Source organism: Ochotona curzoniae, unplaced genomic scaffold (genome assembly GCF_017591425.1).
Source record: "Ochotona curzoniae isolate NIBS_2020 unplaced genomic scaffold, NIBS_Ocur_1.0 scaffold_4683, whole genome shotgun sequence".
Classification (NCBI taxonomy): domain Eukaryota; kingdom Metazoa; phylum Chordata; class Mammalia; order Lagomorpha; family Ochotonidae; genus Ochotona; species Ochotona curzoniae.
Window position 1 is genome coordinate 10,979,295 of NW_024467121.1, and position 72,089 is coordinate 11,051,383.

Genomic DNA, 72,089 nt, shown 5'->3' on the forward strand with positions numbered 1-72,089 from the left:
ATTAATCATGCTACAGCTATTTCTTTTCTACATCGTCACATTTGTTTCCAGTTGAGCTTTTAAGAAAGCACAAATAGAATAAACAAAATATAAAATAGGCTTAAAATATCCAGGAAACTGTGGGTTGGCTTGGTGGCACTGCAGGTTAAATGGTTCAGCTATGGCTGGTGATACCTCATTCCTTATGAGAGTGCTTATCTGCTTCTTAGCTGGCATCCTATTCAGGCTCCTAAAGAGCTGCAGGTGATGGCCCCATGCTTGCTACTCACACAGAGACTCAGATCTTCTTCCTGAATCTTATCTTCAACCTGGCAAAGCCTTGCATCTTTAAGCCATTTTAGAAGTAGAAGACAGATTATTTCTGTCTCTTGCACTCACTCTCAATCTTTCACTCTCCAACTCTGCCTTCTAAAATAAAATAAATCTTCAAAAATAAAAAGGTGCTACTAACAAAAAAATCAAAATCCATGAGATATAGTTTCCACTGATTTTGTTGGTGAAATGTGTCTCCTGTAGGCAACAAATAGATGGGCTTTGTTTTTTAATCCAGTCTATTTATCTATGACGTTTGATTGAGCTTAAGCCATTTACATTCAGGGTTATTATGCATGGGTGGTAATTTGGTCCTGTCATTTCAGCAATTGGTTGTTCATTCATTTAGTCTTTTGTTGTGATTTTACTGGGATGTTCTTCATATTTGCTTTTGGTTTTGGTGGTTGCTATTCCTTTTCTATGTCAAGAGAACATATTTAAGTGTCCTTTTGATTTTTTTTGTTAGTTCCATCTTCACTTTCTACTGATTAAATTATTCAGTGACTCATAGATCATAAAGTAGCATCGTTTTCTTCAAGAAGGTTCTTGATTTTTTTTTCATTTCTTCAGCAACACATTAGTCATTCAGTACCGTGTTATTAAACTTCATGGTATTGTTAGTTTCTTTTTTCTGTTGTTGATTTTGTTTTGTGGCTTTTCATTTAAGGGGATGTATAGTAGCTGTGTAATGGAGACTGTAATATCTAGTAACATGTTATTTAATTTCATGGCATTGTAAATTTCTGTTTTTCTTACTATTGCTGATTTTGTATCGTGGCTTTTCATTTAAGGGGATGTATAGTAACTGAAATGGAGACTATCATATCCAGATGTGAGGACAATGCAGCATGCATCTCTGCTTCCAGACTAAAGATGGACTTCTATTGAAACTGTTTACTATATGACAATAGAATGATGAACTCTCTTCAATTGTCCATGCCCACAAGAATGGACATATGACTGTGTATGAAGAACTATACCTTAGTAAGGATGTAGGGGAACTCAGTGGGGGAGGGTGGAATTGGGGAGGGGATAACAGAAATCCCAGGGGTCTATGGAACTATATCATAAAATAATAATAATAATAATAATAATAATAATAATAATAATAATAATAATAAAATATTTTAAAAAGTAAAAGATATTTTTACTTCACATGGCATAGTAGATGTACAGTGAAATTTTAAGATTTTATAGGATGCATAGTAATAAAAATAACTTAGAAAATATTCACTCATCCATTCATTCATCAAGTATTTGCTAATATTTACTGAATAATGTAACTAACATATTTGTTAAGTGACTTTTGCATTCAGAAAGCTCATGGTAATTAGGAAGGTGAATAATATCAAGTGACAATGAGTAAAATTTTAAAGGAAGCATATATTTTTTAAAAAATCCACAGCTGGTTGGCATTACAGTGCAGTGTGTTAAACCTGCACTTACAATCCCAGCATCCTATATTACAATGCCAGTCCAAGTTCTGATTACCTGCTTCTGATCCAGTTCCTTATTATTATTTGTAGGAAGACAGCAAAGGATGGTAGAAATATTTGCTTCCTGTCACCCACATAAAAGACATGGATGGAGCTGCAGGCTCTGAGCTTATGCCTGGAGCATTTATGACTATTTCAACAATTTCAGGAAGGTTCTGGCAGTTGGAAAATTTCTCTCTCCCTCAATTTTCTTTTTCCTATCCTTCTACCTTTCAAATTAACAAAAAAAAAAACCTTTGCAAATCCGTAACAATTATGATATAATCTGTGAGCACATGAGCACAAATAGAAAATACGTCATTAACAGTACACTTCACTGTATCCACTAAGAAATTTTACAATCCATGGCAAGAGTTCAATGCACATTTGTTAGCATTCAAAATACATAGCTAAGGTATTCTTGAAAATCTTATCAAAAAATTACAAATGATGTGACATATTAATTAGGATGCTATCCTAACCCAGCTGCTAAAAACCAGGTTGAATATATTGTAAGACACTGTACTCTGCCACAGAAAAAGATCAAATCTGAAAAAATAAGTGAATCTATTATGGTTCTGACACTGACCACTTTTTTTCGAGTAGTTATTTTTAATAAAATTAGTAGTTTTGCTGAGGAAAAACATAATTTCTGAAATTGGTAATGTTGTAAATAGGAGAACTAGAAGAAAAATATTGTTATAAAGAGCACAGACTTGGGTAAGGATAACTTTGGAAAAGTACAATTCAACAAGAAGGTAAAATCAGAATTGGGAGAAATGTGTCTGAAGGGAATCAACCATTTAATGTATTAGCAATGCTTTGCAAGACTTTTTACTTATATATGCCAAAATGTAAAGACCAAAAATACACAAAGTATGAATCATATAAATAGACGATTGGCATGTGTTTGTGTTTGAGTGTGTGAAATCTTATCTGGGGTGTTTACAAACTGGAAATAATAATAATAATAATAATAACAAACTTCTGGCTGCCCTTTGAAAACTTTTGTACAATTATTGTTATATTGTGTAGATCTAATATCAAGAAGTATTTAATTCATTAGGGAAAAGCATAGTGGAAAAGAATCCCAGGATATTTTCTTTAGAAAATCTTTTTGTTTTATTGAACATGTGAAAGAGAAGCCTGTGGGAATATAATTGGAAATTGGAACTCAAAATACCTCATAAAATTCATAAGAATGAAGCGTAGTTTTATAGATTTTTTTTTTAACCTCCGGATGTTTCAGAGCTTCCTTTTCTAGCATAAAAAATCCATTGTTTGTCATCTCTCTGGAATTTTCCCTTTCCCTAGCTGTGGTGCTGTAAAGAAAAGTCCTGGAATAAAGCAGTAATATAAAGTTGACTTCTACATTTTGTTAATGGCCTATGCTATGTGTACAGTGAAAAAAAATCACGTTAAGAAAGGATTCATAGAAATATAAGGTTAATACTATTAACTGAAATTGTCATTTTTACAATAAACTTAAATGCAGGAACTATGTGTTAAGCTCATTCAACTCATGTAAATTCAATTTAGAGAGGGAAGAGAGTAAGGGAGAGAAATAGAACAATTTACACAATTTCACCAATCCAGCCAATTCTCTTTCCCTATCCATTCAGTGTGTTTTTGTACTGAATATGAACGTAGGCTAGTCTTACTATATGTCTGCCATATCAATCTTCCCAGTTCTTATGTGCCAAATATTTTCAGTGTGATTATTGTATTTACTGGCTGCAAGCTTGTTTTGGTTCTATATAACATTGTCCTCTAATTGCAAGCCAGTTGTCTTGTTAGGTGCCTAGTGAGTGAAGCGACAAGTACCCTGTCCCATTATTGAAGGAACGAGATATGCAATGTGAGAGGTCGCAAGAAACCAGTCTTAAGTTAGGTCTGATATAGTGTCACTTTCTGAAGAATTAGTACTAACCTACCTAATCATTTCTTGTGTGTTGACTTTATAAACCTGATATAAAAATGCAAAGGCTAAGCAAATCTAGATAAAATATGACTGAATAATTTTTTTAAATTTCAAAGCTAGAGTGACAAAGAGAGAAAGAGTGAGATTGAGAGGCAGGGGTCCTTACCCATGAGCCCTCTTTCTCTGCATGCCCAGGAACATTAGGCAGAAAATTTGATTGTCAGTAGGGTAGCCAGGACTTAGAGATGCTCTGATTTGTTGGCACTGTTTTCGGCAGTAGGTTAATCCACTGTGCCAAAATGCAGGTCTCTGAAATGGGGTTTAGTGTTAATGAGTCTGTATTACCAACAGCAGGAAACTTATTTGTTTATTACTTTTACTGTTTCGGAACTAGCTGCTTTTTACCAGATTCTGTAATTTGTATGATTCATCCACATCCGTGTGGTTTAAATAAGAAGAGATCTTGGGTCTTATCTACTTAACACAATAAACTTTCCAGAACAATGATATTTAAAAATCATTTGTTCCTCTTGTGTTTCCTAAGTTGTCTTGGAGAACATTCTGTTAGCTTTAACCTTTTGATGGTAACAGGCCAAGGACATTCTCCACCAATAACCAAGTTTTCCTATGAAGTCCAAAGCAAAGCTGGACAGTCAAACTTCACCAAAGGCAAAGATTGGAACTAATCTTCAAAACTGAACCAACCCTAGGACTCTTTCTTAAATCTCATTTCCCAGTTTCCACCCTTCAAAGAGTGGTAGTTGATTGACTTTTTAACCACAATTTTTCACTTAACTGACGGGAAGTGTTATACTAATAACTCAGAAATCTTAATATTGCTAAGTTCCTGTTGAATTTAGTGTTACTGTTCTAGTGCTACTATTTGGATTATCATCCTTGTGTTACAACCCAAAAGTGCTACTGTTACCATTATAATTTTGTGACTTGTAAAGAAACTTCAATAGTATTATGACAACCATCACTCCTAGTAACACACTGATCTGAATTGCCACATCCAACCTCACTGAATAGGGCCTCGCTTGACATCCCTGAGTTACATTCCTAACTGATTCAATTATCAGGTGAATTAATAACAGGTTAGCTGTCTTGTGACACATGTCACATTAGGGGAGGAAATCAATTACCTTGAAGAAATGTGGATAGGTGTGTATACAGAAGCACATGGCAAGAATAGGCAAAAAATGTATGCACAAATATGAAAGCTATACATATGAAAGATGAACGGATAGACAGATAGAAGACAGATTGATAGAAGACAGATAGAATTTCCACTCAAATAGCATGAACACAACCGAACAAGAAAATAATAAAAATAATTTTGACAATTCGGAGAAAATCCCTACACAAAAGTGAGCCTAGAAAAGATAAGCTGTAGCAAAAACTGACCATAACAGAAAATAACTGTAATATGTATGCATTAGCTAGAAATGAGATAAAAATTTGGCCATCAATTTTCTGGCAGAGTTTGCAGGATGTAAATAGAAAAGGAAATAATCCTCCATTTCCTGATTATGGGCTCTAAGAAAGCTCAGATGTTCTAGCATCAAGACAAGGGAAAATGTTCTTCCTCAGCTTCACTGTAGAGTTATTAAATGCCACTAACAACATTCTAAGAGTGGACTTGATAATCCAGGACAACAGTGTAAAGACAGAAAACAATTCCATAAAAATCAGTCAACCAGGGAACCAAAGTGTTGGAGCTCAGAAATTCTGCCATGTGCTAGTTTGGCTTTTTACAGGCATATATTTTTAAATATTTAGAGTAGAAATATGAGAAATGCTTTCAAAGGCAGGCAGGTAATGGAAGCATTCAAGGATACTTGTTGGTGATGCTGGGATGACAAAAGTACATATTTGCCTAAACACTCATAGTCACTGTGTCACTGTGTTACACATTTTGGATTGCCCATGTCACGTGTAGGCTGCACTGCATCACAGGACCTCAGCTGATCTATAGGTAGCAAGTGGATCGGCACTTCATGATATTCTCCTTATGGGAGAGAGATTTCAAAAAGGTGATAGGAAATGAAATGCAAGCAGGTGTTTTGATGACAAAAATGTGAAAGCCATGCATAACTTTCCATGAACTTTTTGAGTAATAGTAAATCACTCTTAGGAAAAACATTCTAGTAATGTCTTCCTAGAGTTTTTGATCTCAGGCTTTCTCATGATTTAAGAATAGGCATCAGTTTTGTGTATATCTGTACATCAAGACACAAATCCTTGATGCAAAATGCACTCCCAGAACACACACACACGCACACACCCACTCATTCACTCACACATCACTTGTTTTTCACTTGTATTATTTGTTCCTTGAGATGGCTAAGACAGGAACATGCTAATTAAATGGTCTTAATCCTTCATAACATTATTCATTCTTGGCTTGGAGCTGTGCTGTCCAATAATGGTAGCCATTATTACATAGAAAGCATTTGAAGAACTGAGATGCACAATAAATGCAAAAAAAAAAAAAAAAAAAGATTTGAATGACCTACAGTGGAAGAAAGGAACTTGACATGTCTTTAATAGGTATTTCTATTGACATTCAAATGATAGTATAACTGTAAACGGTAAACAGACTATTTCTACAACAAGCTACATAAAATAAGTGATTAATAAGGAAATGAGGCTTTCTTGGCTCATGATTCTTCTGGAAATTCAAGCTTCTCAGAAGGTCGTCATGTTTCACCATTGATGGAAAGAAGTGAACAAGTAAACAGGAGAGATATCAGCGTGAGAGCAGAAGTCAGGGACTGAGCCAAAAAGGCCCGTTCACTTCATAGCATCCTTTCTTGCAATCATCCACACACTCTTGAGTTCACTCATTCTTAGTGATATCCATCCTTTTTAGGTCATAAGGATTCAACTTTATAATGCTGGACATCTCTTAAAAGCCATACTACCTCTCAATATGAGGTACCCAACTTGAGGTTTCATGGGGACAAATCATATTCAAAGCAAAGCACCAGGGTGCTGGAACATGCAAAATTCTAAGTATGGTTCACATTATATTTCTGCTGGACTAGGTTACGAGAGAAGATGGACAGGCATGTGGGGAGATCATTTTTAATCCTCTGTCTATTTGGAAGATATCATTCTTCTGTATTTGAACATTAGAATCCATTTGCTCCTTTATCTTTTATCCCTGTGGCTCTTTAGTTCCCAAGGTTTACTATCTCAGCTTCCTGAGTATTCCTCTCTGTGTCTGTTCCTACTCCCATCGTAGCTCAAAACTCATTAGTGTTGACCAGGTCTGCTCACTGATGTTGATACATCAGATTTCTTTCCTCATTCATCTCATCTTAATGTAAGACCAAATCAGCTTTCCCTTAAATAGCATTTCCACCATGTTTCTCCAGACGATATTTTTTTTCCAGAACAGCTAAGCAACAGTAATATAGCCAGATAATTAAATCAGTCCATAGAGAATAGCTGATTGCAGAGAATGTCTCAGAGTTTTTCACTGCTGAAAGAAAAAATCCAGCTTCTTTAGTTTAGTCATCAAAGTCCTTCACAGCTGAGTTTCTGTTAAGCATCCTTATCTCCCACTAACACCCTGAAGACCCTGGGACTTGTTTCATCATCCTCACAGATGGTCCACCTGCTTTTCTTGTTCTCCTCTCCCCTCAATTTACCCAAATCCTAACTAATCCCTAAAGATCAGACTGAATCCCATTTATTTCATCTGACTGCCTTCACAGCTCCAGACTCCAAGCATCCCCACAGAATTTTGTTATTTTTGTTTGTACTACACCCAACAGAAGTGGTGTCACTACTTCACACTATTATTTATTGTGTGTGTTTCATGCCTTTTCAATGAGCTGAAACGACATGTAAGTATCTGCTCAACCGGCTTGCATTACTGTATGTATTGTATGGATTCTGTTTTCAGTTAGCTGAAGTATCCATATATCCCAAATTTCTTTTTTCTTCTTATTTATTTTATTGCATATTCAGATATACAGATAGGAGAGCCAGAAAGGAATATCTTCTTCAGATGATTCACTCTACAAGTGCCCATAATGGCCAGAGCTGAACCAATCCGAAGCCAGGAGCCAGGGGCTATTCTGGGTCTCCTACACGGGTGCAGGGTCCCAAGGCTTTGGGCCGTCCTCAACTGCTTTCCCGGACCACAGGCAGGACGCTGGATGGGAAGTGGAGCTGCTGGGATTAGAACTGGTGGCCCTATGGGATCCTGGCGTGTTCAAGTTGAGGACTTTAGCTGCTAGGCCACCACGCTGAGACTGATATATCCCCAAATTTCATCACCTGTTCCTCTCTCTTCAATGCAACAAGAGTCATGATCAGTTAATTATTTGTGTAAGCCTCTCTTTCAGTGAACTGTGTTTCTCAGTAGCAGAAATCATGTAATCCAAGTTGCTCCACAACGTGCGAGCCCCTTGTTCTCTGGCCACAGAAGATTTTGAATCCTATTGGAATGTATTCTAAGCCAACGGGCTTTCAGTCTTTCTGTAACTGGCAGTAGAGGATACCAGTACGGGTGTTATTTTCAGAACACCCCAATCAGAGGATATGTTTCCCTTTTCTCCTTGTATTAATTATTTATTTACTTGTTTGCTTATTTATTTATCTATTTATTTATTTATGTAGTTGAAAACCAAAGCAATGGAGAAAGATGGGGGAAAAGATGATATATACAGAGGGTGATGTCTTCCCTTTACTGATTCACTCCCTGATACCCACAACAGCGAGGGCTGGGACAGGGTAAAGCAAACAGCCTGGAACACCATCCATGTCTATATGTGTCTCAGGGTTGCAGCTACTTAAGCTACCATCTGTTGTCTTGCAGGGTCATTAGCAGAATTCTGCACAGAGTAGCCAGGAATTGAAACAGCACTTCAAGGTAGGATGTAGACATTGCAAGCTGCAGCTTAGCCTGCCGAGCCTCAGTGCCTGTGCTTCGATGCTTACCAGTTGCTATAAATTCACAAAATGCCTTCCAGTTCACAATTCTAACACACATACACACACACACACACACACAACTTGAACTCACAGGAGTTCTCAGGGATGCCTCAAACTAGCTGACATGTTTTGGGTCCCTATTTGAGGTATGAGATCATAATCTGGTTGATCCATCAATAAATAGCTGGCTATTAAAATTCAACAAATAAGATTCCTGACTGTCGTAGAAATAACATTATTTTACACAATGGACAAATATTGCATTATCAAATTTAAAAGGCATTTTGGAGAGGCAGGCATTTGGTATGCTGATTAAGATTCTACTTCAGATATCCACATTCCACATTGGAGTGTACAGCTTGAGTGTTGGTTTTCTGCATCCTGGATGGCAGAGGTGATCATTAAGAAACAAACAACAACAACAAAAACTTATGTCCCTGCTATCCACAGGAAATACCTGTGGGTATTCTTGTCCCCTACTTGTGGCCTGGCCCAGATCCGGTTGCTGCAGGCATTTAGAGAAGGAACCAGTAGATGGAAGATTTTTCTGTTTCTCTGCCTCTTTTCATCTCTGCACTTCAAATAGAAAATATAATTAAATCCATGCCTTAAAGAGAATTTAAACAGGGATGCAGTTTTTTTTGTCAGTAAAAATATTATTGTTTTCTGTTTCCTAATTTCGATGTTCTCCTATATTCTGCATTTCTGTCTTACTATTACCTTCTGTACTTCTTTTTTTTGTTCTTGTTTTCTTTCCTCCAATATTCAAATAATATGAAATGCCCTTTCAAATTCACAATGATTTATACTTATGAGTTCAGCTTGATATTATTTTCTATGAAATGCACTTAGAAGGTTACACAGTTATCCTAAAGACAGTCATTATGCAAAATAATTTCAGAAATTCCATTTCTGTAGTGGCTTGTGCAGTCCAATGACATGATCTTAAGTTATTCAGTAATGAAAATGCTTTCTCAGTTCAAATTGGGCCTGCTGGAGAAAATACAGGTCAGCCAGAAGTCTAAACTATATTCAATAGTTGAAGAAGATTTACCAATAGCTAGAAAATGATCATGATATTTCAAGGCACTTGTTAGAATACATTTATTATCTAATATGCATCAAATCACTTACCTGTTATATGAGAGTCTGTGTCTCCTGAGAGTACAGTCTGGCTTTAAGGTGTTTGTGTATGCTTTCTGACTTTAGTAATGTCTCTGTATGTACGAAGTCTCCAACCATACTTTAGCAAAGAGAAAAAAATTCTGATGAAGAGGCAATAGTTTATTCTTCTCTCATAAGATGTCCAACAAAGAAACAGGAAAAAAGTAATGATACACAGACACTTGCAGAGAAAGAGAGAGAGAGAGAGAGACAGAGACAGAGAGACAGAGAGATATAGAGATAGAAATAGAGAATGCAAAACTTCCCAAAAGAGTTGCTTCAGAGGGAAGTTTAAACTAATCTTGGGTTGGATGTAAGCAAAGTTATATATACATACTCTGGAATAAAAGGCAGTCACCTAATGAAACTATAAATATATCTTGACAGTTTGATACTAGATTTTCTTACCATTGTCTACACTGACAAAGTCATGATATAGTTACGTAGCAGAATGTTAAATATGTAACTATTATTACAGGATTATGCTATTATAATAATATGTGGGGAAGTGGTGGGAGGGAAAATAAGAAAGGAGGAAGAAAAGGTTGAGGGGGGAGTCCCTGTAGCTGAAAAACTGCAAATCATGGCACGTTGTAAGTAAAATTAAACAAAAATGCAAGGAAAGAATACAACAAAGTTTAGATGAGGCTCAGAGGAGAAAAAAAGAAAATGATACTAAGTCAAACTCGTGGACTCGAAAACAATTCGCATGTTTCTTGGAAAAGCAGGTACCAAGTAAAAGGGACACAGACAGATTCCATTCACTAGTTCACTTCCCAAATGGCTGCAATGGCAGCGATGAACCAGATCAAAGCCAGGGACCTAGAGCTCCGTGTCTCCTACATGAATGGTAGTGATGAAACTACTCAGGTCATTTTTCCACTGATTTCCCAGGCTCATTAGCAGGCAATTGCCTATGGGACATCAATGTTGCAGGCCATGGTTTAACCTGCTAGGCCACAATTCCATCCCCAAACTTACAAACTTCTGAGAATCTTCCAGCCACATCTGAGTGGGACAGAAGATCCATGGAGCACACCAGGATGACAGCTGTCTGAGAAGTAACTAAAGTATAGATATCTACTGAGTGAGAACCCACAGAAGTCCAAGTTGGAATGAATGGCAGCAACTGTACTCTGTCATTCCCCAAATCTGCTCACCTAATCCTTTCACCTAAACAACATGGCCTTTTTAGGAATTGGCTCAAATGTGGGCACACATTTAAAATGGAACAGAAAAGTTGCATGTTGAGTTCCTCCAAGACCCCACACTCCGGACTCATTGGATTAATCTGTGCATATTGCTTGTTCCCATTAGGAGAGTCCCACATGTGTGACAGTGAGAAACGACTCAACCCAGCAGTTCAGTTGACGTAATCATGTTGATGGTCCCATTCACTTGCCTGCATCTATCTAGATGTTTGTATGAGTAGCTCCGTCTGACAGAAATCAATTTCTTAATTTTGGCAATTTTTCCATGGTTGGTATTCAATAATGGGTTGTGATGGCAGTAAAGAGACTGTGGTGCTTAACGAAGCATGCCGCTCCTCTGAGGCTGATGCCTTTGACTGATTATCTGAGCTCACACCATCCTCAGCCTGGTTTCAGTTGGGTCTCTTATTTGGCAGCAGTTAGTGTACCACTGTCAACATCCAACATCTCAACACCTGGCTTGTGACTGACTTTGCCCTCCCCTCGCTCGGTTTGCATCTGTGCATGTCTTGCTTCTCTCTTCTAATTAAATAACAAACACCATCAAGTTTTTACCTTCCCTCTATCAACACCCCATGGCATCTAGTGTGATGTTTCACACTAGAAAAGGCCTTTTTCTTTCCTTTTCAACAAAATGCTGCCCATATAAAACTCAGAGTATAAACTGTCTTCTGTAGAGTTCTGGAAAAATTTGCTTTTTATCACTGCAAATGATGATCTAGAAAAGTTAAGGTTGTTGACACAGACCAAGACAGTAACTCAACTGACCGCATCTACCTCATTATGCACTCTCTTTGTTCATATAATGTTTACAAGTAATGTTAACATTCCTTTTAGTTGCCTTTGAATTAATTTTTACAGCAATGCCAAATTCAGCATTGCTACATTTTTCTCTTGATTTTTGAAACTATATATGAGTATATTCACATGCACCTATTTCTTCTTAGAGAAAAAAAAAGAAGAAGAAAAATATAGTGACACAGAAGCTGTTGTTTATTTAAAATCCCTCAGTGCAGTAGCTCAATTAGGACCCTTATAGTTGTAATATCTAGCACATTGTGTCTCTGAGTTTATGACAAGTGTAAAAATCATTTATAGTAACATAAAAATCAACTTCTGAGTTGTCTTAGATAAAATTGACAGACAGGAAAGCTCCTTTGAAAATTGTAATAGTAACTTCTAAAACATGATGACTTGAAATATTTTAGTTGTGTCTTGTTGGCAGTCCACATTGCAAGTGTAATTATGGTTCATCACATATTGGAAGTTATTATGATTTATTAAATTGTGACTCTTCTACCTCCCACTAGCTTAGGTACTTGTCGAGGATCCCTAACACCTGCTGCTGTTTCAAAGAAATGTTTCGTCTTTTGACACATTTCTCCATGTAAACCACAAAATCCTGCTGTAAATACATGCACCTTTTTGCAAAGTTGACCACAACATTGAAATACTGTAAACATGTAATAAGAAAAACTTAATCCCCCACCACACATACACTCACACATGTATATAACAGAAGAAAAGGAGCAATTTCTTCTCATCTTTGTCAACTCCTAAAAATATCTAATATGTTGTTCTCCTTCTGATAACTAAATTTTAAAAGAAAGACCTACCCAAGATTATGTCGGAACTATCCTTTTCCTATGATAAAGCATCACATTGTTTATTTTGAAAGAATGAAAGGCTAACTTCTGATGTAATACATGTGTGGAAATGGGGCTGCTCTGGTGGTTCCACAGCTACTTTTCCAACTGCTAGCATTGACATCCCATAGGGGCACTGGTTTGTGTCCTGGTTGCTCCACTTTCAACCTGAGCTCCCTGCCTAGGAAAGCAGAAGAGCGTGATTCAAGTCCTTGTGCCCTTGCACCGATATAGGAGACACGGAAGAAGCTACTGGCTCCTAGCTTTGGATCTTCAGCTCCAGCCTTTTCTGCCATTTGGGAAGTGAGAAAACAGATAAAAGATCTCTCTCCAGCTCTCTCTCTCTCTGTTATTCTACATTGCAAATAAAAATAAATAATTCTTAAAAATGTTTTTGTCAAAAACATCTTTAGAAAAACCACATTAAAGGTCATGACACACAAAAGCAAGGATTGCTGGGTGAAGATATCAAAATGTGAAATGAGGCTATTAAAGTGTAATGTGATTTATTGTGATAAATAGGTGTATTATACAGTGTCATGCATATAAAATGTGTCTTGTAAATAACACATCCCATGTGTCACAATTATAGGGGCCACCCAAAAGCTGAGATAGGTTTTACTCCATGCTTCATCGCTAACTCATGGTTTCATCCCCGTGAATTTTCCTACCCCGTCCTTATCTAGGGTCTCAGGAGAATGAGCACGACTAAGGGTAGATTGGGGATCCCTACGTATGTGGTTGCATCTGTCAATATTGGAAGCTGTGAGCAATACACACTTTGACAGCTTTGTTATCTAGCAAATACTTTGTCTTCTGTTAAATAATTCACCAATGCCTAATTATGCATGATTTTGTAGCTTTTTCATAACATGTATTCTGTGCATGTAACCTCTTTTTATTCTTCTCATGTTACACAATAGACTTGAACTCGTGGTATTCAATACAGATTATAATGAATGAAATGGCATAATAATTTTAAATGTTGCGTGAAATGAAAATACAGGTTGGCCTTTTTGTGTATTTCAATAGCATCCATTATCACAGAAACTGAATGAGGATTAGTTAACCCTGAAACAGAGAAGTTCACCAATACAGCCATTTAGGCCAGAAGGGAATCAAAATTCACCAATGTGTAAGTATGTATTACTTTGTAACATGGGTGAAAAGAGATCAAATAGACCTCATTTCTCCATACTGTTCTTCATGTCTTGCAAGAACATTTTTCTTTCACTTGTTTTGAATCTTCACACAGATCTTGTATGCATTGTCCTTTTCTGTGGTCATTCTCTCAGCTAATGCTGACAGCAAAAGTAACACTGGAAGACAATGACATTGTTTGCATATTAAAGGATTATTAAAGCACTTGTTTTGCTATATAGTTATTATAAAAATGCAATGGCTTTAGGAACTTATGTTCCCCCTGCCCAAGGTGAATATCTTTTTAAGATATTGAGCATGCCATTTAACTTCATGCTGTCATAAATTTGCTATTTTTCTTCCTGTTGTTGATTTTGTTTTATGGCTTTCTATTAAGGGAATGTACAGTAACTGTGCAACGGAGACTAGCATATCCAGATGTGACGATGCAATGCAGTATGCACCTCTACTTCCAAACCAAAGATGGACTAGGGAACCCCAATGAAACTCTTAAATATATCTTGTTAATACAATATTTTCAAGAATATTATGAAGAATATGCCATTGGCCATATCTACAATTTCAGGATACACTTAAATAACAGAATGACAAACATATGACTGTTTATGTAGGACTGTACTACTATAAGGATATAGGGGAAATCAGGTGCGGGGTTTAGATTTGGGGAGAGGGGAAGGAACATCCCAGGAAAGCAGGGACCCTGCACCCGCGTGGGAGATGCGGAAGAGGCTCCTGGCTTCGGATCAGCATAGCATCGGCCGTTGCACTCACTTGGGGAGTGAATCATTGGACGGAAGATCTTCCTCTGTCTCTCCTCCTCTTTGTATATCTGACTTTGTAATAAAAAAAAATAAATCTTAAAAAAAAAACCAAGGACATTGCTTGTCTAAGAGGTAGAGGCACGTTGCATGATTCATGGCTCAGTGCAAAAAGGAACCATATCTGGGCAGTGGAATGAGTGTTTGCAGAGTGCCCAGAGGCGCCTGGCAAGGAAGAAGAATAGAACTTTTCACAGAGAGTTTTTGGTTAAGATCTGTATTTTCCTCTGTGACAGAAGCTGAAATAGCTCCTCCCAGCTTTTTGAAGTTGTGGCCAAAACCGTGAGCATTTGGAAGAAGGGGGAAGCAGAAACCCTTGAAATGGACATCAGTTTGGAAACACACCATCTGTGCAGGCTGTAAGACCCAAGCTGCCACTTGCATGGGTTCTGGACCATACTCCCAAGTAGGTTGAGAAAATATCATAATTGCCTGGGAAGTAGACTTACTTGCAAGGGAGAAATATTTGCACAGGGTGCTGCTCCTCTAGGACAGCAATGCAGCTGAAATATTTCATGGCCATGAATGCCAAAAGAATAGAAACAGTACAAATGTAGAGAAAAAGAGAAATAGGAAAAAGAAACTCCAAGCACATGTAAATATTCCGTTGATAAGCAGCAGCCACTCGAGCTGGCAAGGAGAAGCAACAATGAGAATGAATCAAGTGGAAAGCTTTTAAATTAAGCACACAATTATTTGACTTTAAAAACACAAATAGATGAGCAGAAAAAAATAGGCTGGGTAGAACTAAAAATGTGACTTAAGACACAAATCAAAGCGATGAATAGATGGTAAAATGCACACGAATGTTAGAAGACATTAAGAATAATTGAGGAAAATTGAGCGAACAGGGAGAGGACACTTACATTGATAATAAGTCCAAGTTGTTATTTTTTTCAGGATTTGTAGGTTTAAGAGCAATCAAGTAGCAACGCTGCATCAAGTGCTGAGCACTTAGGAAACCATAGAATCCACTGATTCCATTGTGTGGATCTGCAATATACTGAGGGTAGAGATACATTTTAGGACATATTGTGGGAAAAGGGGATATTAGCAAAAACAAAAAATGCAATAGTTTAAATACTTTACTCCCTATCAGAGGTAAGAGATATAGAATATCTTATTATAATAAAGGGTGTCAGAAAAAAAAACACATATTCCATGTGCTAAGGAAACCTGGAAGTGTATGGTGAAACTAAAAATATTTTCTGATTTCCAAGGGATACAATAATCCATTACTTCTAATCCCTCATGGCAAAACATAATATAGCATATGCTTCAATGAGAATAAACAAAACTCATGGGGAAATATACTAGATGTAAGCATCACTACTGGAAGAAACATGAAGAAACATGGTTAGGTCATCTGAATAATAAATAATGGTAAAGACTGCACAAGTCCTTATGTTACAAATAATTCTAATTACATTTGAAGCAACAATTGTGATGCATGTGACTTGGAGGAAAATTGGAGGATAAAATGGAGAGAAACTTACCAGAGATTTCTAAAAAGAGTTTTTTTTTTTAAGTATGTTACAGTAAATGTAAGCACTAAATGAATAGAACTTGTAGAGGAAAACTAGAAATTAATTGTATCAGTTCAGTATCAATTAGCATAGGAAACCTATTTTTGTTTTAGTTCAAAAGAAAAGCATATTCCTTGACAGTATATTAGAAATTTCACCACTGCCTATACCTAAAATGCCATGATACACTTAAAAAGCATAACGTTGGACTGTTGACTGTTGTTGAAGAGCTATACTGCTGCAATAATATAGAGGAAAATCGTGGGGGTGTGGGAATTGATGAGACAGGAAGAGGAGGTGAAAAAAGAAATTCCTCTACCTAAAAAAATCATATCATGGAAAATGATAATAGTAATAATAATGATCATAGAAAAAGGAAGGAAAGTAGGAATTACAAAAATCATTAGATAGAATCAGTTGCATTTCTCAATGGTCCAATAAAAAAAATCCATCACTTATAAAAAGATAATAAGTTTCCTGAAGGCAAGATGATAACTCTCTCTTGCCAAGTGGATCATCCGTTCTAATCCCTGGAAATTTACTAGATTTGTTAAGTTAAAGACCTCTAGTTTTGAGGTCATCCCACGCACCCCAGGTCAGCCAGAGATGATCACAAATCCTACCACTCTGGAATGTTTTCTGCGACTGAAAAAAAGATGTGGTGAGAAAAAGACAGTAATAGAGATAGAGTGTTCCTGGTGATGGCTGGAGGCACAGTCTAAGGAATGTAGGTGACCTCTGGAAGCCTGGAACAAAAAGAAAAAGAAAGCCAACTTTTCCAAAGAGTTTCCAGGAGGGCACACAGCTCTTCAGAAACCTTCGTTTTAGCTTAGGGGGACCTTGTTCCAGACAGATAAGATCAGAAGTATGTCTTGGTGTATGCATATACTTGAGTTTGTGGCAACATGCCAAAGCAATAGAAGGAACTGAATAACTGAATACAGTCTGTGAGATTATGTTTAAGCCATTAATGCTGGGAATACAGAAAATGAGCAAAACATGAGTTTATGCATTCATGTACACACATCTGTATTTTTAAAATCTAAACCGTCATCACTCTGGCCATTTCAATGTGCATGTTTATTTTACAGATTTGGGGTTTGCCTGTGCCTAACAGGTCCATCCTCTCCCTTCAAGAGCTGGCATTCCACACAGACACTGATTCGTGTCCTGGCTGCTCCTTTTCCAATTCAGCTCCCTATCTGCGGCCTGAAAAAGCAGCGGAAGTTAGCCCAAGTACTTCTGTCCATACACTCTCATGGGAGTCAGAAAGAAACTCCTGGCTCCGGGTTTCAGAGACGCTGAGCTACTGGGCATTGTGGTCTCTTGGGGGATGAACAACCGAATACATCTTTCTTCTTCTCCTCCTCCTCCTTTTCCTCCTCCTCTTCTCCTCCTCCTCCTCCTTCTTCTTCTTCCTCTCCTCCTCCTCATTCTTCTCTCTGTAAATCTGGCTCCCAAATAAAAAATAAGCAATTTTTTAAAAAGAATAAAAATTCTTTTAACACGTTTCCAGGTTTCTTAGTAAGTACAGATATTTTTCCACATAAATAATATTAATTTAAAAATGGTGCAAATAATCATATAATTTCTCAATGTGTGAAAGGTAATACAGTTATTTAAAAATATCACAGTTTCTGGGCATGCACTTCATTTTTGTCTTTTGTGTTTTCATAAGCAATGACACAATGAGAGTCCTTGAATATATGTTTTCAATTTTTTTTTTTGCCTAATGATTCTCAAAAAATAGAAGTTCTAGTCCAAAAGGTGTGAAGCATTGTTGTTTAAAGTTATTATCTCAGTATGAATTTATTCTGTTAAGGTTTCATTGATTTGAGCTAAAACTATGTTAGGGATGGAGAGATGGAAGAAGCATGGAATAGATAAAGAAATGAAGCCAAGAAAGTCATGGAATTTCTTCTGTTTCTTTCTTCTGATTTGTTCTTTCAGCTTCTGTAAGCCTTGTTGATTGGGTAGGTCTAAGGAGTGGTCTTATGGCAGAAGGAAATCCCCTTCATGCTCGATAGTCAACTATTCCACCTGCCATGATAAACACTTCACATGCTAAGACTGTTGAACATCCTAATGCAATCTGTATGACCAAAAAATAAACCCAGATATTCATGGAAACAGTAAACAAAATCAAGTCAACTAGCTGCTTCATAATGAAACAAGTTTTTTATATTCAAATAATTATTTACCCCTTGTCATAAAGTTCAATCATCTCATCCTCGTCATCAGGTGAAATTGTGTTCATAAATAGGTAACTTTGTTCAATGACTTTATTCTTTAGCCTCATTCTGTTTTTTATCTGGAAAACACAAGTTAAAAAATTTAAAATCATTTCTAATAGTAAATAATTGTATCTTCAAAAATTATCCATATGGTTTGACTCATGGTAGGCCATATTTTGCTTTAGTCTATTTTTAAAAAATATTTCTTCAACTTGAAAGAGTCAAGGGGAATGCTGAGCAGAGAGAGAAATGTCCCATCCACCAGTTCACTCCCCAAATGGATGCAACGACTAAAGCTGAGCTGATCTGAAACCAGGAGTCAGGAGCTTGCTCTGGGTCTCCCGTGGGGGTGCATGGGCCCAAGAACTTGATCCATCCTCTCTGCCTTCCCAGCCATAAATAGGTATCTGGATTTTGAAACAGAGCAGCAGGGACTTGAACCATACCTGTATGGGATGTCAATAATACAGGCAGGGAATTTGTTCGGTATGCCATTGTACCAGCTAGAGTTAAGGTTTGTTATTACACAAAATTGTGTTCACTAACTTATGACTCTGTTTTGAATGTTGTGAGGTAGATAGCATAGCATGGAGCTTCTGTAATATTTGGAAGGTGGGTACATCCTCTTTACTCCAGGGTCTATTTTATTGTCAGACCCTATTTTATTTATTTCACCCTATCTCAGACCCCCTAGAAATTGAACACAAAAATCTCAAATGCAATCTTTTTAAAAATAATTTGTATGTGTTGAAATTTTGTTATCATTGTAAAATTGTCAGCATGTGGTTAATATTCATCAATACTAAAACAAAACCCTATTTTGGGTTTACTTTTCTTAATGAAGGACAGACTGTAATCAAATAATAAAATAATTTGATATTTCTTAGAAACAGAGATACCTTAGACAAGATAGAAGTAAGCATGGCAATAAAACTTCATGAGAATTAAAGAAACATAAAATAATTTTGTATAGGACCAATTATATTCATATTTTTTAGGGAGAGCAATAACGATAACCCCATTCTCCAATGGCTCAGGAAGGCAGGTTAAGAATCACACATTTCTACATGCAACAATACTCTGATAAGTTCATGGTTTAAAAACTAGCAAATGAATGAATTATATGATTTATTGTAGTAGCAATCAAATGACTTGGTAATTTAATTTGTGTGTGTGCTCACATATGTGTAATGTAAGTTATAACTTTCAATAAAATTTTTATTTCTAAATAAATGATGATTTAGTCCTTGCCATCAAAAAATTTTTAAAGGCAATTTTCTAAAATAAATCTAGGCAAGTAGGACAAACAATTGAAGAAGACTGCCATGTAGCTATTTACCTAAATTTCTAGATTTGCAATTAGAGCATACAAAAGAGCCTACTTAGCACATGGAAGTACTTAATAATTGTACATTGTGTCAATGAAGTAAAGAAATAATACCAAGATCCTAGGCTTATTCACAATGGTTTCCCCTTTACAGAATTTGAACCTACAGTGCCCAGCACCTGCCCATCACTACAAAGAACTGTTTGAATCAGGAGACAAACTGTCGTCTCCTGATTCAAACAGAGAACCCAAGGACCTGAAAAAGCTCAGGATCTGAACGGATCTGCAGGCTCTGTCTTCGCTCAAAGAGCTGGCGTGTGTCCTCACCAACCCCACCTCCAGCAAGTGCTCCAGTCATTTGCATTCCTGTGAGTCTGTCTGGAAGACAAAATCCTAACACCCACCTCCCTGAGAAAGATATTTTAAGGTGGAATAGTTCTTTAAATTTTAAATAAAAGGCAATGCAAGCACAAAGATAGAAACTCAAAATAGATGCTCAGTTACACGATCTGTGCAATCAAAACCATTGTCTCTGCAACAGAATTCTGTGAACTGTGAGTGTTTATGGTTCAAACTCTCTGCCTTCCCACAACTATAAAAAAATAAAATAGAATAAACAGTAAAACTCTCTAAGTTGACCATGCCAACTGTATTGTAATGTCTACTTTTCCTGTAATGGCGTGCACTTGTGCAAAGCACCTGGGCTTGGACCCTAGGGCTGTCACAAGGCTCCTAGAGTTTGTATTATAAGAGCCTTACTATGTTTATAGGAGTCCAGAAAAGACTTTATTTCAATGAATGGGAAAATTAGATTAGAACTGTCTGTACTCAGAGATGCTACATACACAACCAAGGGTTCTCTGTAGATTTTACGTATTTTTTAAAGATTGATTCCTTTTTTATTGGAAAGTCAGATACACAGACAAGAGGAGAGACAGAGAGAGGGAGATCTTCCATCTGCTGACTCACTTCCCAAGTGGCTGCAAAAGCTGGAACTGAGCCTATACAAAGCAAGGAGCCAGGAGCCAGGAGCCAGGAGCCAGGAGCCAGGAGCTTCTCTCAGGGTTTCCCACATCAGTGCAGGTTCCAAGAACTTGTTCCATCCTTGACTGCATTCCCAGGGCACATATAGGAAGCTGGATGTGAAGCAGGGCTGCCGGAATTAGAACCGATGCCCATATGGGATCCTGGCACATGCAAGATGAGGACTTAAGCTGCTAGGCTACTGCGCAAGGCCCCACTTTTACATATATATATATATATTTACCCCTGCTATCAAATGAAAATGAACTCATAAATTGATACAGGATGATTTAGCATCTAATTTTTTTTTATGAGAACCATTTATTTCTCAATGCTTATTTTGTGCTTTTCTGCCTCCCTGTGTTACTTGTTTTCATGGCCAAGGAACACTGAAGAAGGATTAGATCACTGAGATGAAGCTTAAAGCTCAGAATTCTAGAAATGGTTACAATGGCCCTTGAAGGCCTTCTTAGAAGCTCACTGCTCTGACTCGGCTAGAGCACTCTCAGGGCGCTGCTTGTGACTGAACTGACATAAAAGAGCGAAGTGACAAAGAATATGGGAATTGAAGTCAAAAAAACACCTCAATTTAAATTCTGGCTCCACAACAGGTTGAACATATATGTTGGATAGTTTATTTAACCTGGATAACCCTCAATTTCCCGTTTTGAACACTGAGGATAAATTCCTGGAAGACAGAAGTCTTCAATGATTGTCCCAGTGCCACGTGCCGCACTGGTGTTATAGTCAGCACTTGGGAAGCTCAGTGTTAGCACCATCGCTGTATGACTTGTGCTTTGGTGCTGTTTTTCTTACTTAGTATTGCTACTCAGATTTATTTACTTACTATTTTTAATGTCTTTTTCTAGTGCAAGAAAGTGGAGGTCCATACAGTTATTACTGCGCCATCCAGCTGGAACTTCAAGAGTAACTTCAAAATTATTCAATTAAAATGAGTTCATTTAATTAAAACATCAAGGTAAAAACAAGCATAGAAAAAGAAAAGCAGGACCCAGCGTGAGAGTCCAGTGGTTAAATTCTCACCTTGCATCCGCCAGGATCCCGTGAGGGTGCCAGTTCATGTCCTGGCTGCTCCACTTTCCATTCAGCTCCCTGCTTATAGCCTGAGAAAAGCAGTAGAGAATGGTCCAAAGCCTTGGGACCCTGCACGTGCATGGGAGATCCAGAGGAGGTTCCTGGTTCCTGACTTCGGTTCAGCTCAATTCACTTGGGGGATGAACCATTGGGCTGCAGATTTTTCTCTCTGTTATCTCCTTCTCTCTGTATGTCTGCGTTTGCATAACAATAAAATAAATCTTAAAAAAGAAAATCAGTTTACAAAGAAATCATAAGGAGCTAATACATGATTAAAAAAAAAAAAACTCCACAGTGATTGGCCCTGAAATTTTAAAACAATAGGATAATACCATATCAAATAACGCTTAAAAGCAATATTTAAAAGAAAGTGTCAGTGTTGTCACTTTCATAGCTATGACTTTTATAATCATGATTTTCATAGTTGTGACTATTACACTACTTTTGTCTTCAGATGTAAATAAGAGCACAACCCAGCACATCCAGAAAAAAGTCACTCCAGAGAGTTTATTCCTCTCTGGAAGCATTTGTTCCACAACTGTAAAGCATGACTGACAAATTCTGTTTCTTTAAAAATATACATCACAAATCCATAGACAGAGAGAGAAGCGAGCCCCATGAGCCAAGCCAGCCGCGGAATAGAGTGGAGGTGGGCGCACTCATACCTACCCAACGTTCTTTCCATTGTTTTCACTTGTTTTAAAAATTGGTTTTCTAAATAAAATCTCCTGTGGAAAAAGAAAAGATTTTTGGAGAGCAAAACAAAACACATAGCAAAACATAGCTAAAATTAATCACCAAGATATGTTCCACCCCTGAAATTGTAGTCTATGAACTGTTTTAAAAATAACTGAATGTACAATGAACTGAATGGAAATATCAGAATGTGAATGTTTTTCAATTCCTATATATTTATGTAAAGCAGGCTGGAGAAGTTGCTGGCATTCCCATTCCGTGTCACAACTGCCAGCTAACTACACTCTGTGGAACCTGATGGTGCCTCCAGCATGGATAAACCCCCTTGTGGTTTCAGTGTTGGAATGTATTGGGCTATTACCCAGTGGGGTGCAAGAGAGTGGAGTGAGGAGTCATTTGGTCCTGACTAGCTTGTTGTTGTTTGTTTTCTGCTTCTTGAGTCATACTCATGTCCTTGGCTGAGAGGACCTGGGTGTTGCAGGGATTCACTGGCAAAGTGCAGGAAAACTGCCAGTCTCATGACTAGGCTGCCTTTGTGACAAACAAGAGGGAATTAGTGTACACTATTCAGCCTTCTGACAAGATTTGTGTTGACTCAACCAGATATTCTTTTATGAAATCCATTTGGAATGTTTACAAAAGAAGCATGCTCTTTACTGACTTATTAATGAAAAGGGAGATTTTTACCGAATTACTAGTACAGTAGTAGGATTTATTTCCAAGTGCTGAGAAAGTTTCCGAACAGAGCTCTGGCTGTATGGAGGTCAAATATCCACATGCATGCTTGCTGATTACATGGCAATGGTCTATCATTTCTTTGTATTAAGCAATTTAGCCATTCAACTCTCACATCAACCACTACTTAAGAAAATCCTAAATGATCCTGGCTAACAACTTGAATCAAGCATCAGAGCTTAACCTAATACATGTTGCCCTTTATGCCATGCAGAAGTTAAATGGGCATTTTTAGAATGCTTGCATTTTTTATGGAAAAGTATAGTTATAGTAATAGAAATGAAGAATCCTGAATTCTGTGTAAAACAATAAACATGCATGTTCTTAAATTGAACAAGTAGAGGTTAGTTAGTTTCTGTCTTCAACACTTCATATATACGATAAATTCAAAGCAAAATTTATAATATTCTCGGATACCAACACTTGTGACTAGGTAGTCACGTGAGGCAGTATGTGGCATAGATGTTAGGCCATCACTCGGGATGCTATATCCCATAGCAATGTGTGAATTCAGTCTGGCCCGTCTCCTGATTCCAGCTTTTCACAGAAGCACGGCCTAGGAGACAGCAGGTGATGGCTCAAGTACTTGATTCTCCCCCATCTGCTTGGGAAGTATGACGAAGTTTCTGGCTCCTATGCAATTTGACCAAGCTTTCATGGTTACAGGTGTTTGCAGAGTAAATTAGCAAGTGGGAGATCTCTCTTTGTCTCTTTTCTCATTCACTAAGCCTTTCTCTCCATCTCTGTTTTAGTCTCCATGCCTCTCGTATACAAATAAAAGAACAAGTAAAAATAAAATAAAATGATACTGATTTTTTAGAACAGAAAAAACTTGTTAATATTCAGAGTTAAATAATAAAGGCAGGAATAGTAGGAAAGCTTTAGCACCGATAATGTAATCTGAAATGAAACCATTAGATTTCTTTATTTCTCATTGTCAAATCTGATAAGGGAGAAAAGTGGACGATGTCTGTCCCATAATTTCATTTGGGAAAAAGCATCAGTTTGTCCCCATGCACAGACACACATAGAGCATAAAGTAGTTGAGAACACCAAGCCCAGGTGGGAGCAGTCCCCGGGGAGCCTGAAATAAGAAAACATGAGAGGAACTCTCCCTTACAGAGGACAAATTTTCCAGGAGTACTACTGCTAGAAGACTGTTTTCATGCCCAAAGCCAAGACAGGCTCCATGAGCTTCCTTTTTCAGACTTGAAATCAGAGTTAACTCATGACGGGGAGAGATTCTGGCGTTTCTGTTGCAGGTCAAGGTGAGCCTTTCAATTCTGGAGCGCTTCCAAGTAAGATCAGAAAACCAAAGCATGTCAGAAAGCCACCCCTGCAATTGTGCTTGCATTTGTGATGTAATAAGCACTGGGCAGCAAGGTAGTGGCAGAGACATTGAACTTGGAACAGAAAGAGTTAAAGAAACTAGCATTTAGAAATTCAAGTGCTGTTTCTCCAGAAACTGCATGTCTGCTGGGATAATTTTGTTGCAATTGCTCTGTGGAATCACTGACCCTACATTTCCTGGTTTTAAGAAAGGAAAAAAACAATCTTCATCTTACGTAAAATATCCTACTTTTTAAAAAGTCAACAATTTTCCTGAAGCATTATGTCTTCATGAGTGAACTGTTTTCCATTATACTGAGCCTGAGACACTTCCCATCCTTAATTGTGATTTCTGAATCTGAACAATGAAGAGCCATAAGTAGAAAACCAATGAGAAAGTCTTAGTTAATTTCTAACATTGCTACAAAATGCCCATGGCAAGATCACTTATAAAGGACAGAGCTATACCTGACATGTGTGTCTCATGGCTCTGATGGTTAGGAAGTCTAAAAGTCAAGTGTTGACACTTGGTCTGTGCAAGCTGAATCATCAGAAGGGGAGAACAGTTGTGACCTAACATGTGAAAATGGAGTGAACAAGAGAGGGTGACCAACCTGCCTCCCATTTCAACCCATCAAACTCTTTTATAGGAATGCCAGTCTCTGCGTTCATAGCTTTATAAGCTTTCAAAAGCCACACCTCACAAAACCATTGTATTGTGGCTTAAGCCTCAATGTGAGCATGGGAAGGAACAAAATCTTTCAAACAGCAGAAAAGTATGCAGTTTCCTGAAAGAACAAGAGAGGGAAAAGGATAATTGTGTGAAAATGACACAGATAGGGATCAGAAGAGGCTATGGGATTAAAGCAATGAGAGAAGAGGAATCAATAGTGTTAAGACAAAAGCCATTCGTGTAGCTGTGTCTGAGCATCTGAGCGTATTGTCCACCAGCACTTTAGTGAGGCAGTCAGATGTAGCTACCACTATGCTTAAATAGTCTGCAGCTGTGAAATACAAGGGAAGGCATAATTATGGTAAGTAATGTATGGCCCATTGCATAACTTGGAATTAGTCAATCCCAACAGATTCTTTGTACTGATCTCATAAAACCATGCATTCATAGCAAAAAAAAAAAAAGAGAGAGAGAGCTATATATTCTAGTAAACACAGGGGGACAACTCAGTTAAGAAACCACTAAGCAGCTAAGACTTGGCATCTGGAAAGGCTGATCAAATAAAAAGCACTCCCAGTGAACTCTGCATAAATAAAATCATATCTCTTTGGTTGTCTGAAATACATCACCCTCTGGGTAGATATTGCTAAATTTAGGAGCAACAAATTCCTGACTTTTGCAATCTGAAGCCATACTTCCTGCCCCAGTTACATGATTTTAAGGGCATCACGACATCCTTGATGAAATGATCTACTTTATAAAAAAAAATCCATATTTACTTTGAACGTAAATAATAGACAAGTCTTTTTAACATAATATAAAACATGATCATGTGAGGATACAATGCAGATTATAGGAATATAAGAAAAAACAAAGATTTGAACCTTTTTTTAAGAAGTTGATACCCAGAGCGAGAGTCAAAACTAGTATCCTGATGTTAAGCTCTGGGAAACAAATCCACATCATTGCCTTGAGAACTGCACACCCGGCAGAGGCAAGGGTGTGGATGTTGTATCACATAGGTAAGATTTGAAGCCATTGCCGTGTGGCGAAATGTTGAAGGGTGAGAGTCTAAGGAAAAAAGGTAGAAAATAAAGATATGTAATATAAAATACTTCAAAGCATGAAAAGAAAGTGTGACAGTTTGAAGGAGGTTTGGGTCCAAGTTTTCAAGATGAAACACATAATATTATGGAGATATACATCAATGATCTGCTTAGAAAAGGAAATCAATCCATACAGAAAAAAAAACATTGTAGAATCTACTCACCTGAGTCAGTGATAATAGGAGATTTGGCACACATCAAGTCTGGCCTCTCAGCAGAACATGGCATTGCATCATTTTTGTCTGGAGAGAGCATGGGCTTAGTGGATTAGTTCCACAGTCAAGGAAAAAAAACAAAAACAAAAGAGGAAATACTTTTGTGACTGATGGGTGCCATGTGTTCTGAGATGAGAAACTCATGCTAAAGAGGTTTTGGAAAATTGAGTTATTAAATACTTTCTATCAGTGGTGCTTCCTTGGGTTCTCTCTCTCTCTTCCACTTGGGAGCCTCTAACTTAATCAGTGCCTTTCTGGGATCCCATATTATCAGATCATTCATTATGAGCACATCAAGTTTTCAGTTAGGGATGTATTCAAGTCCCATTTGCAAGCAGTGTTCATATCACACCTGCGATTTTCCACAAAGTAGGTCTTCTCTAGAGAAAACATGAACAATTATTGCTACCTGGCATTAATCAGTCTTGGTCATAAAGACCCACAGACAAGAAGCAATACCATCCCCAGGTTGTATGAAGCCATCCAAGAGAAACCTCTTTTTGGTTATTTTTTAATTAAGGAGTGATTATATATATATTTTTAATTGGCATTTAAATGCCATCAACATATCACATGTATGTCACCTGCGGATCACGAGACCTTGAATGTGAAACCACCCTTATTGAGTCAGTGTTCTTTCTCATTGAAAAAGTAAATCTACAAATGTCCTGATATTCACTGACTGGTATTTTGATTTATCTGTTATTGCATAAATGGTAAATTTGGACAAAAGCACTTTTTAAATTTTCAAATGGGTTTAACATAGGAAAGAGATCCATAGCCTTATTATTAACACTTCAAAATGCAGTGCATGAATTAATATCAGTGATTAGAGTATTATGCTTTCATCTGGGCATAAAATCAAAAAGAGGGCTTCCTACTCATTCAGATAACTGTGTCTGTCCCCAAGGATATCATTACTTACAGCTTTCTGCTTTGCCCTACATCTACATTCATGTGTCAATTTACACATGAACCTATTTGTTATTTTTGGTAGCTCTTTGAAGATGAAATTTTCCAGACTCAATCGAATGATGCCAAAACTTACAAAAGTACACTAATAAACACAGTGTGGTACTGGCATCAAAGTAAAAAATAAATTATTGTGACATAATGAAAATTCTGGAAATAAGCCCTGTCCAAGTAACTTCAAACTTCAGTGTAAAAAGAAGGTCTTTAAGCAACTTGTGCTAAAGAACATAAAAATATAATTCAAGACAAAGATGAACACTAAATGTTACAACATACACAGAGACATAGCTAAGAGCTAAAAAACAAACAAATAAAACTTTTAGAAGGAAATACCAGAACACCTTCACAACTCTAGCAAGGTAAATATTTCCTGAACAGCATATATGTCTGTCCTGTTTCTGTAGCCCAACAATGCCATTTCTATATATTTACCCTAAAGATACAAGAATGCATGTCCACAAAAAAACCTGATTCATGAACACTGTGCTTTCACTCATCATAGCTCCGAATCAAGAACAATGCAAAATTTCATCAACAGAGAGGAAGAACAAAACAACATCTCATATGGAATACTTAACAAATATGAAAAAGAAAGACTTGCTGATGCTTGCAAAGACATGAATCAGCAACATAAGCATACTTAAGTAAAACACGGTTACAAATGAAAATATTCCACACAATCTCATGTGTATGAACTTCAAAACATACTAAACTAATTCTGATGATACAAATCAAGGTATTTCCTGCCAAAAGGGGATGGAAACATGCTGAAAGCACTGATAAGAGGACTGGAGGAGGTGATAGGCATGTCTGACTGAGGAAATACAGGTATACCTTTAAGACCTGTGCATATCACTGTAAGTAAATTCTACATCACATTCCATAGGTTTAACAGAGGTGTCCATGACAAGGCAAATGCATGTCTTAAGGCGTGTCTGAAAGGACACTCTATATCAGTAATTCGAAGGTGGTTTGGAATCACGTATTGTTAGATTCCTCTCTGAATCTGAGTCTGAGGATTCTAATCCTCCATTTGATTGCTTTAGGACATAGGTCTTCTCGTTTCTCTAACTGTAGAACACTGTATCTTGTAAAAATTTCCCTTGCTTCTTTTGTGTCCTGTGAATCTGACACACGCAAAAGATGAAATAGGGAAATTTACTGTTTAAATATTTTTTCATCATTTTTAATATGTTGGATTTGATTTCAGGACATTATTTGAAGATCAGTTCACATATACATTAGTGATATATTTAGACAAATGTGAAAGGAATCTGAGCTAAAGAATAGATGCAGCACAACAAAATGAGTTACTTAATTAAAGTCAGCAGCCCAACTAAAAGCTTGTGGGGGAAGTGTGGCTTCTGGTCTGCCTTCCATGCTATTTTTAAAGGTAAAGGTTTATTTAATTTCATGTGGTTGAGGTGAAGAAAGCCATGAGAGACCAAGAGAGGACTGATAAAAGCAAGAGTAAAAAAGAAAATGCAAACTCAGGGCCAGCTGTTTGCCAGTATGAATGGAATTGTCGTGAAAATGTAGATGAGTTAGGAGCCAAGGATAAAAGCACAATGCATTTACAGAAAATAAGGTGACTGAGAAAACCATCAAATATTAAAAGGCTACAGAAATTCTAATCTGATAAAAAATGTATGTTTTGAATTCAATGTAAACATTGAATTTTAAAATCTTAAATCCTTAAACAATTTCAATGAAACCAGGAAGTTTCTAGAAATAGAAATGTGTGTGCGATAGGTCTTTAAACAACCTGTGTTGTACATCTGAATCTTATAAGCATTTTTCTCTTCCACTGAACTCAGTATTTTGACTATCATGACAGAATACTTCTCTTTCTTTCTGATAATGTATGAGTAATTGGTGAGGGAAGCACAGTAAATTGGGCATTCTTTTTGAATATATACTTTCCCATTTAAAGGAAAAATACACCCTGAATTTTAAAAAATACAGGGTGATCAGAACTGCAACAGCAGTACTGATGCAGTAATTTTCTTGATGTGGCAGTTTTACCCTGAGATATTTGTGGAGTGAGGGAATGACAAGGCATTAGCTGCGAGAGTTAAAAAGGAAACGTAACCATCTCTTTTATGACAGAATTGTACCAGAAGGGAGGGAACATTCTGCTTTCAGTTGAGCCAGCAGAGCAGCATTTGGTGTGAGTTGAGGACATTTTTGAAAAATTCTATTATCTGTGTGGATAACAAAGACACTATTTGAATAAAATGAGAGAATTATCATATTCTTATATCTCAGTATCTGAGTGTGAGGCTGGATTCATTGGAGGAGAAGTGCAGGACAGATTATTAAGCAGAACACAGCTCTTTACCAGTTCATTTGGACAAAAACCAGGCATCTCTGTGCCCTGTGTTGTCATTTTTCCTAAGCATAGACATTAAGTCAGAGGCCTGGCACTGTGCTTCCTCTGAAATAGAAATCTGAACATCATCCTCCTGGATTTAGTTTTTGTTCTATATTGTGAAGATCGTGTAAAACTTTGTGAAAACTTGAAAACATTTCAAACAATTCTTTACTAATGTAATGTGAAAGGAAACTGTGAAGAACTACCATTTATCACCATCACAAAGAAAATTAAGAAAATGGGATGTTTTCCAAATTTGAAAACATGATATAATTTATCATAGATGAAAGAACATATTACATTTTATAATTAAAACAATTTTTTCATAAGATTATGTTGCATGTTAATGAATTAAAATGTACTTCAATTTGTTTTTAAACGTAAAATGCTAAGTTTCTGTATATTCCTCAATTGCACAGATTTTTTGAGTTATTATTTTATTTTGATAATCTTTACATGGTTGATTAGGGCACAAAGAGTCAAGGGTTACAGGATATTGGGTAAGACCATTGTTTCCACATTACTAATTTTTTTTTCTGTATCTAGGGTAAAGGAGGAAATAAAGCGAGAATCTCGACCCAGCCTCCCATCTATCTCAGGGTCCCTAACATGGGGCATGCTCTGAAGGCACTGGTCGAGTGGTTTTGATAGTTCAACAGTGCTGAATTGCTGCCAATCTCAACATTCCAAGTACAATGAAATCTCTCCAGAATCCATTGACCGAAATAACCTACCTTAAAGTCTCTGTCCAGATTTTCACTGCCAAAACATGGCTGGAGTAGATGATCGATTTGTTCTGTCCTCTATCCTCTGTTAGACCCAGTCAAGTCCAGGACTCGCTCACCACATGGGAGCGTTGGCTGTGGCCAGGTCCCCAAGCATTGAGACCAATCTGGCTTGGGCACTCCCAGCATCTGCTACGCTGCTGGAAGCTCTCCCCAATTGCATAGATTTCAAAACATGAGTAAACTTAAACCTCTAGTTAATATAGATATTCCTTTTACTTCTTGAGTAAATGAGATCTGCTTTAATAATATGAAATAAGAAAAGAGGCTTTCCTATTCCCATTGGTTTGTTTTCAGTAGAAAATGAAATTATTAGGCAAAATAATTTACATTACCTACATTAGCTATAAGAGGAAAAAAAAAAGAAAAAAGAATGTGTTACAGTGAAATTCGACAAGTCAAAACTCTGTTGGGGCTAGTGCCTGGCTCAATGGAGCTCATCCTCTACTTGTGGCACTAGCGTTCCGAAGTATGGCCATTGATTCATGTACCTGCTGCTCCACTTATAAACCAGCTTCATGTTGATGCACCTGGCAAAACAGGAGGATCCCGGCTTCAGATCATGTTGCTGTTCAAGCCTTTTGGAGAATGAATCAGCTGATTAAAGACCTTTTTTCTTTCTCTCTCTCTTCCTCTTTCTCTCAGTAAAATCTTTCAAATAAAAGTAAATAAATCTTTGAAAAAAAAAACCCACACTATCGATTTTTCTCTACTTCCATTAGAATCCCAACAGAAGAAGGAATAGCTTTGGAAGAGGAGGAAGACCATGCAACCCACCCCATCCCCAAGGAAGGAAAGCAGATGATAAAGAACCGAAGCAGGGCCCTCTGAGGACAATTTTCTGACTTTTCAGCTTTAAGAGCACCCCTGTCTCTAGTGGACAACTGAAAGGTTATGGTCCCTTCCCAGCAATGATTTTGGAAGCTTCCTGGTGTCCTAGAAGACCACACAGAGGCTCTTAAAAACACACCAAAACATTACAGACACATTACTTAACATATTCTCTTCCTTTTCCTGCCACTAGCTCTTCTGACTTTGGTATTCAAAAACCACATGTTTTGAAGGTGAGTAATTCTCAACCAGTTTTAAGAAAATAATTCTATCCATTTGTGTATCCAGAGATACACAAAATACATTAGCAGAAGCCCAAAAAGCTATCAACTATTTATTCCTCTGCTAGACATTTCTACGTATAAATTTCAAACTACAAAAAGAAATGATGCATTCAATTTAATGCCATTTACTAAACTTCATTTTAAATAAACATGAAAAATTCCTTCTCAGTCATATCAGGATGATCTTAGCTAATCTTTGCTGAATGCGTGCCCTGATTTCAGAGACAGGTGGTCAACAAAGGTTGGGGTGAAAAGATAGGAACCTCCAAACCATGGTATGATTCTGAGATGGCTCTGTTCCACTGTGACACTCACCTTTAGATCACACAGGCTTTGGCCTTCCTCTTTCCAAATACAAGGCCTCACCTTTGCAAACCTTCATGTGCGCCTCCCAAACAACAAAAGAATTCTGAGGGCTCTCTGCAGATTTTGCGTATAATTCTCTGTTCTGCATCTCTGAATCACATCTTCTTTAATGACTGCTCTCTAAAGGAGATCAGCATATAGGAGGCAGGATACAGGATCGATCTCTGCAACAATACTATTTAACCAAGCTTCCAGTCTTCTCTTTATGTCTCCCTTTCTTCTCCTCTTCTCCTTCTGTTTTCTCTACTCTTTTCCTTTTTAGCAGTGCTAGGAATATTTAAAATCTTTGTGCAGGAAAACCAGTTCTTATTCATGACACACTTATCCCTCTTTTAAGCACACGTTCTTGGTCTCCACTACAAAAATTCAAAAGCTAAAATCTTGCTTCTCTGAGGCTAATGAGTACTATTTACCCTGCTACAGTCTAACTGGAGCCAGTTGCTCTCTCTTTACCCACAAAAGGCATGCCCCACTTAAATCCTCCATTCTCTTAGTAGCTGAAAGATCTGTGTGCCTGGTAGGCAATTAAGACAGTACAAGAAGGTGTCCAAATGGTAGTCTGTGGTTGGTACCATTCTCCCAAGAGGCATTTATATTTTACTTGGAAACAAACTCTTCTTTTTCTCTTCCCTGGGTTCTTAATCCAAAGTACCAGTTTCTGAGCTGGTTTACATCAGGAGACAACCTCTAATCATTTACCACCTGAATATTCCATCTCCCTTGCTGTTGTGAATTTCCTGTTACTGGATCTTAATAGAATGATCTCACATGGGGAAAAGCGCCAATGCACCAGGTCCCATGAGCATCTGCATGTCTGTGCATGCTTGAGATGCCCACATGTGTTTAACCCACCTCCACACTACCATGAGTGTTTTCTTTCCATAAGAGCTCTCCTCCTGTGGAAAACTTGGGTTCTCTAATAAGCACCATAAAAAGAAGAGACATTGCTACTCTCTGTCTTGCATTTCTGTATAATGTCATCTTCTCCAAGCTGGGCAAGCCAATGAGTCTCCCTGGGGCTTCTTGCAAACACCTCATACTTTAAAGCTACTTGAGATCCTGACAGGGCAATCAGTATGCTGGCAGGTTGAGACCTGGCTTCCTCTGCTTTGATGATCTCAGTGGCTGTTTTTCTCTCCAGGAAATCCCATTTCAATAAAAACCCAGTGACACAAACCAATGCTATGTGCAAACCGAGGAGTGTCCATACCCTCATTTTTTGTTCTTGTTTTTTTCTTTTTTTTTTTCAAAAGATTTATTTATTTTTATTGGAAAGTCAGATATACAGAGAGGAGGAGAGACAGAGAGGAAGGTCTTCCATCCGATCATTCACTCCCCAAGTGACCACAATGGCCGGAGCTGTGCCAATCCGAAGCCAGGAGCCAGGAAACTCCTCCAGGACTCCCACGCGGGTGTGGGGTCCCAAGGCATTTTTTGTTCTTCTACAGAATAGCCCACACATCTCTCAGAAGTGCAAAACATTCTGCAGTTTCTTTTCTCCTCCTCCTCCTCTTCCTCCTCGTCCTCCTCCTTCTTCTTGTTGTTCTTCTTTAAGCTTAACTCACTTAAGTCAATTGGTGTTATCTCAAATATCACCTTTGTTGCTGGCTGTCAGTTCTGCCACGGAGTCACAGGCATGGCCTTAATATCAGCTTCCAACTAAAGTCTAGGGATTTCTTCATTAAAGGAAAAAGTCAGACATAGCCAGTGTCCTCAAAGAACTTACGTGAAGAATCTGTAAACATGTGTGCACTTGCTTCACCCAAATTAGGGATGGATTCTCAGGTTTAGAGATAGAAACATGCATACAAAGATATGTGATCATCTGGATCACTGAGTGATACCTGACATAACACTACCCCCAACACACTGTCTACCAACTCTACACTGTGGAGTTTTCCCCCAGGTCTTTTCTGTTCAAAACGAAATCCTTCAGGTCCTCCATCCATCAAACCCACTTGATCAGACAAGTCTAGGATGTGTGACAAGGCTCTCTTAGCTCATGTAGCTTTTGGGGAGGTGCTATGGTAAGCAAACTAACCAAGCTCAGTATACCAGGTGTCCAGGATCCTACAGCCTGATATTATTTGCTCTTGCTACTATACTTTGCACCCTAAAGGAATAATATTCTGAGCAACATATTGGAAATGGTGATCTTTATATCAAACTGTAAGGGATTTTTTTTTAATTTACCTATTTGACTTCTAACTACTGTACAAGCAAGATCAATGGATAGATGTTGTGAGGATTAAATTTAAGAATTTATCTCAACATTAAAATTTATTCATAATGACTTGAAGCCAAGCCATACCTTCCACAAGAGGACTATTCTGCTAGATAACTATGCCCACACAAGTTCTATCCTGGGATAGCTCTAAAGAGCTGATTTGTCCTTTTCCCTAGCTAACATTCTTGCCAACGTGCTGTGGATCTCTGACATGAATAATTCTGTTATTTAAGATTCTAGCTCCTTATGTTTCCTAAGAAAGTTGAAATGATTTAAAGGATAAAGAAAATGTCCTGCTGGCTTGATCATTCTTAGTTTTGGTAAAAGTTGTATGGATCATCCCAAAAGGAGGACAGGGCAATATAAAGGATCCTTGACTACAATGAAACAACTTGTACTAGAATTTGTGGCATGGATGAACAAGGTGTTATCTTCTCTGCTTAGTGACACAGAAAGGTGACAGGTGGGAATTTAAGAGTCCTAAATGGAAGATAGGTAGGAGGTTGGAAAGGGAAGGTGCATCATAAAAAGTGGAAGAGATATTGAAGCTTTTGAGAATAGGAAAGAGGGTTATTTTATTTCATTTATTTATACTATTATGGTGTAAATATCCTCTCCAACTCTTCTACACTCTCCTGAAAATTTCATCAATACATCTGTATGCTCTCACTAACTTCCTCACTGGGATGTTTATGTGAATGCACACACATGCAAACATGCATAATTGTAGTGTGATATATAATTCCCATTTGGGCCCCATGACTACATGAATTTGGAACAAAGTGGCCAAGTGTAATATATTGAAACTCACATGAAGGTGGTTTGTGAAAAGATCTGTCCATGTGGATTGAAAGTGTCAAAAGCCTAAATGGATGGATTTTAGGAAAATGATAACATCAAGCATGGATGTGAGATTGGGAAAAAAAATTCTTGTCCCATTTGGCAGTTGAAAGTATATATTGGTACAACATTTGCAGAAGGACTTTGGGAATGTCTATCAAAAAAGTTTTTAAAAAGATAATCAAGATAGCAGAAAATGACAAGGAGATATTTACACAGATGGAGAAACATTACCATTGTGAAGCAGAGAAGGCACATACCAGGAAATAGAAGAGGACAGAACAACAGCAGATGGATACCTGGAGACTGACAGAAACAGAAAAGCAGCAAAAATAGCAGTGTGGTGTTGCAGTGACTGATACCCCAGTGGCATTCAACAAATGGTGATCTAAACTCTACTGGCAGCCCGAACTCCACAAGCAAAAAGGTGGGAAGTGACCTTTGCTAGGAGCTCAGGAGGTGACCACAAATACCTGCTCATCCTGTTGGACCATTTGATTTGACCAGGACCAGAGTCAGAGCAGCAGGTTCAAAACAGGCAGTACAGGAACAAGGTGGATTTTACAGCCCAGTTCACCACCTAGAGCCAAATCAGGTGCCATTTTGTTTAAGGAGGCAAAAGCTATGGGACAAGACTGCACATGCACTGAGCTCAGAGTGAAATAATTTCTGACTCAATGAATTGAAACAACATGGCATCCTACGTGCTCCATAAGATAGTCCAGGGTAGCTCTCAGACCTGACAGCCAGCAGATCAATAGCTCTAGTAGTGGCACATCAGACATCATTTAGCACAGTGTGCCAAAAAGCTTTGAGAATGCAGCGACAACAGTTAGCTGCACATGTGTTGAGCTGGAAGCAAACTCACTGAACTCAGTGCATTGCATTGGTCCCACAGGGAAAATACCAACTTTGGCATTTTACGGGTCAAAATAGGTCCATGTGGGGCTCACACCTAACAACAGATTCCAGCAAGATCAGCACCATCAACAACCTAGCTATAGAAGACTCCTAGTGTCTCCCTAATCCTGGGACCTGCTTCAACCGGAAGTGGGAGAAATGTTGTACAGGCAACATTGCAGTTTCAGCACAGTCTCACAGGAGATGGAGGCTGGTGAGCCAGGAGCTGGGGCGAGACCATGGTGGAAATCGAGAATAAGAACCCAGACCTGGAACACCCTGGAACTCACTGGAGGTTGTGGCACATGTGGCTGCAAACAGAGAGCTGTGCACCATCTGCAATAAGTAAAACCAAACTGTAGACCTGTGGGTGACAGAGCTTAGAAACCTGTCCCAAAGAGAAGAATCTGCTAACCAGAAATATAATGACCAAGAGCAAAAGAAGAGACAAAGGCACAATGAATATTACTCAAGACTGCCCTGCAAAGGAGCAAAAACCTTTGCCAACCTCAGAGTTAACTAAGGAAGGGAAAAAATGGGAAATACAGAATTTAAAACACTTGTTGTAAAGCTTATTAACAACAGGAAGCATGTAAAGCAGGCGTTCAAGGAATTTAAGAAATACGTCACACAAGAAAGTACTCAAATGAAGGCTGATCTGTCAGAAATGAAGAATACAGTGAAGCAAATTAAAAGCACAGTGGAGAATCTCCAAAAAAAAATGAAGGCAACAGAAAAAAAGAATCTCAGAATTGGAAGATCTTTCCTGTCCCCAGGGGGAAACAAACAAAAAGCCGAAAGCAGAACTGGGTCAAGTTAAAAAATGTATTTAAGAATTGAAAGACACTATTAAAAGGCCAAATATAAGAGTTATGGGGGTCCCAGAAGGTGCAGAAAGAGAAACTGGGATTAAAGGTGTATTCAATGAAATAGTAAGAGAAAAGTTCCCTAATCTGGAGAAAGAATTGAGAATCAACATCCAGGAGGGGCACAGAACTCCCAACAGCCTTGATCAAAAGCAACATTCACCATGACACATGATCATCAAGCTCTCTTAACCAAACATAAGGAAAAGATCCTTAAATGTGCATGTGAAAAAAATCAACTGATGTATAAAGGAATGCCAATGAAATTCACAGGAGATCTCTCACAGGAAACTCTAGAAGCCAGAAGAGAATGTTGTAGCATATTCCAGATTCTAAATGAAAAAAACAAAAATTGTCGGCCCACAGTAACATACCCAAAACATTCCTTTGTCTTTGAAAGTGAAATAAAATTCTTCCACAGAAATGAAAAACTAAAAGAATATGCCTCTTTCAAACCTGTCCTACTACTTCAAGATGTTCTCTTGACAGAGAAGAGGAATAGCACCCACCAAAACCAAAGTTAAATGTGAAGAACATCCCAATACAATAACAACAGACGACTTAATCTATGACCAACTCATTGCTAACATGATAGGACCAAATCACCACCCATTCGTATTAACGCTGAATGTAAATGGCTTAAACTCATCAACCAAACATCATAGATTAGTGCACTGGATTAAAAAACAAAATCCATCTATTTGTTGCCTACAGGAGACATATCTTACCAACAAAAATCAGTGCAAGCCATATCTCATGGATTTTTTAGTTTCATCGCTTCAAAACACTTTCTCATTAAATTCTTCAATGACTCATTAAAAAAAGTCTTAAAAATGTCTTGAACATAGTCATATCCTTTTACCCAGGGAGTCTATCCTTAGAAAATTAGCTAGGGGGACAAACATTTAAAAACCTGTTCATGTTGATATCTTTTGCAGAATTACTTATAAAAGTTTAAAAAATGGAATTAATCTAAATGCTTAATAAAGGAGATTGACTAGAAAATTTATTGCAGTAGCACAACAGTCCCCACTTCTATCCAATGTGCTCTCTTCTCTACTCCCCTGTGCTGTTCACTCTCCCTCTCTTCTAATGCAAGCCTGTTTGTGTCCGTGCATGCTCACAAACACTGCTTTAGTGCTGAAAGCATTTTATACATTCAAGTAGGATGCTAGACTTGTCTATATCCACAATATCATGATACACTTAGATAGCAAAATGATACACTTGTGACTGCTCCTTGTGACTGTTTTCCTTCTAACTTATTGTAATAACATAGGAGGAAAACAGTGAGGGTGGGGCAGAGAGCCAAAGAGTAGAAGGGGAAATCCCGAATCTATGGAACTGTATCAAGACAAAAAAAAAATAAAAAAAAAAAAGCTAGAGCACTGGACAAATTGTGTAAAAATAACAAGCTATAAAACAATATATACACACACAATTTATATGCAATGTATATACTTATATACATATATACTGTATATGCAATATATATATATAATAGAAAGTTCTATAATGTGTACAGTATGTGATTTTTAAAAAAAGATTTATTTTATTTATTTGATGGACAGATTTAAAGAGAGACATCTTCCATCCTCTAATTTATTCCCAAATGAGTACAAAGGCTTGTACTGGGCTAGGTCAAAGCCATGAGCCAGGTGCTGCTCCCAGGTCTCCTACTAGGTATAGAGGTGCAAGCACTTGCACAATCCACCACTGCTTTCCCAGGCTCTTCAGTAATAAGCTGTATCAGAAGTGAAGTAGCCGTGAATTAACCATGTGCCCATTTAGGCTGTTGGCACTGCACAACACTGACCCCCCAGGATGTGACTGTCTTTACTTAATTTGATTATGGAAAACTTGTTTTACTTTTCCAAATTTTCAACAACCAGCATGTATTATCTTTATATTCTTCAAGCAATCAAACAAGGAAATCTGTATGAAAAGAAGATACATAATGCACGTGCTGCTTCTTTTTTAAAACAGTTTTTTTTCCTCTTCAAGATTGTTTATTGACATGTTTCAAGACCCATTTCCATCTGTTGTTGGAGGACTGAGATATAAACCTGGCAGATGTGAAGTTTGAGTGGTTGGTCCACAAGTTTGCTCTGACCTCAGATTTTTACAATAAACAACATCTTAGGGCCCCATGCAATTAAAAAAAAAAATGTAAGCCAAGATACAAGATACTTTGGGGACAATTTTGAAATTCTCAAACATTTTTAAGTTTATTCGTTTATTTGTTAAAATACAGAGCAACAGAAATAGAGATGGCAAAACAGTCTACCAAGTCACTACCCAAGCACTCACAGTATGGGCCTGGGTCAGGCTGCAGCCTGGGACAAGGGACGCTGTCTGGCTCCCAGGTGGGCAGCAGAGCCAGTTATCACACACGGTTGTCATGATGTGTCAGCATGAAGCTGGATCGGATTCCCAGAGCTGGACTCAAGCTAGACACTCCAGCGTGGGATTTGTGCGTCCTAAGATCTGATTTAACCTGCTGCACTGCAGTGTCCACCCCTAACCATAACGTGCTTTGACCACACATTGCTTTGACCAGTACATTGCTTAAGAAAAGAATAAATATTTGGTATGAAGTAATCTTTTTTTTCATAATGAAAATAATGTTTGTTACATGCTATTGTGTCCTAAATCAATCATAATCTACAACTACCTAAGGAAACCGTGAAAAAGAATGGAAAGATTTAACAAATAAACAAACAAACAAACAAAACCCCAGTTACCATGGAGTTAAAGACTGAAGAAAATAAAGGCAAATACCTAAGGCTTGTGCTGCTGCTTACATGGTAAGCGTTTCAGCTATCAACTAATTCTTTTTTTTTAATCAACTAATTCTTAAATAAAATTATTTCATGGCAGCCATTCTCCATTCAGTCTGCCTTCTCTTTCAAATGATCTTTCTTCCTGAATCTCATTAAGTCACATGAACAGCTGCACCAAGTTGTTATGGCAACAGAAATTTTAAAAGTAAATTAATTTTGCTCCAAGGTGTTATTAAGACCAGGTAAGGGTGGCCTTGAATGATAATGGCTGCTGTCTGCTCTGCTGAGTACCACAGGCTCCCATGGAGCAGCAGGAGCAGCACTGAGAAGGGAAACATCCTTGATTTATTATCTTCTCATAACCATTTGTATAGGAAATGCGACCATAAATTGTGTTGGTTTTATTGTAAATTTGTATATCCTACTTTTAATCCTCCATAAAATTATAGATTGAAAGAGGCGTGCTGTTCCTTGGTCCATTAGTTTCTGATGTCCTCAGACAACAAGTTATCGTTTAGACAGCTTCCCCTGTGAAATGACAATGGATTTCTAGAGAGCATTATATCATGGAAAAATGTTGACCATCTGATTGCAGAGAAGGGGGTGAGACATAGTCTTGGATATAAATTAACATTGAAACTGAGGTATCACACAGAAGAACAAATAACCTGGCACGGAGCTTCTGAGCAGGGCCAGAGAGAGGAACTGTTCCCAGCTTCCTCCATGCAAGCCTTTGGCTCCTTGTGGTTCCCAGTGCTCAACGTCTGTGTTTCCCAGAGTGCTGGAGAGTTAATCTGTTTGTTTTATGTCTTTCTTTTTTTCAAATTTTATTCCTAGAAAAATCTTTCATGGTCAACTAATCACAGGCTACAGCCCATAATATAGGCTTTCCATGTCCTTAGAGAGTCACAAAACAGTTGAGCAAATTACAAGCATTGCCAAATTCTGCTGGAAAGAACTCATCTTCATTTGTGTTTAACCCAGGAATTCACAGATATGTTTGTCTCTAAGATGGTTTTAAAACATTTTCTTTAATTTCAGTAACACTAATGCTAACATTAGGTAAACAGAAATGACTCCTTAGAGTAAAATTTCTGAGATTGAGACTAATGAGAGCTGAGCCAAGCTACTACTACACACACACACACACACACACACACACACACACACACACACCAGTTTTATAAGTATGTTTCATCATTTTAACCAATCTCTAGTGCTAATAAAACCATTATCTGTATATATCTCCTTTTAAAAATATTTATTGTGACAGACACTGTGGCACAGCAAGTTAAACCCTATTGGAGAGCTTGGGTTTGTGTTCTCATTCTTCCTTTAATCCAGCTTCCGGATGGTTCCAGAATTTAGCCCTCTGCCAATCACCTGCAAGATCTGCCTGGCGTTCCTGACCGCAGGCTTCCACCTTGTCTGCTTCCAAGTGATGCGGCTATTTGAGAATTAGGAGAGTAAACCTGCAGGTCTAAGTTTGTCTCCTTCTCTATCTCCTTCTTTTTCACTTGCTCTCTTACCTCCTTTCTCTCCATTTCAATGCCTTGAAAATAAACAAATAAGGTTTCATTATTTTTTATTTTAAATGAAGCTCTTCTCTCCCAAGAACTGAACTGGACACCCAGTTGGGAGAGAAAAATAATTGCTGGTTTGCAAGCACTCATAGAGGCATCACCAGCAGAAATCTACCTAAAGAACAAACAAGGAGACAAGAAAAAGCAATATCTTTTATTGTCTTTGTAGTCATTTTGCTTCAGGATTTCTAATCTGTTTTCTGCCCTGGTCATCTGCTTCTGCTAAATTGTCTTGTTCAGCAAATTACATGTCTAAAAGAAAAGTTAATTTGAAATCATTCGAAAAGGCATTGTAGAATGAGTTCTTTCCCATGGATATCTGCACCTGTTTAAAACAGAGGCAAATATTTGGTTTTGCAATTGAGATGCCGGATTGGGTGCTTGCCACATCCTACATCAGAGTCCCTGTCTTTTAGTCCCTGCTCCAATTCCTTATTCCAGTTTCCTAATAATTTGTATCCTGGGAAATAGTAGGTGATACTACAAGAGATTGGACTCTTTACGCTCACATGGGAGACCTGGACTGAGTTCCTAGCTCCTGACTTTAACTTGCTCCAGTTCTGGACACTGTAATGGAAATAAAATAAATCATCAGGTGGAAACTCTGTCTTGTCTGCATGTTGAATGAATAAACACTATTATGAGTATCATTTATAATAAGCCCATACAGCTGAATTAAGTCTACAATGATAACAGAGCTAAACAACACACACATTTACATTGGGCAAAATGGTGATCTAAATAAGACAATATTTTGTTGAAAGCTTCTAGGCTGTTTCCAGAGGGGAATGTGTTGGCATCCCTTGATGCCTGGGAGCAAGCATGCCGAGCTCCTCTCTATCCAGTCTAGAAGCACTGTTAGATAACAAGCGAGCTTATGATACCTGCAACCTCCGCAGGCTGCAGTGAAAAAGCCCACTAGACATCCAGGAAACAATGCTTAGTAAAGATGTCTCTGTCCTCGAGGATATTAAACCCAGAGCATGAAGTACAAAGAGGAAGGCCCAAGAGCACAGAGCAAAGGATGCGCACAAGACAGGTGCCTTCAAGTGCTACGAACACTTACGCGGGAGCACATGGCAAACCTCGGGGTGGGGCAGTTCTTCAGGGTGACTGTCAGTAGCAGAAAAGAAATCCCCACATGCAGTTTCTGCCTGTCCCAGAAAGTCCGAAGGAAGGCCCAGCACCGAAGGAAACAGCACTCAATTGGTCTGAGCAGCGGAGTTCTCACACCGCAGATGTCTCTGGGATAGTGGGCAGAACCAGATTGCAGAAACCGTCCATAGCCACACAAGAGGCTGTCCATGCTTCAGAAGGCAGAAAGGGACTAGAAGAGGGACACCCAGTAAAACGGTTAAACGTACCTTTACAAGAGAGTGCTGAACTTTCCACCGTTATCTATACCTACAGTGATACATTTATGTAGAAGAATGATGGACTTGTGACTGTTGCTGAAGGACTATACTTTTGTTATCATGTAGGGAGAACAGTGTGGGGGCTGGGGGGGGGCAGCGAGATTCCCCGAGTCTAAGGAACTGTATCATGAAAAATTTTAAAAAGTATATATATATATATATATACATATATATATTATAGAGTATAAGTGTATATATAGAGAGAGACAGAGAGAGAGAGGGGGCAGAGAGGGCTGAGGAAATGAGGGGACAAGATTGATGTCCTCTGAAACAAAATAATTTTAAGCTAGTCTAAAGCAACTGTGTAAACTAGAGTTGAGCAGCGAGTCACAGACAGCAGCCATGAGAATTCAAGAATAAGCGAGTTCCCCGCGAAGCCTGGGTTAACATGAGAAGAGATGAACTGGCTCTTTCATCCTGATTGGCTATCCCCACAAAAGAAACTTACTACTATTTCTACCTCTTGCACTCGAATTTTCCTTTGAAATGCTGCATGGATTAGACATTAGGTGGCTTGTAATGAGAATGGTAAAATGCCTTGTTGCTCTTACTGCAATTTGAATACAAATAGTCTTGAACAGCAAAACAGCCTAAGCAATAAAAATACTTGTTAACCTATCTTACTAGCTCTATGGCCAAATTATATTTTTATAAATTACAGTTCCAATGGAGGTGAATGTGCTCACAAGTTCTTGTTAACAAGGTCACCACTAGAATTTGAATATTCTCCGCAGCTGTTGCTCTCACACCTAAACAGGGAAACAGCTCCAGCTATGTAGGGCAAGCGAATGGGAATGCTAATGAGTCTAACAGATTGGTTCAAAATAGAAGCATAAACCTTCAATACATGAGGACTCGACAGTTATGAAACCAAAGCCCAGGAGATGGTGTGTGTTCAAGAATGTACCACTAAAATATTGTTTTAATGCTTGACATAGCTATTGACCCAGGTTTGGCAAAATGTGTGTGCTAAAAATAGCCGAATGAGAGAAAAGGTTACGTCAAAGAGACTGTATAATTCTATCAATATGAGCTTCACTTTTGGATGGATCCAAAATGAATATATTGAAAACTGCTTTTCATATCCTGTTTTTTATAGAATTACTATACAGGGTACTCATCAGTAGCAATATGATAGGTTATACATGTTATGCACACACACAGTGTGTGTGCATACAGTAAAGCTAAAATTTTAAATCCCCAAGAAAAAAAGTTACATCGAGTGTTTTATGCAATAGCAGTTTAATTTGCTAAAAATCCACTTGTGGGTTTTATTTAAGTAGAAACAAAGTAAATGCTAGCACTTTCAAATGGTAAATATTCATTTTCACTTCTCTTTTCCATTCCATAAATATTCAAGGAACTGGGAATAGGCATTCATTACACAGGCTGTAGAAGAGAAACTCGGGACAGAAAAATAGGGAAGTCTGTTTTGCAGAAGGAAGATATTCAAATGGAGACTCTGGCACCTTGTGGAAGGTCATGGAGTTTTGACCAACCATCTACAAAAGCAGTTTAAATGTATACATTACACTAAAGGAGATAATAAACAATAGGCAAGAATTTAAGAGAACAGCTCAACTCTATCAAAGTCAAACAAGATTCCATCTTCTTAGGTTAAATGTTCTGATATTAAGTCTTGAAGCAGTCTCTTAACATTCAAGAAAAAAAAATATTACATAAATTAAAACAGTGCTTTGAGTATTCCAGGTAATTAATCTGAAAAGTTGTTTTTCTTCTGTAATCCAGAATTAGATTACTTCTAAGTTTCTATTAATTGTACCAAATCTGTTAGAAGAAAAACAGATGCTGTAAGTAGTCCTGGTAACTTTCAGAGTACTAAATTTACATTTTTAAAAAATAGCCTAGAGGACTAGTATAAAAGAATGAAAGGAAAAATGGAGATTATCACTTCAGGGAGAATAAAGTGATAAATTATTCTAAAATCCTAGTAATGATTTGCCTAATTAGGCTTTGACAGCTTGAAATGTTTCCTTAAAAAAAAAAAGCAATGCAGTAGTTTCTGCCTAAGAAATGCTAGATTAATGAGGTATCGATATGAAAATTGCATCACTCCATTATATAATTCCCTGTGAGTAATTTTAATTACTATGTATTTAAGAACCTTCTGAATTTTCTTAGGAAAAAAAATTATTTTATTTTCATAAAATGTTAAATTTGCCTGCTAAAGATTTTATTCATAGATGTCTTCTTATCATTGTAAAGTTTTTAGTTTTTCCCCCTTTTTTTTGGTAGCAAGGAGGAAGTAGCTATATGAACATAGAGAAATTCTCTAGCAATTTATTTTGATTTAACATTCAACGTGGGAGAGATTTGTTTCCTCTGCAGATTTTAAGAGATTTTAAAGAGGGCCGTTTATGTTCAGCTCAATTAGGTTACTGATCATTCCATTCTCTTAGCAGTAATGTGCTCTCAACCTATTATTTCATTTGAACAGTAAAACTTTCCAGACTGCCCAGCTCATCAGTCTGCCATGTGTATAACCCTGGCACAGTTGATTAGCATGCTCCTCTATTGGCTCACAGGAAATAGAACTGAAGACCTAGACTCATTTCTTCATAGAATAAAGGCAGAAAGCTAGCGGATTTATCATGAGAAAATGTACTAAAACAATAACAAAGCATGTTACAAAAAGAAACAATAATGCAGTAACAAAACGATAGCAAAAATATATTCAAGAACTCAAAGTTGAAACTAAGTAAGGACCAGAGAAAGCTCCCCTCCCTAGTCCTGAAGGGATTTTACTGTTCTTCTGTTTCTGAGGTCCACTCAGGGCTCCTGGCTGTTGCTCTGATGACATTGGATCCTGTGAGGAAAGATCTGGGCATCTTCATCCCATGTGGGAGATCCAAAATGGAGTGGATGACCTCAGAGTTCTTGGCCTACAAGGGCAATCCAATTCCCGGTGGTCTCCTTGGCAGTTGGGATGTGGTCCTTGGTGCCCGTACTGATAGTCCTTGGTGAGGATCCGGGAGTCTCCAGGGCTGGGATACAAGCCTCTTTCTGTCCACCTGCTCCACTCTGGGGTTCCCCCCTACTCTGTGCATATGACCTCCTGTTAAGAGGTTGTCAGGGTCACTCTTGATTCTCCCTGTATGTCTTTATAGTTTTGCTGATGTCTAATGCTGGCTCGAGTCTGTTTACTATAAGTTACCTGTTATCTTCTTGATAGGTTATACTTAACATCTTCCTCACACATTCTAAGGAGGTGGAAGATTTCTGTGCTCTCCCACCCCATTATGGAATAACGTAGGGTATTAAAAGTATAATAGGTTTTACAGTTCTTTGATGTAGATCACAAGTGGTCTGATTCATATTAATTGTTGGTTCCTTCGTTACATCACAATAACTTATTGCATGTGATACAGGCTGTTTGAGGTTGAAATAATATTACAATTTATAGAAACTTTTTCGGATTGACATCATTTCAACTTAAATTAAGGCAAACATGTGGTGTCTAACCTTTTGGGATTGGCTCATTTCCCTTAGCGTAATGGTTTCCAGTTGAGCTCATTTGGCCACAACTGCATTTTGTTTTTTTAATAACTGAGTAGTATTCCATGGAGTAGATGAACCATAGCTTTCTTATCCAGTCTTCTGTTGATGGGCATTTCGGTTGCTTCCATGTTTTTGCAATTATTGATTGTGTTGCTATGAACATAGGGGCGCATGTTGGTTTCTCGTGTAATAGGTGTTTTGGATATATTGCTAGAAGTGCTATTTCAATGTGACTTGGATCATATTTGCTGCTGCCCTACAAAAAACAATCAAAATCCGAGAAGTTACAGCCTAGGGAACCTCAATAGATGGAACTTCTCTTCCCTACAAGGAACCTGCCCATTGACATCTGGCTATGTGGAACTACAAAACACTTATGGAACTCAGGGCACTAAAACTGAATATTAGGGTTTATCAAAGAAGAGCTTTATTTAAGCCTCAGGTGGCACAGGAAAATAAGATTGCTATTAGGTCCATCACATCTCCTAAAAGATACTGAAGTTTAGCTCCTAAAATCTATGAATACAACATTATTTGCAAATGGGATGTTTGCAGATGATGAAGTGAAGATGATGTCATTGTCAGGCCCTAATGAGATCCATTCCAGTCTTCCAAATTATCAGAGGATGAATTTCTGTTTCTGTAACTCACTCAGTTTGGCCTTTTGGGTATGCTAATACCCTTGGAAGCTAATACAGGAGTTAACTGCAAGCACACCTGCTAGCTTTGTTACATCACTGCAAGATCTGGAGGGACACTTTCCATTTGCTGAATGTTCCTAGACTTCCAATTTGTCAGCAGCCCAACATGAGCCATGATGGGAGGAAGATAATATTTCTCTGTGTAGACAATACTCAACAGTACTCAGAAACAGTCGGACTTTAGCCACTAGACTACTGCACCAGGCCCAGTATATAATCATTCTTTATATGCATAAAATATCTATAACTAACATCAATTATTTAACTACTGAACTAATGATGGACAATGAGATTTTATTCTTAGCCTTTTGCTATTATCAATAAAGATGCAATAAATAATTTTCCTGATGGCCTGTTATGTATGAGTCTGGATCATCTGTATTTGATAAGTTCTTGTAAGCAGAGATTCTGGGTAAAATAATAATGTGTATTTATAGCACTTACGCAATTGCTACATTTCCCTGGCTACAGAGCATCTGTTTATACTCCATCAGTGAGGCAGGAGAGCTGCTATTTCCTCCATACCTTTGCCAACAAAATATTTATTGAAGTTTTGTTCTTCGACCTCCATGAGGTTTTGATTTGCCCTACAATTATTATAAATGCGCTTAGATATGTTTTCACTTAACATCTATTTGTATTTCCTGTCTTTGAACTACTTGACCTAAAAATTTCCTTTTCTTGAGGCCAATGTTGTCATGTAGCAAGATAAGACACAGCTTGCAATGCCAGAATCCAATAGGGTGATGGTTCAAACCCTGGCTGCTCCAATGCAGCTCCCTGCTAATGAGCCTGGGATGCAGCGGAAGACAGCTGAAGTTTTGGGTCCTCACAGATGAAACTCCTGACTTGGGCCTGGCCCACCTCTAGGCATTGCAGCCATATGGGGAGAGAATCATCAAATGAGAACTCTCTCCCTCTCCTCTCTCTCTCTCTCTTTCTCCATGTGTAACTGCATTTCAAATGAATATATAAAACTTTAGATAAATACCTTTGTTTTCTTGTTGAATTACTGGCATCTTCTTATTGATTTATAGGGGTTATTTGTATATTAATAAAAAGCATGCTCCATAAGACTAACTGCAAGTGTTTTTCCTAGTTTGTCATTTGTTGCAGTGCTTTTTTTTAACTTGGACATCACTTTTGTTTCGTAGTACGCAAATCAGTAATCTTTATTTCTCACAGTTTTTAGATTTCATGTATTAGAAAAAGTTTCCACACTCCAAGGTTATTTTAAAATATCTTCAAGTAGTCTCTGCTTACACATTTATCAATATTTCATGTTTGTGTCTTAGATTAATCTGAAATGTATTTTGCTCTAACATATGAAATGTAAAATCACATTTGCCTGTGAAGGACATTTAAACATCTTATGAACCAACTCTGAGAATTTTTACGTATCTTTTGCAATCATTTAGTAATTGTCATTTGGACCAGGCAGCATGGTCTAGCAGCTAAAGTCCTAGCCTTGAACACACCATATGGGTGCCGGTTCTAATCCCAGCAGCTCCACTTCCCATCAAGCTCCGTGCTTGTGGTGTGGGAAAGCAGGTGAGGACAGCCCAAAGCCTTGGGACCCTGCACCAGTGCGGGAGACCTGGAAGAAACTCCTGGCTCCTGGCTCTGGATTGGCACAGCGCCAGCCATTGCACTCACTTGAGGAATGAATCATCGGACGGAAGATCTTCTGCTCTATCTCTCCTCCTCTCTATATATCTGACTTTGTAATAAAAATAAATAAATCTTTTAAAAAAAGAATTCATAATTTCTAAGTGCAATTATGAATTGTGTAGCAGTTTGTAACATTTAGGGGGGTAACACTTTATCAAACCTATGGACTGTAGTCTTCTTTTTGTCTCAATGAACCCACTCACCCTGTGTAAATTCTTTTAAGGCCACTAAAGATTTGAAGTCCAAAAACTGGCAATCTCTCCTACATCTTCTGCAAAGTCAAATGGTGCAGGATATTCTTCTCCCTTCCCCCAACATTTTCCCATTATCTTCTCATCTTTAAGTATAATTTATGGTAATGGAAAAGGCAGCCATCATTGTTATTTTATCTCGCATTTAGAATGAGAAGAGGAAAAGGCATTTGAAGCCAAATTATTAAAGAAAAGCATTGACCCAGTGGCATCATCAAACCTTCAGGAAGGAACTTAATTATATCCCATTAAAAAGCTCAATGCTCTCTTGTGATTTGTACATATTAACACAACTCAAAGTGCAGCTCAAGGTTCTTTTCTCTATAGAAATTCACCTCAGAAAAATCGAAGTGAAACTTATTATCAGTTCTTTTCATGTCCAGTGCCCAACTGGCATAAATAACTATTTCTGCTTTTTTTGAATATGAACTATCAGTGCAATATTTTGGGTCTTTTAACTTGACATCAACTGTAAGCATTGTTACCTCTCCCAGTAGAATCACTCCTTGTGGCAGCTTTCTGAGTTTATTAAATTTGACAAGCTTTTTCCCTAAACATTTCCAATTCTTGCATTGTATATTATCATTTGTCTTAAAAAAAATGCATGTGTGTGCTCACGTAGGCCGTAGAGTACAGTGGGTTATAATGTTACTTAGGATGCCTGCTTCCTATTCTGGGGTGCCAGTTACTCCCTGCCAGTGCAAGTTCTACTTACTCTGTTTCTGATTCATTTTCCTACTAATGTGTTCCAGGAGGTAGCAGCAGATGGCTCAAGGATTTGGGTCCCTGACTCCCACACAGGGAAGACACAGAATAACTTCAAGACTTCTGGCTTCAGCCTGGTCCATATTGAGCACTTGCAAGAATTTTGAGACTGAGACAGCAGATAGAAGATCTGTCTCTCTCTCTGTGTGTGTGTTTTACTTTCTCTCCCTCTGTCTCTCTTTCTTTCTGTGGCAGCTTTACCTTTCAAGTAAATGAAAACAAACAAAGCATTTTTTAAAAATGTATGTGAAGGGAATGTGTATTCAGCCCAGCAACTAGAACGCCATGTCCCAGATTGGAGAAGCACCAGGCTTCTGACTCTGAGTTCTTGCTAATATAGATATTATATTCCTCAGCCAACAAACTAAGCTTCTGTAACCTACATGGAAGACCAAGATTACATGCTGTATTTCCAGCTGTGGTCTCAACTCAGCCTTGGCCATTGTAAGCTAGCATGACAGGTGAGCTAGCAGAGGGGAGATCTGTTTATCTGTTTCTCTGTCTCTCAGTAAACAAAACCAAATATTTGTATATGTTTGTGTGACTAGTAATTATAATAAGACATAAAATGAAGAATGGTGCTTTGATTTTTTTTAATCTTAAATAACTGATAGAGTGATCATCACATAAGAATATATTTTTAATTTGTGGGACAGAAAAAAGACAGACAAATTGAAAAAGAGCTTCCACCTGCTAGATCATTTCCAAACTTTCTGCAACAGTTGTACCACAAGAGTGGAAGAATTGTCTTAAGATAAAACTCAAGCTAGGAAATGGGTGCAGCTCTGGGCCCTGGTAGAGAAGAAAAGACCCACATAAGTTATCATACTATAGGAATATGGTAGAGTGTTATTCCAGAAGGTTCCAAACAGGGATAATGTCAAAAGGGATCAACTATGCTCATTGCTATAGTGGGAGAATAGTACATAGCCTGGGAATAGTTCATGTTCCCTAAGGAAAGTTTGATAATAAAGATACAGTGCAGATTCTCCAGGAAATAATTTGATGTTGGACATAAGCAATTGGAAACAGTAGGTTAGCTGTCTCATTCCAGAATACAAAAAAGAGTGACTGGGCAGGTAGAAGGCATCAACTAGAGGGAAGGGAGACTCATGGAAGGGAATTTTGCACACAAGATCTTATGAATCACAAAACAACAAAGAAGTGAAAACAGAGCTGTTGAGAAGTGTCCATTTGAAATTTGTGGGTAAACTTTATGTGAAGGTGTTTGATAGCTTTTGTTCTTAATTGATCCGTTTCCTGGTGGCTAAGAGGAAACTATAGGTGAAGATACAGTAAAATACAGAGATATTTGGAAATATAATAGTACCATGCAGCTAAAAAGGCAGAGTCTTGAAGAAAGAGAGGAAGAGGAATAGTCTGGAAATATAAACATCTGGGGAGAGCAAGAAGGCAGAGTAGGATGAGGGCACATTAAACCCGAGAAGGATTAGCAGAGGAGAACCAGAGGGGATGGAATCCTGTGATTTAGGTCAGGGAAGACCAACAACAGAGGGACACAAGGACATCTGTGGTCACAGGGAAGTGGCAGAATGGTGGAGAAGCCCTACAAGTGAACAGATATGCCAGTGTTGATCAGTGCTCCACTGGAAATCAGGTGGGGAGGGAAATCCCCGGGAATGTAGGAGGTGAAAGCAACTATAGAATTGCTGGTCCTGTTAATTTTTTAAAGTCTGATCAGGAGTGGCAGCGTAATGGCAGAGCCCTATTGGAAAGTCGTGGGACAGGATGGAGTTCACTGCCCAGACACCTGCTAGGGCCACATCAGGGACCATTTTGAGTTCTGCAGCAAAACCCGTAAGAGGTACAATAGCAAGATACAGATACACTAAGCAAGGGACTTCTGCTTTAGGACATTGCACTGATCCACCTGGAAAATAATACTGACTTGTTGCCCCACTGATTCCAACCAAAACAGGTCTGGGTCCCCTCCAGATATAACTGCCAGCATATTCTGAGTGAGTCAGAAGAAAAAATTTCAGAATCAAAAGACACCTTCTGTAATAATGCTGAAACAGGCAAAACACTGGAAGAGGAAATAAATCAAGCTAAGGAAAGCATCCAAGAGTTAAGAGACACCATGAAAAGGCAGAATAAAAGAATTATGGAAATGCCTCTAGGCACAGAAAGAGAAACTGTGTTCAAGGATGTACTCAATGAAATAATAATTGAGAACTTCCCTAATATGGAGAAAACACTGAGAAACCAAACATAGGAAGGGCACAGAACTCCAAACATATTTGAACGAAAGCCATCCTCATCAAGACACATCATAACCAAGCTCTCTCAGATTGAACATAAAGAAAATATATAGAAATAAGCACATGAGAAAAATCAGTTAACTTATAGAAGAGCCTCAACTAGACTCACAGCTGACTGCTCAAAGGAAAACCCTATAGACAAGAAGAGAATGGAGTAAAATATTCCAGCTCCTAAACAATAAATAAATAAATAAGAAAGAAAAAAAAGAAAAGATAAAGAAAAGAACGGCAGCCCAGACTAACATTACCAGCAAAGCTTTCCTTTGTTTTTGGAATGAAATACGGCAAATGAAACCAAAAGCTAAAAATCTTTGCTTCTACTAGACTTGCCCTGCACATGCTGCTTAAAGATGTGCAATATGCATCTCTACTCCCATTCCAAAGATAGACTCCCAATTAAACTGTTAAATACACCTTCACAATAGGGTGCTAGACTTTCTACCATAGTCTATACCTTCAATGTCAGGATATACTTAAATAACAGAATGATAGACTTGCTACTGTTCTTGATAATAATATAGGAGAAATATATTTGGGGTGAAGGGAGGAATCCCTAAAGTTGTGGAACTGCATCATTAAAATTTTAAAAATGGAGGGAAAAAATATGCTACAGAAGGACAGAGAAAAGGAATGGCATCTACCAAATACAAAGGTGAATGCAGAGAGCATCCCAACAAAATGACAAAAGGAGAATAAATCGACCAATGAGCAACCCATTGCTAAAATTGCAGGACCAAACCACTATCAGTCAGTTTTAACCTTGAGTTTAAATCGTTTTAACTCATGCATGAAATGACACAGATAGCAAACTGGCTCAAGCAACAGAACCCATCTATTTGTTGCCTACAAGAGGCACATTTCACCATCAAAAATATGCAGAACCTGAAAGTGAAAGGATAGAAAAGGGCATTTCAGACTAATTAAAAAGAAAATTAGCTGCCATAGCCATTCTAATATCAGATAAAACACTCAGAAACCATCAAACTGTTAAAGAAAAACATAGGAAGCACACTGCAAGATATAGGAACAAGGAAAGACTTCTTAGAAATGATGCCCAAATCCAAAATGAACTAATGGGACTACATCAAACTAAAAAGCTTCAGTACAGCAAAGGAAGCAATCAACAAAGTGAAGAAGCAGCCAACAGAATGGGAGAAAATTTTTGCATACTACACAAGTGATAGGAGACTAATATCCAGGATTTACAAAGAGCTTCAGAAATCCAAGGACAGAAAAACAAACAAACAAATAAACAAACAACCCTGTAACAAAATGAGCAAAGGAAATGAACAGACATTTCTCAAGAGAACAGATTCAAGTGGCTAACAGACATATGAAAAGATGCTCAGGCTCCCTAGCCATCAGAGAGATGCAAATAAAAACCACATTGAGCTACCACCTAACTCTAGTGGGACTGGCCTACATTCAGAACTCAACTAACAACACCTGCTGGCATGGATGTGGGGAGAAAGGCACCCTCCTTCACTGCTGGTGGGAGTGTAAGCTAGTACAACCACTGTGGAAATCAGTATGGGCAGTCCTTGGAAAATTGCAAATAAGCCTGCCATATGACCCAGCTAACCCACTCCTAGGAATATACCCAATAGAAGTGAAATCTATACATGAGAAGGGGATCTGTAATTCTGTATTTGCAGCACAATCTACAACAGCAAAGACATGGAAACAATCCAGATGAGCACCCAAGTAAGAGTGGTTAAAGAAACTGTGGTACACCTACTCCATGGAATATTATTCAGCTATTAAGAAGAATGAAATTATTCTATTTACAACCAGGTGGTCCCAACTAGAGACCATTTTGCTCAGTGAAATGAGTCGATCATAAAAGAACAAATACCATATATTCTCTCTTATATAAGGAAACCAACATGGAAAATGTAACTCCAATAGTCCAATTCATAGTGTTTTTAGATTGTTTGTTTGCTTTTTTGGCTGTATCCCATGTGTTTTGATTTTTTAAATTTCAATTTGGTTCATTCCAAATAATCTCTTTTCTCTAGTCCAATTCATCACAGGCACCTGAATTATACGATGGCATCATTTTTCCCAAAAGACTTTTGTGTTTTCTTTTTGTCACTCATGTGTTGGTTACTCAGTGATGTGCGTGTTTTTTTTTTTTCTCATGGTGCTGTAATTTGTTGTTGATATTATTATTGTTATTGTTGTTGTGGCTGTTCTAACTCATACCAGTTGTTGACCTTGTTTCATGGCTTCTCACTTATGATAATGTATAGTGATGGAGTACCGGGGTCTATCATATACAGACGTGGGGGTATGATGGAACATTTATCCCTGCATCTAGATGAATTATGGAATCCCAATGAAACTGTTTGGCATGTGTAGACAATGGGATGCTGGACTGTCTGACATTGTCTGTACCAACAATGTCGGGGTATGATTAAATAAGAGACTGATAGAATTGTGATTCCTTATGAAGGATTACACTATTGCAACAAAATGGAAAAAATCTCACAACAGTGGGAATTTTGGGGGGGAATCCAAACCTACATAAAATTGTACCACACAATTCAAAATTCAAAATAAACATTTATTAAAAAAAAGAAAGAAAACAGATCATGTTCCTTGAGTTGTTTGGAGAAAAAGTTCACAAGAAGTTCTTAAGCCTCCATACTCCACCACTTTCACAACTTTGTTCTTTCCTTCCTAGGACAGTTTCCTCCAAAACATCCTAGAAACAGATGCCTCATCTTCAGAAGATAATAAAATTGCAAATTCTCTAATATGCTGATAGTAAGAATTTTAGCATAAAGTATTCAAAATGAAAGATTGTAATTGTGCAATAGAATAAGATCATCTGGATAATCTCATATAAAATTCCCATTAATTCACTGCAGCATATTCATGTCTGGACTGTGATTTACTGCTAAAGTAAATAAGGCCTGAGGTGGATGTTGGTGCGGGTGCCCTCTGAGATACTGATATGTGAACTGATTTACTTGATAACCTGCACACTGTATAATGGAGCTGTTGAAGTGTGCCAAAACTCCATCTTAAATCATGGTTCAAAGACTCAATTGTGCATTCATAAAAGTGAAGGCAGACATTGTGATGTACTAGAGCTAAAAGTATATTTATTGAAGAGGACAGAGATTTTTAAAAAAAAAGGAAAGGAAAATCATGAGAAATATTGGGAAGCTTTATGTTAGAAGCTTCATTTTGAATATGTCCACTGGAATGGAAACTTTTTTTTTTCTGTATGGGAGTGTTAGTTTCAGTTATTTTTGTGTGTGTATTTTATTGTTATTATTATTTTCCATGATACTATTTTGTAGGTATAAGGATTCCCCTCAGAAACCCTTCCCCCTCCCCTTTATCCCTGAATACTGTTAGTACAATAGGATAGCTCTTCAGCAACAGTCACAAGTCCAGTTTTGTGCTACTTAAGTGTATCCACGTTGTTGTAGGTATAGGCCATGGTAAGAAATCTAATACTGTATTGTCAAGGTATATTTAATTATTTCATTGAGAGGCTTCCTTTTATTTGGAGGTAGACATGAATATTACAATGCATCTTCATTTTGCTATTTTTTTTAAGTAATGAAAAGGGAAAATATCCAGAAAACCAGACAAATCAGGCCATTGGTCTTCTAAATCATGTTGCTGAAACATCTTATCTTCCACTTAAAAAAATTTTTTTTTGCCAGTCTTTAACCCTGAAATTTGACCCCACATTGCAGATATAGGAGAGGAGATTCTGGAAAGCAAAGCCAGCAGTTCCCAAATCCTTAGCCAATTAATAAGGTCAGGTTTGCTGCGTCAAAGTCTTCTTGGGAGATGCCAAATAATGGAGATTCCAGTGTGCTGTCCCCCAAATTTCCATTCAATAGGTCTTAGGTGTGGTCTGCAGTCAGAAGTAAATCTGCCCAATAGATTATCACACAAAGCCAGACTTGAAAACCACTGTTCTAGACTGCCTGATGGATAATATCAATGAATAATTTTAAATTATTTTATAATAAAATTTATCAAATGTACTAAATATACAAAAATTAGAAACTTTACTTTGGAATGCCAATATTCCTCTTGGCTCTACTCTCATTGTGATTGACAGAAAAGCAAATTTGTGAGGAGATTTCATATTCTTTGCTGGCCTTTGAAACATGGAATGTTATGTTACATGTAATACTGTCCCAATGCACCATTCTTTATAACAGTGTTACAGAATAGACCACCAATACTGTCTTTTTAAAAAAAAATATTTTCCAAATGATGACGACACATGGCTAGTCAAATTCTTTTTCCCATCTCCAGTGACTCCTGATTCAATCCGCAAGCTAATGAAGTTCATTTGTCAGCTCATTATCTCAACCACATAAAACCTCATATGTCATCACCATCTGGCCTGTAACGGTTGGATGTAGTCATGATTCCAATAACAATTGACAATGGCATTTCCATTGATGAAAAGTAACCACCATAAGATACTGTTAGAAAGTCCAGTTGAGACTGACCCCTGTGAAACATGTGAATTGTGGATTATTATTAATAAATGTAAGTGAAAGACAATAATATAAATTAATAAAATATCCATATAATACCTGGTTTTAAAACATAGATTGCTAACCAACTTTGTAAGTATTCATTTGACTATACTATCCAAGATTCCAAAAAATTCTTAATTTTTTTCTCTTATAAGGAAACTTAGTGGATCCTTAATATTAAGAATCACCTTATACTCAGGCCCCTAAACTTCATAACAATCATCACATGCCAAAAGATAAACTAATACACGTGTATATTTGACTTTGAAAGGGATGTGTGAGAGATTATCAAAGATGGTTGCTTCTCTAGTGTGGCTTATATTATTACTCAGGCTTCTGATTTTCAAGAAGATGCTTGGCAATTTTGAATAAAGACCACACTGAGCAGCTCCCTTCACAGCCAGATATGTCTAGCTGACTAAGTTCTGACACTTGGGTGACATGGAGTAAGGTGTAACTTTCAACAACTACCTTAAATAGTGTTACTTTCTTTTTCTTCCCTTCCCAGTTGGTGGAAAATGGGTTGAGGATGCCACATGTCATCCAGGAATAATCACATCAACTTGAGGGAAACTCTATCATAGGCATACATATGATTGTAGGTTTTTTTCTTAATGTCCACCAAACTTAATCTGAAATGATTTTGGTCACTTAAAGTTTGAGATACTTGTCTGTTGAAGCTTCACCTGAACACCTTTAATACGATTTTTCCTCAACTTTTGCCAAATCAGTATTGGGGATGGGGAAGGGAGAGCAAATTTAAAGGAAACAAAAGCCCTAAGGACAGTTTACCAGTAGGTCAGTAACTATTTCTCTCCCCGACTTTCACTCATGGCCTGGAAAAAGGTAAGAAGTGTCAAGCTAGGAGTCAGGCTACCAGGATAACAAAATGGGACTCCTGTGTCGTAGACTCCATCTGTAGATAATTAAGAAGTAACAGAAGCCAGCTGCTTTTGATAAGGGCAGAGGTGAATCACTTCCATGATGAATGTCATATCTGTCTACCGAAGAGAGAGACAGTGTGAGGAATCTTTGATGTGTTCGATGAAAGGTTCTCCATGGATGTAAAATATTATCATACGCTATTACTCATCAAAATGTTTTGTGACACAGATTTTTATAGGCAACTGGTTATATATTCTCCTGGGTTTTCTTCTTTTAATTACATATGTGTCAACTAAACACACATAAGTTTTAGCAGCTTTTAATTATTTGGCTGTTTGCTTACTTCTTTGCATTATACATGACATTGGACTTTTGCATATTCATCTGAAATCACCATGTCCTTATCCTTTGCAATCACTTCCTTAATAATTGCTGCAGGGTTTGTGGAAATTTTTGTAAAAACAATCAGCCTTTCTTCTCGCCAAAACAGTTCACTTACCTTGAAGTTATTTTTTTTTCTTTTCATGGTTTCTGTTGATCTTTCTGGCAGAAGGGAAGTTTCGATTGTTCCCGCACCAACTTGTCAACTCTGCATTTCAAGTATCACCCTGTTCTATGCAGATTCCCCTGGCAGTAAGTTTTGTCCACAGGTGTGTGTCTCAGGTGCAAAATCACCCTGACATTTTAGTTTTCATTCCATGAATTTCATAGGTTTTTGGAAGAAATTTGCAGCACAGTGTTACCCTGATGGTATTGGATTGGGTCAAATGAAAATCATATGTGCTGGAAAAGAACAAAGAAATGTTTCTTATGAGATTCATAAGAACTCAAGAGACACTTGCAGACGCGACTTTGCACTATCTGCATTTTCAGCCCTATGCTCCCCATGAGGCAACCACTGGTTTGAACAGCTAGACAAAAGCTTTTATCTCCCACTTAGTGTACTGTACTATCGTCTACATTACCTATAACATTTCCATAAATAATCTAAACTAAGCATATGATAGACAAGGTATATAATGCATCCACATGGAGAATCACACAGTTGTAATAAGATGCAACCTGGGATGAAAGAAAAGCAAAGATGATGAACATTCAACATGCTTTCTCTGTATTACATGACACCTGTGTGAACTACAGGCAAGTTGCCAACCTGAGAAGGAATTAACAATCAGTCATATATTCTTTTGAGTCTATCAAATGCTGCTTCCCATCCAGGCAGAATTTCTTTCACCTGGCAGGGGTGTGTCATATTTCCATAGCATCGCAATACACAAGCCAGACTTTCTAGGAGCCTGGATAACAGTGTTCTAGATCACTTTCATATGTTTGTCTCCACATCTGGGCTCCCTGTCTGCACTCTGCTGGCCCTGCCTGGCTCCTATTGCTCTGATGCGTCACTGCCTACTTCCTTTCCACATGAGCCTATTGAATGAAACAGCCCAGGGTGCCGAGTCAGGATTTTCATTTAATCAAAATTGTCTGATAATATGCACATATCAATTCAAATTCAAATTAACCACATTTTTCATTTTAGCAATAATATATTTCAGTTATTAATGGTTTCTTATTTTTCCCAAGTATCTGTTTATCATTCATTATATTTATTTGTTAAATCTGGCAATTATAGTCCAAAATTTAATTCCTCTCACCACTCTAAGAAGCCATTTAGTGCTAGAGATTATTTTTGTCAAGAAAGGTGAGTTTGTTGGGAGAAAGCAAAGAGACCAATATCAGTATTTGGCTCTGGTTAACTGTTTCAATATGCAATGTTCATTTAACAGACTATTTTTTAAATTTTATTTATTTTTATTGAAAGGCAGATTTATAGAGAGAAGGAGAGATGGAAAGAAAAATCTTCTATCTACCGTTTCACTTCCCAAATGGCCATCATGGCTTGAGTTGAGCTGATCTGAAACCAGAAGCAAGAGCTTCTTTTGGGTCTCCCAAGTAGATACAGTGTCCCAAGGTTTTGGGCCGTCCTCAACTGCTTTCCAACACCACAAGCAGGGAGCTGGATGGGAAATGGAGCAGAAGGGCCTTGAACCAGTGCCCACCGAAGACTAGCCAGATCAGTCATCGCACCAGCATGCCACTTAACAGATGCTTACTGAAATTCAGAGTTGCCTAGAAATGCATGCTGTACCAGATATCATCAATGATGAGTCAGATGTAATTTTAAAGAAATAATAGCAGTGGTTCAATTTCACTGTTATAGCAAGCCTATATAAAACCATTATTACTTTTACTTAGCTATAGTAATTAGGCATTTACAAGGTAGGAGAGAGATCCCATCATTGTCTCTCACTCTTATACTCTTTATAGTCAGGGTTAGTGCTCCTATTGACTATCTCATCATGAGTGCACCACTCAACAGCCAAGGTTGGGCCAGGTGCAAAGCTGGAAGCCAAGAACTAAACTCACATCTCCTGATCTGTGATCGCTATGAACTCAGTAGTCACTACTAACCCCCAAACAAGGTTGCATTGGTAAGAAAATGGGCTCAAGTGCTGGAATTGAGAAGTCCACACAGGTATTTAATATGGGTTGCAGGTGTCTTAACACATAAGGAAAACATGCACTCCCAATTTCTAAAAACTGTAGAGAATTTCTTTCAGAAATGATCCCTAAAACACAAAGAATTTATCTGAGAAGTAATCAGTAAGGTTAGATCACAAGCACTTCCCTGGCCAAACATCTGCCCTTAGCACATGTCCTTCTAACTACCTCTTTAAACGTCAAGGCAGGATTGATTCCCAGTACAAGAAGTGCTAAGACTCTGTGGTTGTAGAGTCTCCCGTTTCATCTTTCTTCTTGGTGTCACTGGTAAGGAAGTCACTGTAACATGGTCCAATTGACAATTGCTTTCTATGGCGAGCCATTTTGAAGAGTCTTTGTTGGTACCGTATCTTTTGCCTAAATATAGAATGCAAACATGGCATGTTATTAATGAGAGTGCCAGAATTCCTTATGCTTCCTCTGACCTTCCTCCTGCAATCCTCCTTGCATGGGATTCAGAGAGTTTTAGGAATGGAGGGATGCTCTGGGGAGTGTGGAGGATGTTTGCTGAGCACATTACTCAGGATAAAAATAGCTGAAAGCTTAATGAGATCTTCTCAGGTCATGTCAAACATGTCCCTGGGGTCAAAAGAATGGTAGCAAAATAGTTACATGAGAACATCAAGCTGGCCAGCTGAAGACTGGTGTGTACATAATCATGAATGTTTGACTCTGGGGAGGAAAGTTTTACAACAGTGCCATTGATTCTTTCTGATTCCCATTGACCACTCCTCCAAAACGTATTGTTATTTCAGTGAAATTGGTGACAACCCGATTTTTCCACAAAGTATATCAGCCAACAGTTTATATTTACATTTGAGTAAATTGTGTATAAAAGACTAGCTGAATGATTTTATTACATTCCCTTGAGATTAGTCAGTGATGCCACACTCACAGTGTAATACTGTGTACTACCTTTCATACTTCCTATCAATATAGCAAGTACATGAAAATACAGCCTACATCAGCATAAGATAGAAATTTTCAGTAGCGCTGGGACTGGTCTCTCCTCCAACAGGGACAAGAACACAGGTGGTTTAGAGAGTATCTGACTGGATGCCTGGAGAAGTGGGCCTTGATGGGGAGAAAGGTTTCATCCTCCCTTTTGCATCCCTGAGACCCTATGCTTACGAGAATGTCCACAAGTGCAAAGGCACAATGTAGAGGTAACATGTGACCAACAGCCTCCAGGGACCTCGGTCTGCAATGGAAACATTTCCTTTCCTGATCTCCAAGCCCAGTTCATCATCCCTTTCATTTCCCGAGTCCCATTCCAACCTGATCAGGCTCATCAACAAAGTTATACCTCCTGTGCCCATGCTCAAATTCTCTGCCTGGAAGAGTAGCTCCTGATGGCAAGGTTCCATGTTTTACAAAAGCACACACAATTATCCAATTATTAAGTATGGGGAGTGCTTTGTTCCAGCAGACCTATCTTTGAGATAATGCCCAAAGAGTGTTCCTCCAATTACAAAAAAAGAAAAAAAAAAGGAGGGGTAAGCATCCTTTGGTGTGTTTTTATTACATCCCCAGCATGTGAAAATTTAATTCAGTTTTATAGTCATCTTCAAACATAGACATTATGTAGTTGCTTTTATAAAAGGAAACAGAAGCTCCGAGTGGTGAAATGATATGTCCGAGATCACACACCATGTGAATGACAGAGAAGGATTTCAAACCTAAACATATTTGACTCTAAAATTATTTACCAGCAGGAAAAGTATCTGTAACAGCTCAATGATTTGGAGGTCCTTTGCAATAGCTGGGGAATGGTAGCTATGGCCACCCGTCAACAATTCTGCCACTTCATGCTGTAGACTTTTCATCTGCATGGCGTAAAGCAAATACTTTTCCTCACAGGTATTCTAACACTGTTCTCAAACTGAAAGAGCTAAAACTAGACTCATTGAAGAATAAAGGTCAAGGGATCCTTGCTTAAACACAAGAGAACTTCAGGCAATTAAAAAACAAATAGTGTGAATTAAAACATATTTGCAATACAATTAAAATGCAGAAATATTTCCCAAAGAATCTTACCTTGTTGATATGTAATTCTGGATCCCAGAAATCACCCAAGACAACTGGGGGATATTTTTGACCATTGCAACCTTCACAATCCATAATGAAGTTCACTTATCCAGCTTCACAGAGAAGGCCCATCTCAAAATGCCTCAAACTCATTTTTCCAGATTCATGCACTTCCCATACTCTTTCTGAGGTTTTTGTGACTTGGAAAATTTTAATTCTACTTTCTAGTTATTTGACTATTTTTAAACATTTTAAACCTGTGTTTCAGATACTCTTAATCTGCTGACTCATGCTCCAAATAGCTACAGTGACTTAAGGCTGGGTAGACTCAAAGCGGCGGGTTTCTTCTGGGTCTCTCACCAAGGTGCAGGGGTCAAAGGACTTGGGGCTTTCTGTGATAGGCACTAGCAGGGAGCTGGATCAGAAGTGGAGCCACTGGGGCTTGAATCAACGCCCATAAAGATTCTAGCACCATAGGCAGAGGCTTAGCCTATTACCCCATGGTGCTGTGAAGAATTATTTTTTTTACATCTGTGCCTACCTTAACACAAGTGTTCATACTTAGGGATCCAGGTAAACACCAGCTTCTTATCTGGAGCTTTTCTGGTCCAGTATTGACCCCAAGCAGGATGAGTCCACCCTAGGAAGCAAAAGTCCACAGCTCCTTTCTGCCTCAAAGAATTTCCATCAATATTCATTGTTCAATTTTTAATGTTTTTTTTTTAATTTCTTGGGTTAGCAAGGCAGATTTACAGAGAGAAGGGGAGATAGAAAGATCTTCCATCACTGGTTCACTCACCAAATGACCACAACAGCCGGAGCTGAGCTGATCTGAACCCAGGAGCCAGGAGATTCTTCTGGGTTTCCTATGTGGGTGCAGGATCCCAAGACTTTGGAAATCTGCCACTGCTTTCCCAAGCTTCAAACAGAAAGCTGAATGGGAAGTGAAGCAGCTGGAACATGAACCATGAACTGGCACCCATATGGGATGCCAGTGCTTGCAGATGGAACATCAGTCAGTTGAGCTATTGCATTGCTTCTCCATGCTTTATACTTTTTTATTGGAAAGACAGATTTATGGAGAGAAGGAGAGACAGAAGCATTTAATATTTCATAATGTCTTTGGGACATATCATTCCCATGTTCTAAATTAAGACTTAGGAAGGAGTCAATGTTTATTGCCCCATGCTCATGAAGTTCAGAACTAGTGAAGTTCAGAATCAAGATTCAAACTCAGGTAATTTCATTTTTGAAATCTCAAAGCCATAAAACTATGAAAGATACAAGGGGGTTTCAAGAAGCTTTCGGAAAAATGGAATTGAAAGACAATATAAAGGATGTCCTTGTGGCACAATAGTAAAATCACCACCTATGAATGTTCTGAAATCCTCTTGTATTCTGAAATGCCTGCTCTAATTTAGCTGTCTTTATTTGTAGTTTCAGTAATGCAGTCAGTGTTAACATATTTCATCTCTGCTTAGGCACTCAAGCCTTTCTGGGTTAAAATGTGGACAAGTTAAAATATCTGAGGGGAGGGCAAGGCAGATATAACTGTGATTCCCAAAATATCCCTGACCATCAGGTTCACATCTTTGAGAATGTGGTAGACATGCAATTTACAGGCCTCTAGAATCAGAACCCAGAGATTGAGTCCAGGAATCAATATCAACAGTCATCCCATGGATTTAGTATGTGATCATGCTTAAGGGCCACCAGGCTGGGAAATGGAGAATGAAATAAAAGCAGCTAAATATCTGGACCTTTGAGTAGCTTAGAGTGGTACAGGTATGCAGTTCCCAAACTAAGCTATAAATTGCGACCCTTCAGGCAGCATGAGAACTTAGTCCAACCTGACATTGGGAGTTCCTTCATCCTGAAATTGTGAGTAATGATGGTGTTGAAAAACATGTTGACTCTATTTTTGAAGGATGGCACACCTATAACAGATTTGTTCCTCTTCTTAACTTTGATTAGTTTTCCTCTCCAAATCCAAGAATGTCATGCAGGATTTTTGACTGCTTTATGGCTACATAATAGATATTTATTTTTAAAAACATGTGGCTTGTGTTGATCTAGGAAGAGATACAGAAGGGGCGTCATTTTACAGAGCAAGGTGAGAAAGGTGTTATAGTTGGCATGATCGTAAAGAGACACACACAGCAAGCGGAGAGGCGAGCAACCTGGGCAGGCAATTCTTACTTTCTGCCACTGGAGTGAGGGAAGCCAAGAACTCAGTGCGGGTGGAGTTTCCTAAGGGGGATACAGTACAGAAGGCAGAGCACTGTATTTTGAAGTGTGGTTGCATTGGTGTCTGCTCACACCACTCATGAAGAAGCTTGAGACTTGGAAAGGATGTGCTGCAGCAGACAGCAGGCATCCATGAAGGTAGGACTTGAATGAAAGCATTAGAAAGCTCCACTGCATCAAGTAACTGCAGAACTTTTGGATCCTGCAGATGTCTGCCCTTCCCCTACTGGCTTTGTCATGTTCAATATCTGAGATGAGCTTTTATGAGGAGACTTAGATGGCTTCCCCAAACAACCCTGTCCTAGGCAAGCAGCTGAAAGGTTTAAATGGGAAAGTTTGAGGATAATCCTGCTTGCAGTGCTAGATGCACCTGTCCCCTGAAACATGGGCGCAGAAACAAATTCTCCACATTTCTGACCCATGTCTTAGTCTGATGAGGAGGATGATGAGACCAGATAAATTCAAGTAGTCTTTTCCTAAAATATATATATATATATTCATTTCTAAAATAAATATTTATATTTATTCTATTTATTTTAATATGTATTTGAAATAAATATATTTTAGGAAAATGTATATATATTATCTATAATGTATATCAATTTAAAAGATAGATATATAGATGGGTGGATAGATAGATACATAGTAAGATAGAAAAATAGCTAGCTAGCTAGATAGATAGATAGATAGATAGATAGTCTGGTGTTGTGGGCTAAAGAATTGCTTAGTGCTCATTAGCCTGGGCAAGAACAGGACCTGGGCTAAAACACCTAGACAAATTGGACTCATCTGTATCCAATTTCCTGGTTAAATTGGGATGGGGGGCGGTGGGGAAGAGTATATAAGGAGAGGTGAAGGAGCAATCAAGAGAGACTTAGGAGAGACTTCCACCATCACTGGTCTCCTATAGGTGCTTCATTCCCATATCCTCTCCCCGTCCACGTTACTGGCTCTGCTGGCCAGAGCAGTCTGGCACAGTAGCCTAGTGGCTGAAGACCTTGCCTAGTATGAGTTGAGATTCCATATGGGGGCTGGTTTGTGTTCCACCTGTTCCACTTCCCATCCAGCTCACTGCTTGTGGCCTGGGAAATCAGTCCACCATAGCCCAAAGACTTAGGACCCTGCACCGATGTGGGAGACCCAGAAAAATCTCCTGGCTCCTGGCTTCAGATCAGCTCAGTTCTGGCCATTGCAGCTACTTGGGGAGTGAACCAGCGGATGGAAGATCATTCTCTCCTTCTCTCTGTAAATCTGACTTTTGATAGATAGATAGATAGATAGATAATCAAGTGTACTCATGGTGCCTAACAACTGTGCCAGACAATAGAACTGGTTTAAATTTTCCATGAAATATGAAGATTGAAACCAGTTATATCGCAAAGTACCTATTCTTCTTATCCCCAACAGCAGCTAATAACAGCTACAACTAATTAAACTCTTCCCCTGGGTAGTTTTACTATTGTGCTTGCATGGTTTATAAATGCTTCAGAAGAAAACTGATTGGCAATAGTAACAGCTACAGATTGGATGTCCTCTATATACTTAGGGCAATTTATGTCATCCAATTTTCATAACAGCCTCATGTGACATTGAGAATGTAATTAATCTGACAATGTTGCAGATGTGTTACAATAGATATTTCTATCTGCCCAGTGCTTCTATTCCTCTTCCTCCACTAACATCATCCTGTTTGTTAGGAGATTGTTTCTTCTGGCCTCTAACTAAAGTTGTACTCCATAACACACTAACTGGATGGGAATGTGGTCAGTGATTGACCAATTACGTGTTCCTTTTGGCTATCACGATTCATTCATAAATGAGAAAGTCACCTGGATTTAGCTAATCAGAGGCCTTTCCTGGTTATCCATACATGACCGGCAAAGAAGGTATGTGGTCTCCCATTTTTATGGAATTGTCACACTTCAGTCAAAAAAACCTGCATTTATCTACAACTCATTCCTGTGCTGGTACCCTGCGGTTACTTCATCTCCATCTGCCCCAAGAGAAAAGGAAATCTCACATGGAAAAGAGAAGGAAGGGAGAGCTCTGGACCATCTTTTGGCAAAGTAGTCAGGCCAGTTTCACTCCCAGACACCCAGTGACAAACACATTATTTCCCTTTTCCAATTAAGCTAGCTTGCATTAGATTGCTACCGTCTCCTGCCAATGTATTGCTGGGCCAAGGTTAGAGCTGCAATTTGAATCTTCCAGTTTCTTCTTACTCAGTAAGCACCATTTCGCATTGAGAAAATGTTACAAGTTCGTGCCCTTTTTACATAAGTTCCCCCTCCCTGGTCTTCAGTTGCGGGCAGAGCCAACCTCTCAGAAGCAAACTCAGACACTATCTAGGATGTGATCTAATCTGAACCTTCAGTCCAATTCAGTGTGCAGGAAGGAGGAGGGAGGCTTAACTTCCATCTACTCCAACTGGTGGCTATCAAGAATATCTTTCTCATAACAAATGGTTATATATTAGCATTCTTCCACCATCCTAACACTTACCTACAAATCTTCAAATTTTTCAATCACTACTTAAAATGAAGAGAAAATTACAACTGCTCTTACTAAACAACAACAACAACAACAAAAAAAAACTTTGTTCTTCATCAAGATTTAAATGAATTTGTCCCCAGGTTTTTTAGACCTATTTAAAATTTTTATTTAAAAGACAGAATTAAAAAGGGAATGGGAGATGGTATTGCATCGTCTGATTTACTCTCTAAACAACCGTAATGGCTGGAGCTGAGCCAATCTGAAACTAAGAGCCAGGGACTTGGGACTTCCGCTAGGTATGTGTCATTATGTGGAGGTCCCAAGGACTTAAACCTTATCCATTGCCTTGCCAGACCATGAGCAGGTGGAGTGGATTGGAGTGGGGCAGCTGGCATAAGAACCACTGTCCATATGGGATTCTAGAGCTGTAGGTGGAGGCTTAGACTATGATACCAACATTCCCAATTTTTATTGTACCTTTCCTAATATACACAATCATTTACACAGGTAAATATTTGCAAACCCATAGGAGTTTAGAACAATAAAATCAGATTAAAAAGTACACTAACTCTACCCTTAAATGAGGAAAAATACTAACAAGACATCTTAAAGTTAATGTGTGAGTAAGATGCAATAAGAGACAGAAAGTTAAGAAATCAGATTCAGGGCACTGCGCTGAGGCCTAGTGGCTAAGGTCCTCTCCTTGAATGCACCAGGATCCTATATGGATGCCAGTTCTAATCCCGGCAGCCCCGCTTCCCATCCAGCTCTCTGCTCGTGGCCTGCGAATGCAGTCAGGGACGGCCCAAAGCCTTGGGACCCTGCACCCACGTGGGAGACCTGGAAGAAGTTCCTGGCTCCTGTTTTCACATCGGCGCAGCACAGGCCATTGCGGCCATCAGACAGAAGATTTTCCCATCTCTCCTCCTCTCTATATGTCTGACTTTGTGATTAAAAAAAAAAATTTTCTTGAAAAAAGAAAGAAATCAGATTCATTTTTACTAACCTCTTCTTGAACGAGAGTCACACATGTAATATACAAACCAGGTTCTGCTCTGCGTCCTCCTAGCAGGTGACATACTGGAACCTCTTCTCCATGTAACCTCTCAAATCAAGAGGGTTTCAAGATTTCTATATTCCTACATCACTTGGGGAGCTTATTAAAATAAATCTTTTATTATAAAGTGTCATTAGGTGGAGGCTCCCATTTCAGGGACTCAGCTTTGTGTGATTCTGAAAGTCTTCAAAATCCCAGATACGGTGGTGACCTTCAGTTCTGGAAGGTGCATCTGTCTTCTCCTCATCTCAGGAAAAGACAAAAGGTCTCTGGATAAACCAGCTGTGAGCTCTTTAAAGTTTTATCTCCCTGGCTAGTTCTTCCCCTAGCCTACTAATTATGAATTGTATATTCCCCCCAAAGTTGTCTCTTATGTTTATTTTGAAAGAAACATGTTACTGATAGACAACTGATGAATCATAGTTGGGCTAGATTATTTTCTCGTTGGATGTATTCATGTGTCTGGAAGCTTGAGCACTGGAATGGCTGAAGAATTCTGTCATATATAACTTGCTGTATACAACTTTGTTCTCTACTGGCATCAGCAGATGCTTCTGTTAATGATGAAGTCATTAGGAACAGGCCTTTCCTGTTCCATCTAAGAACCGCACTTACTTATAAAAGAACAGTAAATAATTCATAAAGGGAAACAATTTTCCAGAATGAAAACTTTCCATGTATCTTCCCATCATTAGAATCATATTTTGGTCTCAGTTTGTTGTGATAACTGCAAACGTTGTTTTGGTATTACTCCTCTCTGTGATATTACGAAACTATCTTGTTGCGATCTTCTTGCCAGAACTTGTCTCACTGCTGGCATAGCTGAGGCACAGTTCTCCATCTTAAATGTAGGCATTGTTCCTATCAAAGACTATGAATTAAGTGGAAAATTATCTTTGCATGAGGAAGGTATTCCTCAGTAGGAGCCAAAACTCTTACTCTCCCTCTAGGGCATTGGTCTAAAATATACTTAGAAAAAAAAAATGCTGAATTAAAATGTAATATCTCTGACCCTGATTAGACTACCATTTTCTGAGGTATCCCTAATACCTAGCCCAGTGCCCCTAAGCAGCTGTATAGCAGTTACCCCAAATAACTAAGTCTTAAAATTGCTTACCATGTTAATATAAATATAATTGCAACAGAGAGAATATCTTACTAATATTACAGAGAGTAAATCAACATTCAATTGTAAAGCCAAAAACCAGACAATTTTCAGAGTTCTCAACCAAAGCCATGGGGTGTCTATAATGACAACAACAAAAGTCTTCAATTTTTTGAAGAAAATGAACTATCCTCGGGAATTTTAAGCTCAGTTGAGATATATTAGTTATGAGACAAATGTAAACATGCATTCAGACATGCAAGTTCTCAGTGTTTATGGTTTTTCACTGTACATATGTCCATGAACATTTTGAAGAATGAAGGCATGAATTTCAAGTGTTGTTACTTCAAAATAAACTTATCTCCTACTCTTTCATTTTTGCTAAGATGATCTTTAAAAGAGGACAAAGCGGCAAGCTTCATACTTCAGAGTATTTTCCTTTTTGTGTTTCAATTTTCAGTTTTTGATATTTTCAATATGATATATTAACACAATTCTAAGAATATAATGAAATTTTGTTCCTTTTTATTTTTAATTTTTAAGATAACATAATTAAATTTAAACTAGTGTAAAAATTCTTAAAACATATTGCAAATTAGAAAGATGTTGTAATCAAAATACTATATTACTGAGATGATGGAAAAACATATTGGTCAACAAAATGAAATTAGGGAGCTCAGATATAACTCTGTCATGGATGGCCAAGATTTGACAAGGTTGCCAAAAATACATCATGAGGAAAGCACAACATTTCTTACAATTGTTGTTTAGAAAACATAGTATCTATATATGGAAGAGAGAAATTAAACAGATAACTTACACCATACACTGTACACAAATTCATTCTCTTTTCCGTATATTTTAATTCCTGGCCTGGCGCAGTAGCCTAGCGGCTAAGGTCCTCATCTTGCATGTGCCTGGATCCCATGTGGGCACTGGTTCATGTTCTGGCTGCTGCACTTCCATTTCAGCATTCTGCTTGTGGCCTGGGAAAGCAGAGGAGGACGGCCCAAAGCCTTGGGATCCTGCACCTTCGTGGGAGACCTGGAAGAAGCTCTTGGCTTTGGATTGGCTCAGCTCCAGGTGTGGCAGCCATCTGGGGAGTGGATAAGCAGAGGGAAGATCTTTCTCTCTATAAATGTGGCTTTTCAATGGAAATGAAAAAAAATAATAATAATTCCAGTATTTACAGTTTAAGAATCCTAACTCAGAAAATCTTGACAAATATGCTACTCCAAACAGAGCACATTCATGAATATGAACCAAGGTTGCAATGTAGATAATGTCAGGATGGAGAAAAAAAAGTAAATAGCAGAACCAGGCATAGAGAGCCTGTGCACTAGGACATTTTAGAGGCTCCTGCAGGTGTCTCCAGATGACAAAACTGGCAAGACACCTGAAATTGCAGGGAACATGAATAAGAGTCAAACAATCAACAAAAGGTCAAATTTATCAACAGTGCATAGGCCAAAAGAAGAGTAAATTTGAAAGAACAGGGATGGAAACCTTCAGAGGAAGAAAACTCATCACAAAACTAATTATTTTACTTTTGGGTAATGTTTCCACATCCATGACAACAGAGCGAAGACTGTCAACTTAGCCGAAACTGACCAGATAAGCATGAAAGTCAGTATTACATGCATAGTTGAACTCTGATATACAGCATAACTAATCTTTTGAGAGTCTCTTCTTTCCAAAGAGGTTGGCTTATGGATTTTTTCTTATTTATTTATTTGGAAGAGAGAAATGCCACTCATCTAGTTTTTCACTCCTTAAATAGCTACAACAGCCAGGGCTAGGCCAGGGTGAGGCCAGGAATTCTATATGAGAAAATGCATTTTCTAGTACAAAATGACTACTTTGAAATAACCCCCAACATCCCAAAAAAAGAGGGGGCTAAGAATGAAGCTGAGACTGAGACTAATTCATCATATGCAGAGATCCTGACATATGTAGTTTTATAGTTACATCATGTCTCAATAAGAAATTCATGACAAAATATATAAAGATGTTACATCACCCTTGGTTTGAGTTACCCGAACACTTTGGGTTTCAAGACAATTCTCACTGAAACACAAGCAGCTCAGAAGCAAATTATTTTAGGAACCCTCTAATTCTGCCGTGAAGCTGAGACATAGCTAAAAATAACTTCAACAAATACAGTTTGAATAAATGGTTTCAGCGTTAGAAGATTCACCTGTTCCTTCAAGTTACCTGTCTGCAACACAGAATCTACATTAATCTTGTGATGTTCTGAAAGCACTGCATCCTGCCGAGAGTGGTTATTCATGAAGTGTGGGAGAACACTCTCCCGGTTTGAAGCCTGTGTCCTATTTAATCAACCTGCTTCAGATGTGATTAAAAAGAAATCCAAGTTTAGCGGCTGCTGTGCTTAGCCACGAACAAAGACTTCTGAATATGCTGAGAAGGCCTTCTTAGAAAACACACTGAGCCAATCATTTGTGTGAATACACACAGTCACGCGGTGCTGATTTCCACTGTAATTTGGAGCATCAACCTTGGGCATTTAAACCTGTCTTTGGTGTTCCCTTCACATGCATGCATGTGTACAAACACATACATGTACACATACAAGCCACAGGCAGTCATAAGGATGTACACTCACATACCACACATGTACAAAACAGGCATAGCGCTAAACCTCACACTTACGCAGTGTACTCATGCATGTCCAGACACATGCACACATGTCTCCATACACTGCATAGACACATGCATATATACACATTTATGCTCTCTCTCTCTCTCTCTCTCTCACACACACACACACAGTTCACCCCTAGACACCAGCATACCTGTATATGGTGGGCACAGCAAGTGTTCACTGGGCAAACCAGCAGAACACTCAGTTGGAAAGAGTACCATTGTTCATTGCCAATATCAGAATTGAATCCTCAGTGCACCTGAGCTCAGAAGAAACTAGGTCAGCTACAGTTATTACAGGACTGACGCTGCATCTCCATAAAAAAAAAGTCTCCAGAATAAAATTAAAACAAGACACTGCAGTCAGTCAAGCCCTGTCTCCGCTCTAATCATTGTGTGTGATTTGATTTAGTGCTCTCTACGGGCAAACGGATGCTACTCAGGCTCATCTGATTTTATATCTGCTCAGTTTCCTGTCTGAGCAACATACTTCCGGATG